Genomic DNA, 71898 nt, shown 5'->3' with positions numbered 1-71898 from the left:
CCCTGTCGATGTGGCGGGTCTGTGCCCTAGGTAGGGTGACGTGGGGGCTCCTCCGAAGCCGAGGTTGAGTCCGAGCCATGGGGTCGGGCGAGGCGGAGGTCGTTCGGCCGAGGCCAGGGCGGAGTCCGAGCCCTGGGGTCGGGTGAGGCGGAGTTTCGTCGTCTTCCGGGTCTTAGCCTGAGTCCGAGCCCTGGGGTCGGGCGGAGCGGAGTTCGCCGTCTTCCGGGTCTTAGCCCGAGTCCGAGCCCTGGGGTCGGGCGGAGCGGAGTTCGCCGTCTTCCGGGTCTTAGCCCGAGTCCGAGCCCTGGGGTCGGGCGGAGCGGAGTTCGCCGTCTTCCGGGTCTTAGCCCGAGTCCGAGCCCTGGGGTCGGGCGGAGCGGAGTTCGCCGTCTTCCGGGTCTTAGCCCGAGTCCGAGCCCTGGGGTCGGGCGGAGCGGAGTTCGCCGTCTTCCGGGTCTTAGCCCGAGTCCGAGCCCTGGGGTCGGGCGGAGCGGAGTTCGCTATGGCGCCTTTGGCAAGGCCTGACTGCCTGTCAGACTCACTCTGTCGAGTGGCACTGCAGTCGGAGTGGCGCAGGCGGCGCTGTCCTTCTGTCAGACTAGTCAGTGGAGCGGTGGAGTGACGGCGGTCACTTCGGCTCTGCCGGGGGGCGCGTGTCAGGATAAAGGTGTCAGGCCACCTTTGCGTTAAATGCCCCTGCAACTTGGTCAGTCGGTGTGGCGATTTAGTCGGGGTTGCTTCTGAGCGAAGCCAAGGCCTCGGGCGAGCCGGTGATGTGTCCGCCGTAAAAGGGGGGGCCTCGGGCGAGATGGAAGTCTCTCGAGGTCGGCTGCCCTTGGCCGAGGCTAGGCTCGGGTGAAGCGTGATCGAGTCACTCGTGTGGACTGATCCCTGACTTAATCGTACCCATCAGGCCTTTGCAGCTTTATGCTGATGGGGGTTACCAGCTGAGAATTAGGCGTCTTGAGGGTACCCCTAATTATGGTCCCCGACAGTAGCCCCCGAGCCTCGAAGGGAGTGTTAGCACTCGCTTGGAGGCTTTCGTCGCACTTTTTTGCAAGGGGACCAGCCTTTCTCGGTTGCATTTCGTTCCGGTGGGTGCGCGCGAGCGCACCCGCCGGGTGTAGCCCCCGAGGCCTCGGAGGAGTGGTTACACTCCTTCGAGGTCTTAATACCTTGCGTAATGCTTCGGCTGGTCTGGTCGTTCCCTCATGCGAACTGGCCGTAGCCCGGGTGCACGGTCGGGGCCCAAGCTCTCGGGCTGGTATGTTGACGCTGTCAACGGTTCGGCCGGAGCCGGTTTTTGCGAGAGCAGCCCCCGAGCCTCTGCACAGGGCGAGAGGACGATCAGGGACAGACTCGGCTTTTTTACATACGCCCCTACGTCGCCTTTCCGCAAGGAGGAGGGGGGAGAGCGCCATGTTACCCTCGATGGGCACCGAACATGGTGTCTCCGGTGAGCTGCAAGCGGGTAATCCGAGTGGACGTCCGTGCCCCGTTCGTTGGGGGTCGGCTAGGGGCCCAGAGGCACGCCCAAAAGTACCTGCGGGTGATTTGCCGGACCCGGTCCCCTGGCGACGGGGTCCGAGGGCTCGATGCCTCCCTCCGATGGGATTCCGTTACAAGATCGTTCCCGCTGGTCTCGGAAATGTCCTAGGGTACCTCGGGAGCGCAGCCCGAGCCTCGGTTATGTATCGAACGTACCCCTGGTCATCCCTCGCTCGGTGTCTGAGGCGACTGTGAACCCTTCGGGGGCCAGCCTTCGAACCCCTGATTAGTAATGGGCGCGGAGCCCGAGTAGCCTGAGGCGGCCATGGAACCCTTCGAGGGGCTGGCCTTCGAACCCCTGACCAGTAGTGGGTGTCGGGCCCACGCGATCTGAGGCGACTGTTGAACCCTTCGGAGGGCCAGTCTTCGAACCCCTGATCAGTAGGGGGGGCTCGGAGCCCGGTTCCTTCGCGGAGAAGGATCCTTTTCGGGGTATCCCCCTTTCCCGGTCCCTGTTGCAAGAGATAGAGAAAGAGGAAAAAGGAAAAGGATACGAAATCAAACGACGTGGCATACCTTTTCTGACGCGGTTTTTACGGCGAAGGTGAAGCGTCGCGCGCTCCTCCCGTCAGAGGCGCCGCCTGTCCCGCCGCGGAGTCAATGCGACGGGGCGAGTGGTTGGCGGGGCGGCCGTTACGCGTGCGCGAGCCGTTCGAGGAACGGGTCACGGGTGCACTGTCTTCACGCCGTGGGAGGAGGCTCTCTTGCTGTCCCAGGATGGGACGTGAGCCTGGCTGACGACGTGACTGCTGCGCCTGCCCGCCTGCCACCGCCATTACTGCCGGCCCACTTTCGGTCGCCTTGACCAACGCGCCAGGCTGGCGCTGCTGGGTTGTGTGCTGGGTCGCCTTGAGTCGCGGCGTAGGCTCCGCAACCGAAGAGGCGCGACGGTGGCACAAGTGGCGGTGCGGTTGCTTGCATGCAGCAACTGGCGCGCCGGTTGCTTGACGCGTGGGCCTGGGCTTCCGAGCTGGCGTGTCAGAAGTCGGAGAAGCGCGTCCACCTGGCGCGGTTGCATGCCGCCTGCATGGCTGTCCGCCCCTTCCGCCCGTTGGTCTGGGCAAAAGTGGGGGGTCGCTTGTAACCGCTGGACGGTCGTGCGCACCACGCGCGGCGGTTTGGCTTCTTCTGCCCTGAGCCGGTTTGCATGACATGCGGGACCCAGCCCCCGAGTCGCAGGGGAGGGCCTAGGAGCGTGTTGGAGAAGACTCAGCCCGTGGCGTCTGGGGGCGCACGTAGGGAGAGTTGCCTTTAAAAGGAGGAAGACTCCTTTCAGAAGGCGACCATGTCTTATTCCTCCCTTATGCGTCGTGTCTCTCCATCTTCCAAGCCCCCGGATGGGGGGTATCCGCCGTCTTTCCGCCTCCTCGTTGGAGGAACGCAACTCCATGGGAGTTGGTACCTCTCAGCCATCGTTCGGCTTCAAGGATTTTCATCACGCAGCCCGGCCGCACCCCTCCACCGGCGGTCACCTGAGATGGCGACCTCCGGCTTGATGGTGGGGGAAAGCGAGCCGGGCTGCGGCCTCTGCCCCTCCCTCAGCCTCAAGGATTTTCATCACCAGGGCTGGGGAGGGGAGTGCGCCGAGTTGAGGTCGGCCCCCGCGTGGGCGGCGGCCCGCTCCTTCACTCAGTGATCGGAGGGAAGGGCGGCCGTCGTCCGTGGCGCTGGCAGCTGCAGCGTGCCTGGCTTTCGGGCGCGAGTGGCTTCGGAGCCGCTCGCGGTGCCGGCATCCGCCACGGCAGCTTGAAGAGGTTCTGCTGCCGGCGAGATAGCCGGGGCCGGCCACGGACTGACCTCCAACTCTACGGTCTTCTGCCCGTCCTTGCCTTACGAGTGTTGGCAAGGGCGGGGGCCTCCTGGCGGCGGCATCTAGCCTGAGGTCAGCGTTGCCGCTGCTTGGCCCCTCGGAGCAGAAGTCGTCGTCGCCGCTGCTGGAGCAGGTGACAGCGCACCATTCGTCGGCCTTCCGTTGCTCCGCAGGCCTTCCCCCTCGGAGTGGGGTTGTTCGTACCTGCGGAGGGGAACCAGAGTTCCGTTTGTGATGGCATCTCGAATGCCAGTGTGTTTGTTAATTGTGGCTGTTGAGGCATGAACACGTATGTAATTTTGGCACGGAGCCGTGTTTTTTCCTCATTTTCGAGCACTAAGTCTCGCCTGTTGATTATCTGAACCGCTTCACCAAGCGTGAGTTGCCCCGTGTCAAGGTGACGAGTGAGGTATCCGTATCCCGGAGGCGTAGGAATCCCTCGGCTCGACCGGCCTTGTTGCCTGGGGCTCCTCTAGCTTAGTTAAAGAGACCCCTCGGCCGCTCTTCGATGAGCCGAGGCCAGGGGTAGCGATATCAGTATGAACGGAGGCGGAGTTGGCTCGAGAATGGGAACCTGGTTGGCCGGAGCCTAGCCGTGTTGTCCGTCAGCGGAGCCGACGCCAAAGTCGATCACCCGAGGCCTCGGGTCGGGCTGGCGCCCTTGGAAGCCGGTTGGCCGAGGCCCCAGGGGTAACCGGCCGAGCCGCCTGCTCGGGCCGGATTCCCGGAGAAGTCCTTGATCGCGTCGCCGTCCGAGGCTGGGTCGGACTTTGCTGAAGACGTCGTCGATGCCGAAGGTGCTACGGCTCCCTTCAGCATGAAGACCCGAGCCTGCAGGATCAGATCGTCTTGTAGCGTGTGCCTTCTGCGGCCGCCGAGGCCAGAAAACACACCCTCGCCGTGCTTGCGAAGCTGCGTCTTTTTTCCTCTTGTTTCGAGCATCTGGACTCTCTGTCGGTAACAGGGATGTTTGTGTGAGCGAGAGTTGCTTCTCGCGGAAGGGACGAGTGAGGTATCCGTATCCCAGAGGCGTGGGAGTCCCTCGGCTCGGTCGGCCTTGCCGCTTACGCGTACTTTCACCCGTCCATGAGGCCCTGTCCCCGACTTAGTCGAGAAAGCTTGAAGGACTGCTTCGGCAGGAGAGCTTCCGAACGTGAAGACTTGTTCGGTCCACGGAGTCGCTTTATCCGAACGCGAGTTACTTATCGCAGAAGGTGACGAGTGAGGTATCCGTATCCCGGAGGCGTAGGAGTCCCTCGGCTCGGTCAGCCTTGGCTGCTTACGTGTACTCCGTCGTTTCCAGGATCCGCTTTCCGAAGTAGTCAAGAAGCACGAAAGAAATCCTGCTAAAAAGAGATCCTTTTTCGAGGAAAAATTCGACGCAGAGGGGGTCTCCCCCCTTTTAGCCCCCGAGGGAGGGTCGGGCTTTGCCGAGGCTAGGCCGACCCTTCCTTGACGACTAAACTTTGCGTAGGTGCGAGGTATATGAACAACTTGAAAACATCTTAAGGGTAGAAGCGACGTAGCTGTTTGATGTTCCAAGCGTTGCCGTAGATCTCGCCTTGATTGTTGGCCAGCTTGTATGTTCCGGGCTTCAGAACTTTGGCGATGACGAATGGCCCTTCCCAGGGGGCGTGAGCTTGTGCCTCCCTCGGGCGTCTTGGCGCAGCCGAAGCACCAGATCACCGACCTGGAGGTCTCGGGACCGGACCCCTCGGGCGTGGTAGCGTCGCAGGGACTGCTGGTACCGCGCCGAGTGTAGTAAGGCCCTGTCCCGAGCCTCCTCCAGCTGGTCCAGCGATTCCTCTCGGCTAGCTTGGTTGCTTTGATCGGCGTAGGCCCTCGTCCTCGGGGAGCCGTATTCTAGGTCAGTGGGCAAGATAGCTTCAGCCCCGTAGACCAGGAAAAACGGCGTGAAACCCGTGGCACGACTCGGCGTCGTCCTTAGGCTCCAGACCACCGAGGGGAGTTCCTTCATCCACCGCTTGCCGAACTTGTTGAGGTTGTTGTAGATCCAAGGCTTGAGCCCTTGTAGAATCATGCCGTTGGCACGCTCTACTTGCCCATTCGACATGGGGTGAGCCACGGCAGCCCAGTCCACCCGGATATGGTGATCCTCGCAAAAATCCAAGAATTTTTTGCCGGTGAACTGGGTACCGTTGTCGGTGATGATGGAGTTCGGGACCCCGAAGCGATGGATGATGTTGGTGAAGAACGCCACCGCCTGCTCGGACCTGATGCTGTTCAGAGGTCGGACCTCGATCCACTTGGAGAATTTGTCGATGGCGACCAGCAGGTGCGTGTAGCCCCCGGGCGCCTTCTGCAAGGGACCGACGAGGTCCAGACCCCATACAGCGAAGGGCCAGGTGATGGGTATCGTCTGCAGAGCCTGAGCGGGCAGGTGGGTCTGCTTCGCATAGAATTGGCACCCTTCGCAGGTGCGGACAATTCTAGTGGCGTCAACCACCGCTGTTGGCCAGTAGAAGCCTTGCCGGAAAGCATTCCCGACAAGGGCTCGGGGCGCTGTGTGATGGCCGCAAGCCCCCGAGTGTATTTCTTGCAGCAGTTCCCGACCTTCGGCGATGGAGATGCATCGCTGGAGGATGCCCGAGGGGCTGCGATGGTAGAGCTCCTCTTCATCGCCCAGCAAGACGAATGACTTGGCGCGTCGCGCTACCCGCCGAGCCTCGACTTGGTCGAGGGGTAGCTCTCCTCGACGGAGATACTGCAGGTACGGGGCCTGCCAATCTCGATCAGGCGTGGCCCCGCTCTGCTCCCTCGACGTCCAGTGTCTCGCCCTCGGGGGCCGAGGGTACCTCGGGCTGAGCCGAGGGTGCCTCGGGCTGAGCCGAGGGTGCCTCGGGCCGAGCTAAGGGTGCCTCGGGCTCGGGCGCGTCGTCGATCTTGACAGAGGGTCGATGCAGATCCCGGGAGAAGACGTCTGGGGGGACCGTCGTTCGCCCCGAGGCTATTTTAGCCTGCTCGTCTGCGGTTTCGTTGTAGCGCCGAGCGATGTGGTTGAGCTCGAGCCCGAAGAACTTGTCTTCCAGGCGCCGAACCTCGTCGCAGTAGGCCTCCATCTTCGGGTCGCGGCAGTGGGAGTTCTTCATGACTTGGTCGATGACGAGCTGCGAATCACCGCGGGCGTCGAGGCGTCTGACCCCTAGCTCGATGGCGATCCGCAACCCGTTGACCAGAGCTTCGTACTCGGCCACATTGTTGGACGCCGGGAAATGGAGGCGCAACACGTAGCGCAGGTGCTTTCCAAGGGGCGAGATGAAGAGCAGGCCCGCGCCGGCTCTCGTCTTCATCAACGACCCGTCGAAAAACATGGTCCAGAGCTCCGGTTGGATCGGAGCCGTCGGCAACTGGGTGTCGACCCATTCGGCCACGAAGTCCGCCAAGACCTGGGACTTGATGGCCTTCCGGGGGGCGAACGAGATCGTTTCGCCCATGATTTCCACCGCCCACTTCACGATCCTGCCCGAGGCCTCTCGGCACTGGATGATCTCCCCCAGGGGGAAGGATGACACCACAGTTACCGGATGAGACTCGAAGTAGTGTCGTAACTTCCGCCTTGTCAGGATCACAGCATACAGCAGCTTTTGAACTTGTGGGTAGCGGATCTTGGTCTCGGACAGCACTTCGCCGACGAAGTAGACCGGCCTCTGAACGGGCAATGCATGCCCTTCCTCTTGCCTCTCGACCACAATCGCGGCGCTAACCACCTGTGTGGTCGCGGCGACGTAGACCAAGAGGGCTTCTCCATCCGCCGGGGGCACCAAGACAGGCGCCTTTGTAAGGAGCGCCTTCAGGTTCCCGAGGGCTTCCTCGGCCTCAGGGGTCCAAGCGAAACACTCGGCCTTCCTTAAGAGGCGGTACAGAGGCAGACCTCTTTCGCCGAGGCGTGAGATGAAGCGGCTCAGGGCCGCTAGGCATCCCATGACTCTCTGTACACCTTTTAAGTCCTTGATGGGTCCCATGCTGGTGATGGCCGCGATCTTCTCCGGGTTGGCTTCAATGCCTCGCTCGGAGACGATGAACCCTAGGAGCATGCCTCGGGGCACCCCGAAGACACACTTCTCAGGATTAAGCTTGACTCCTTTCGCCTTGAGACATCGGAACGTCACTTCAAGGTCGGAGAGGAGGTCGGAAGCCTTCCTTGTCTTGACTACGATGTCATCGACGTAGGCCTCGACTGTGCGACCGATGTGTTCGCCGAACACATGGTTCATGCACCGCTGGTACGTCGCGCCCGCATTCCTCAAACCGAACGGCATGGTGACATAGCAGTACATGCCAAACGGCGTGATGAAAGAAGTCGCGAGCTGGTCGGACTCTTTCATCCGGATCTGGTGATACCCTGAGTAGGCATCGAGGAAGGACAGGGTTTCGCACCCAGCGGTGGAATCCACAATTTGATCGATGCGAGGCAGAGGGTAGGGAACCTTCGGACATGCTTTGTTGAGACCAGTGTAGTCTACACACATCCGCCATTTTCCCCCTTTCTTCCTCACAAGCACAGGGTTGGCAAGCCATTCGGGATGGAATACCTCTTTGATGAACCCTGCTGCCATTAGCTTGTGGATCTCTTCACCAATCACTCTGCGCTTCTCCTCGTCGAATCGGCGCAGAGGCTGCCTGACGGGTCGGGCTCCGGCCCGAATATCCAGCGAGTGCTCGGCGACATCCCTCGGTATGCCGGGCATGTCCGAGGGGCTCCACGCAAAGACGTCGGCGTTTGCGCGGAGAAAGTCGACGAGCACTGCTTCCTATTTGGGGTCGAGCCCGGAACCGATCCGGATCTGCTTGGTGGTGTCGCCACTGGGGTCAAGAGGGACAGCCTTAACCGTCTCCGCTGGCTCGAAGTTGCCGGCATGGCGCTTCACGTCTGGCACCTCCTTGGAGAGGTTCTCCAGGTCAGCGATGAGGGCCTCGGACTCGGCGAGGGCCTCAGCGTACTCCACGCACTCCACGTCGCATTCGAACGTGTGTTTGTACGTGGGGCCGACGGTGATGACCCCGTTGGGCCCGACATCTTGAGCTTCAGGTAGGTGTAGTTTGGGACGGCCATGAACTTCGCGTAGCATGGCCTCCCCAGTACGGCGTGGTAGGTTCCTCGGAACCCGACCACCTCGAACGTCAGGGTCTCCCTTCGGAAATTGGAGGGCGTCCCGAAGCAGACGGGGAGGTCGAGTCGCCCGAGGGGCTGGACGCGCTTCCCAGGGATGATCCCGTGGAAGGGCGCAGCGCCTGCTCGGACGGAGGACAGATCGACGCGCAGGAGCTTGAGGGTCTCAGCGTAGATGATGTTGAGGCAGCAGCCCCCATCCATTAGGACCTTGGTGAGCCTGACATTGCCGACAACGGGGTCGACGACGAGCGGGTATTTCCCCGGGCTCGGCACATGGTCGGGGTGGTCGGCCTGGCCGAAGGTGATGGGCTTGTCGGACCAGTCTAGGTAGACTGGCGCCGCCACCTTCACCGAGCAGACCTCCCGGCGCTCTTGCTTGCGATGCCGAGCCGAGGCATTCGCCGCATGCCCTCCATAGATCATGAAGCAGTCGCGGACCTCGGGGAACTCTCCTGCTTGGTGATCTTCGTTCTTGTCGTCGTCGCGGGCCCTGCCACCCTCGGCGGGTGGCCCGGCCCTGTGGAAGTGACGCCGAAGCATAACGCACTCCTCGAGGGTGTGCTTGACGGGCCCCTGATGGTAGGGGCACGGCTCCTTGAGCATCTTGTCGAAGAGGTTTGCACCTCCGGGGGGCTTCCGAGGGTTCTTGTACTCGGCGGCGGCGACAAGGTCCGCGTCAGCGGCGTCGCGTTTCGATTGCGACTTCTTCTTGCCTTTCTTCTTGGCGCCGCGCGGAGCAGACGCCTCGGGAGCCTCTTCCGATGGGCGGCCCTGGGGCTGCTTGTCCTTTCGGAAGATAGCCTCGACCGCCTCCTGGCCAGAGGCGAACTTGGTGGCGATGTCCATCAGCTCGCTCGCCCTGGTGGGGGTCTTGCGACCCAGCTTGCTCACCAGGTCGCGGCAAGTGGTGCCGGCGAGGAACGCGCCGATGACATCCGAGTCGGTGATGTTGGGCAGCTCGGTGCGCTGCTTCGAGAATCGCCGGATGTAGTCCCGGAGCGACTCTCCCGGCTGTTGCCGGCAGCTTCGAAGGTCCCAGGAATTCCCGGGGCGCACGTATGTGCCCTGGAAATTGCCAGCGAAGGCTTGGACCAAGTCGTCCCAGTTGGAGATCTGCCCCGGAGGCAGGTGCTCCAACCAGGCGCGAGCAGTGTCGGAGAGGAACAGGGGGAGGTTACGGATGATGAGGTTGTCGTCGTCCGTCCCACCCAGTTGGCAAGCAAGGCGGTAGTCCGCGAGCCACAGTTCCGGTCTCGTTTCCCCCGAGTACTTCGTGATAGTAGTCGGGGGTCGGAACCGGGTCGGGAATGGCGCCCGTCGGATGGCCCGACTGAAGACTTGCGGGCCGGGTGGTTCGGGCGAGGGACTCCGATCCTCCCCGCTGTCGTAGCGCCCCCCACGCCTGGGGTGGTAGCCTCGGCGCACCCTTTCGTCGAGGTGAGCCCGACGGTCGCGTCGATGGTGCTCGTTGCCGAGGTGGCCCGGGGCCACAGGCGCGGTGTTGCGCGTGCGCCCGGTGTAGACTGAGGCTTCCCGCATGAATCGGGAAGTCGCGGCATGAGGTTCCGAGGGGTATCCCTGCCTTCGGGAGGCAGTGCTCTCGGCCCGTCGGGCCGCAGCGCCTTCCAGGAGATTCTTGAGCTCTCCCTGGATTCGCCGACCCTCGGTGGTTGATGGCTCCGGCATCGCGCGGAGGAGCATCGCTGCGGCTGCCAGGTTCTGACCAACCCCGCTGGATGCGGGCGGCGGCCTGACCCTGACATCGTTGGCAACGCGGTGCTGGAGACCTTGGGGCAGGTGGCGTATTTCTCCGGCCAGGGGTTGGCCCGCCCATACCTGCCCGACGTCCCGACGGATCGGCTCAAGCGCTCCTGTTCCCTCGTTGAGCCTGGCCTGCGCCTCGCGGACTTGCTCGAGTTGTGGGTCGTAACCCCCCGCCGGAGCGGGCGCCACAGCTAGCTCCTGTGGGATGTCGGCGCGAGGCACCGGCCTAGGAAGATCACCGTCCTCCGGCATGCCGAGATGGTTGCCTTCGGAGGGATCCCCTAGCTCGATGTGGAAACATTCGCGGCTTGGGCCGCAGCTCTCGTCGCCAAGGCTGCGGCTTCCGTCGGAACATTCGGAGAGGCAGTAGTCACATGCGTTCATGAAGTCCCGCATGGCACTGGGGTTGCCAAGTCCGGAGAAATCCCAACAGATGCTGGGATCGTCATCTTCCTCGGACCCAGAGGGCCCGTAGGTCGAGACGTTCGTCAGTCGGTCCCAAGGCGACCGCATACGAAACCCCAGTGGGGTTGCACTCGCCTCAATGAGAGCGCCCGCCAAAGCGAGGTCGTTTGGCGGGTTGAGGCCGAGTCGAAATGACGTAAGATGGGAGTTAGTTGGTACCTTTTGGTCGACGAGGAGCAGCGTAGTCACATCGGGGACTGGTTGCACCGTCATCTCAGGTACGAGGGCGACGTCCTGCAGGCTTTCCGCGAGCGCGCCGGCGTCGTCTTCTTGCTCGGGGTCAGCGCGTCGCGGGGGGACGGCGCTTGCCTTCGTCTCGAGCGCGAGGTCGACGTCCGGCGTGCCATCCGTCGGGGCGTCGGGGGCGTCGATTCGCTCGTCGGCCAAAGAAGCGCAGCCTCCCGCTTGGCCTCGATGGCCCCGCCTCCTCCTCCGTTGGCGGGGGAGAGAACGGAGCGAGCTCAAACATTGTTCTTCCACCACGCGGGGAAGGTGTCGTCGATTCCGCCGCCGGCGGGCGGGTTGTCGGCCGCCATTGTCGTTGTCGCGCAGCGGTGGAAGAAGTATCATGTCGTAGCTGCCGTCGAAGGACATGAACTCCAGAGTCCCGAAACGAAGCACCGCGCCGGGCCGGAGAGGTCGCTGGAGACTGCCCATCTGGAGCTTGACGGGGAGCTGTTCGTCAGCACGCAGCAGGCCCCTACCTGGCGCGCCAACTGTCGGCGTTTCGAGACAGGGGGGTCCCTAAGCCGACGAGTGAGTGTGCTGCGTGCCCCAGCCCAGATGGGTCGAGCGCGTGGGCGAGCGCGAAGGGGGGAGAGGCGAGGTGGCCGGAGTCGGGCGTGAGAGAGGTGGAAGTCCCGCGGCCTTCGTGTTCGTCCCGCGCCTAGGTCGGGTGCGCTTGCAGTAGGGGGGTTACAAGCGTCCACGCGGGTGAGGGAAGCGAGCGGCCCCAAGAGAGCGCCTGTCCCGTCCTCGGTCCCGCGCGGCCAACCTTCTCTAAGAAGGCCCTGGTCCTCCCTTTTATAGTCGTAAGGAGAGGATCCAGGTGTACAATGGGGGGTGTAGCAGAGTGCTGCGTGTCTAGCGGAGAGGGAGCTAGCGCCCTAGGTACATGCCAATGTGGCAGCCGGAGAGGTCTTGGCACCTTGCTGGCGTGATGTCGTGGCTGTCGGAGGTGCGACGGAGCCTGGCGGAGGGACAGCTGTTGGAGCGGTCGAGTCCTTGCTGACGTCGCCCTGCTTCCGTAAGAGAGCTGGGGGCCGCCGTCGTCACAGAGCTTGTGGAGCGCCATCATTGCCCATCCGGCGGAGCTGGCCGGATGGGACGCCGGTCTTGTTCTCCGTGACCCGAGTCGATTCGGGGTAGGATGATGATGGCGCTCCCTGTCGATGTGGCGGGTCTGTGCCCTAGGCAGGGTGACGTGGGGGCTCCTCCGAAGCCGAGGTTGAGTCCGAGCCATGGGGTCGGGCGAGGCGGAGGTCGTTCGGCCGAGGCCAGGGCGGAGTCCGAGCCCTGGGGTCGGGTGAGGCGGAGTTTCGTCGTCTTCCGGGTCTTAGCCTGAGTCCGAGCCCTGGGGTCGGGCGGAGCGGAGTTCGCCGTCTTCCGGGTCTTAGCCCGAGTCCGAGCCCTGGGGTCGGGCGGAGCGGAGTTCGCCGTCTTCCGGGTCTTAGCCCGAGTCCGAGCCCTGGGGTCGGGCGGAGCGGAGTTCGCCGTCTTCCGGGTCTTAGCCCGAGTCCGAGCCCTGGGGTCGGGCGGAGCGGAGTTCGCCGTCTTCCGGGTCTTAGCCCGAGTCCGAGCCCTGGGGTCGGGCGGAGCGGAGTTCGCCGTCTTCCGGGTCTTAGCCCGAGTCCGAGCCCTGGGGTCGGGCGGAGCGGAGTTCGCTATGGCGCCTTTGGCAAGGCCTGACTGCCTGTCAGACTCACTCTGTCGAGTGGCACTGCAGTCGGAGTGGCGCAGGCGGCGTTGTCCTTCTGTCAGACTAGTCAGTGGAGCGGTGGAGTGACGGCGGTCACTTCGGCTCTGCCGGGGGGCGCGTGTCAGGATAAAGGTGTCAGGCCACCTTTGCGTTAAATGCCCCTGCAACTTGGTCAGTCGGTGTGGCGATTTAGTCGGGGTTGCTTCTGAGCGAAGCCAAGGCCTCGGGCGAGCCGGTGATGTGTCCGCCGTAAAAGGGGGGGCCTCGGGCGAGACGGAAGTCTCTCGAGGTCGGCTGCCCTTGGCCGAGGCTAGGCTCGGGTGAAGCGTGATCGAGTCACTCGTGTGGACTGATCCCTGACTTAATCGTACCCATCAGGCCTTTGCAGCTTTATGCTGATGGGGGTTACCAGCTGAGAATTAGGCGTCTTGAGGGTACCCCTAATTATGGTCCCCGACAATGCTTCTCTACTCTTAGAAGTCTTTCGCTCCGAATCTCGGGACGAGATTCTTTTAAGGGGGAGGGCTGTAACACCCCAGGTGTTTATATTCCGCTCGACAACGAGTACGGATTTAAGCACGTAATCAGTGGATAAAATGAATGCTAGATTTTAAACATCTTCGCCTATCGCGAATTTAATATCGCATCTGTCCCGTCGATCGCGAGTCCGACATCGTTTTTATTTCTATCTATCCGGGCTCTTTCGAAATTTTCGTGATGTTCAGAACATAGCTGTTCCGAAAATCGGTGTGTCCGGTGATTATTTAAAATTCATCGCTCGCGCGAATACGAATTCGGAAGCTCGACTCATTCGGATGATTTTATCCCGGACAAATTCATTTGAACTCGACGACTAAAATATTCGGAGCGAAATAATTGGGATCGCGGTCGTCTGAGTGAAATCGTGCGCGCGAATATGATTCAATTTATTCGTCCGCACACTGTTTTGACGAAGAAATCGCGTATACATTAGCGGCTCTGGTTTCGTTTAATTTCGGTCGAATCGCAGAGAACAATTATCAGTGCCGAAATCAGTTGATTTCGGGCTAGCATTTCTCGCCCAGATCTAAATCTTCTGATATAAGTACCTGAGTTAGTAATATCTGTATCGCTTAAAAAAAAAGAAAAAAAACCAAATATCTAGTCGCCCTGTTCAGATTTTTTTCTTCTCCCGTCACCGTTCTCATCCGCGCGCGGGGGGTGGGGAAAGATCTGCCGCTGGTAAAAATCGCGCCGCTCAACTGTCAAGAAAAATCCTGCTCGCGCTTATCTTCCACCCGAACGCGACGATCTCCCTCCTATCCTCTGCTCCATTCCCCTCCTTGGCTCCCTTCCCGTCGCTCTCCCTCTGTAGCCGCTCCCTGGGAGCTTCCCTCAACGGCGCTCCTCCTGCCCCCTCCCATGGCGAGCTCGCCGGAGATGTCCCTTCCCCAGCCGCTTCATCTTCCTGCGGGAGCAGCTCGCCGGACCTCCCTGCTCTCTCTCCCCATTCCCCCCTGCTCGCCCTGCATCCATGGAGCTCGGCTCCTGGCTTCTCCTGCGCACGCGCCGCGGCCTCTTACTGCGCCCGCCCAAGACCGCGCGCGCCCTGCTCTGTGCGTCTCCGGTCCCAGCTTGCCGCGCCCTGGACTTCCATGGCGCGCCCAGCCGCTCCTTCCCCAATCGCGCCCTCCCTGCAAGCTCCAGCTTCCTGCGCGCCCAGCAAGAGCTCCCCTGTGTGCCGCAGTCGCCCCAGCTCCCTTTGCTTCCCTTGCTCGGAGCCTCGGACTGCTCTCGGTCGAATCCCCCTGGAGCTCCTGCGCGTCCCTGGTTCCTGCCTCAATCCGGACCGCGCCCTGCCCAGAATTCCTCCATGGCCGAGCTTCCCTGCTCCCATGGCTGCTTGCCCAGTCGCTCCTCTCTCCTCCCTCCACTCTCTCCCCTCAGCTCGCCTTCCTGCAGCCACGCCATGCGCGCGCTCCTGCTGCTCTGCTCTCGCTGCCGAGCTCCTCTGCGCGCATTGTCCCGGCTCCGCGCGTCCTCGTTTTCTCCCTGACCCTGCTCGGACAGCACCCGGCGGATCTCCTGGTGCCGTGAGCTTGCTGTGCTCCCTGGTGCTTCATGCTTGCCATCGTCCATGACCGCGACCTCTCCTTGGCTCTCTGCTGTAGCTCGCCTCCATGTTCGCTAGCGGTCTTGCTCGAGCCTCTGGTCGCGACTCGAGTCACCCCTTCGTGCTGGTCGCCGCTGCCCTTCTCTGGTGCTTGCTTCCCAGCTGCCGTGAGCTCTGTTTCGCCGTCGCGTCCTGGCCGCGTCGAGCTCCCTTCTCCAACTCGCCGGCTGTGCAACTCTCCTCTGGTGCCTTGGTCGTGCGTATCCGCCGCTGCTTTCTGCGCACGCGTCGCGCGCTCTGGCGTCGGCGTCCTGCCTTTTTCCCTGCGCGCAGTTCGTCCCAACGCCGAGCTCGGTCCTGCTCTCTACTCCTGCTCGCAGTCGCTGCGTTGCCGAGTCCCTGGCCGCGTCTGTGTGGCTGTGTTCTTTTGTGGAACGCTCACTTGACCGTGCTCCTGCGCTTTCTGTTCCGTCCAGCGTGGGTTTTAGTTGTCGGTCAAGCGCGCCCCTATCTCCGTTCAGTCACATTTCCTCGATGCTGGTCCCTACGTGCTGTCTCTAACTTGTGTTTGCGCTGACAGAAGCAAGTCCGTGGTCGATGTCCCAAGTGCTCGGCGAAAAGGCAGAACAAGAATCATCGATGTTTATGCGGAGTTTTACTTAATATGAAGAGATTCCAAGAATTGTGGATAGAAGAGAAAGTGAAGCTCCGTTCTATACTCGTCAGCTGTTTGATCGAAGATTTTATTCGGAGACTGTGGACGTTCTCGCAAGCTTTAAGTCGCATTTAATGGACGGTAAGTGGATTCGTTATTCCAGTCGACTAAATATGATATTTATTAGACTACCTGAATTGTTTACGGCAATTTGATCGGTAGTCGTACATGTTGCTGATCCCTTGCGTTATAATAGTTATTACGTTCTAGGTAGTTTGCTTAGGTTATTAGTTTCGAGTAATTTAATATTAGTACGGTATTTAACGTGTAATCGACGAAAAACTCGGATTCGTATTCGTTAATCAAAGTAGTGAATCTAAACTAAATTTATTACTGGCGCGCAAGTTGTTAGCCGAATTGTTAGATAGATTAAATAAATATGTGTGATGCGAAATAAAATTTAATTAGTTCTTGGTAAGCAAAGTGATATAATTTATAAAGCGAGAGATAAATTTAGCATTTAATTAAGTAGCTGATGAGTTGTGTTTAGGCTAATTATGTTTAAAAGTGTATGATTTGTTGTTCGTAATGTTTGCGTTAAGTTCGTATAATTTAGAGAAGCGTAATTATTACGCGTAGTCGTATATTAATAATTGTATTTCCGTATGAACTTGTACAACGCCTCGCCGCTAGGTGTTTCGCTATCGCGTAGCACTATTTAGGTGTGTGATATTCTTGTCGATATGCATTCATGTGCATAATGCATTTCATTCAGATACGTTAATTAATCGCGCGATGCGGAAGACAAGCCAAGTCGACCCCAAGCACGGACTACTCCGCATGGTGGCGCTGATGGACGAACCCACCTAATCAAGTGTTAGGACAAGGATGATCGTCAAGTGGACGTCGTCTAACAAACACTAACGTAGTGTTTATTCCAGGCAAGCCCCGGTGCATGCAACCCCTTCCTTGTGTTTTAAATGATTTTTACACACTTTAAGTCTAGTGAAATGTGCATTAGGTTTATAGGAGTTGCTTGGAAACCCTTTGATGCATTGGCTACCTTGAAATCCATTCCTTTTATGGATACTTCTGGTGAAGTATCAAAATATGATTTACAAAAAAATACTTAGCCCTGAAAGGGAAATGTACCCTTAGGACATTTCTATAAGATTTTGGTGATTAAGTGCTCCACACAAATGCTTTGAGTAATATTTGTGCCAAAGACTTAAGAAGTGCAAATCAAGAGTAAAGGTATGTTTCTAAGACTTAGTACATTGTTTTGGAGACTAATGTATTGTGTCTAAGTGCTAGAAACAGGAAAAGACCAATTTGGAAAAGACTTGGCTGAGCAGCCAAGACTCTGCGCAGTCTGGGTGCACCGGACTGTCCGGTGGTGCACCAGACAGTGTCCGGTGCGCCAGGCTGGCTCTGGCGAACTGGCTGCTCTCGGGTTTCGTTGGCGGCGTACGACTATAAATCACCGGACTGTCCAGTGGTGCACCAGACTGTCCGGTGAGCCAACAGTCGGTTGGGCCAACGGTCGGCCGCGTAATCCGCGCGCGACGCGTGGCAAAGCCAACGGTCAGAAGGGGACACCGGACTGTCCGGTGTGCACCGGACAGTGTCCGGTGCGCCAACGGCTCTGAATCTCCAACGGTCGGCTGCGCCAAAATAGGAAAGAAATCTGCACCGGACTGTCCGGTGCGCCAGGCGACAGAAGGCAAGAATTGCCTTCCTGGAATGCTCTCAACGGCTCCTAGCTGCCTTGGGGCTATAAAAGGGACCCCTAGGCGCATGGAGGAAGACACCAAGCATTCTCTAAGCATTCCTAAGCACCAAGACTCCAATTCCGCGCATTCGATTCTTTGTGATAGCAACTAGAGCTCCATTTGAGTAGAGAACTCTTTGGGTTGTGTTGTGAGCTCGAGTTGCGACTTGTGTGCGTGTTTGTGCTCTGATTTTGTGTCTTGTGTGCGTTGCTCATCCCAGCCTTACTTATGTGCTTCTTTGTGAACATCAAATTGTAAGGGCGAGAGGCTCCAAGTTGTGGAGATTCCTCGCAAGCGGGATATAGTAAAACAAAGCAAAACACCATGGTATTCAAGTGGGTATTTGGACCGCTTGAGTGGGGTTGATTGCAACCCTCGTCCGTTGGGACGCCACAACGTGGAGTAGGCAAGTGTTGGACTTGGCCGAACCACGGGATAAACCACTGTGCCTATCTGTGTTAATCTTCTTGTGGTTATCGTGTCTTGCAAGAACTCCTCTCTAGCCACTTGGCTTTATTGTGCTAACTCCTAATCAAGTTTTTTGGCATTAAGTTTCAAGTTTTTACAGGATCACCTATTCACCCCCCTCTAGGTGCTCTCAATTGGTATAGAGTCGTTCTCTTCACGAAGGGACTAATCGCCCGAAGAGATGGATCCTAAGGGAAAGGGGATGGTGGTCAACGATAAGGAGAAGGAGACCATTTTCAACGAGCTGAGAGACGACAAAGCTACTGACTCTGGCTCGAGTCAAAAGAAGAAGGAAGGGAAGAAGAAGAGGCGCATCAAGAAGATCGTCTACTACGACGACAGCGACGAGTCCTCTTCCTCCCAAAAGGACAACGACGACAACGACCACGAGAAAAAGAAGACGGTTAACTCTAATTTTTCTTTCGATTATTCTCGTATTCCTCAAAGTACCAATGCTCATTTACTCTCCATTCCACTTGGTAAACCTCCTCACTTTGATGGAGAGGACTACGGATTTTGGAGTCACAAAATGTGTAGTCACTTGTTCTCTCTCCATCCAAGTATATGAGAGATAGTTGAGAATGGAATGCAATTTGATAGTACGGATAGTCCCTTGTTTATTAATGAACAAATTCATAAAAATGCACAAGCTACTACTGTGTTGTTAGCCTCATTGTGCAGGGATGAATATCATAAAGTGAGCGGCTTGGATAATGCCAAGCAAATTTGGGACACCCTCAAGATCTCACATGAGGGGAACGACGTCACCATGCTCACCAAGATGGAGTTGGTGGAAGGCGAACTAGGAAGGTTCGCAATGATCAGGGGAGAGGAGCCAACCCAAACGTACAACAGGCTCAAGACCCTCGTTAACAAAATAAGGAGCTATGGAAGCACACGATGGACGGACCACGACGTCGTCCGCCTAATGCTAAGGTCTTTCACTGTCCTTGATCCACATCTTGTAAACAATATTCGTGAGAATCCTAGGTACACCAAGATGTCGCCCGAAGAAATACTTGGAAAGTTTGTAAGCAGGCAGATGATGATCAAGGAGGCAAGATACGTTGATGATGCGTTGAATGGTCCAATTCATGAGCCTCAAGCCATCACTCTCAAGGCAACAAGTAGCAGGGAGGCGCTACCTAGCAAGGTGGCGCAAATTGAGGCGGCTGGGCTAAATGAGGATGAAATGACCCTCATCATCAAGCGATTCAAGACGGCACTCAAAGGTCGCAAGGAGTATCCCAACAAAAGCAAGACGAAGGGAAAGCGCTCCTGCTTCAAGTGTGGTAAGATTGGTCACTTTATTGCTAACTGTCCCGATAACGATAGTGACCAGGAACAAGGGAAGAGCGGAAAGTGGGAAAAGAAAAAGACTTACAAGAAGGCTAAGGGCGAGGCACACCTTGGAAAGGAGTGGGACTCAGATTGTTCATCATCCGACTCCGACAATGAAGGACTCGCCGCCTCGGCCTTCAACAAGTCGTCCCTCTTCCCCAACGAGCATCACACATGCCTAATGGCAAAGGAGAAGAAGGTAAACACTCAAAAGTCTACCTATGCTTCTAGTGATGATGAATCTAGTGATGATGAAATAGACTATGCATGTTTATTCAAGGGCCTAGATAGAACTAAAATCGATAAGATCAATGAATTGATTGATGCTTTAAATGATAAGAATAGATTGTTAGAAAAGCAAGAGGATCTTTTGTATGAAGAACATGATAAATTTGTAGAGGCACAAAAATCTCTTGCTTTAGAAGTTAAAAGGAATGGAATGCTTTCTTGTGAACTATCTACTTGCCATGAGACCATGTCTTGTTTAAAGAGTGTTAATAATGATTTAAATGCAAAACTAGAAGTAGCAAATAGATCTAACTCTTGTGTAGAACATGTTGTAATTTGCAATAGGTGTAAAGATTTTAATGTTGATGCTTGTAGTGAACACCTAGTCTCTATTACAAAGTTAAATGATGAAGTGGCTAGTCTTAATGCCCAACTCAAGACTAGCAAGAATGAATTTGACAAACTAAAATTTGCAAGGGATGCCTACACTATTGGTAGACACCCCTCAATTAAGGATGGGCTTGGCCTCAAGAGGGAAGCCAAGAACTTAACAAGTCATAAGGCTCACATTCCCGCCAAGGAGAAAGGGAAGGCTCCTATGACTAATAGTAGTCAAAAGAATCATGCTTTCATTTATGGCGATAAGAGATATTCTATAAATGTTCATAGGAGTTGTAATGATTCAAATGCCATGTTTGCTTCAAGTTCTTCCTATGTGCATGGTAGAAATATGCCTAGGAGAAATGTCATTCATCATATGCCTAGGAGAAATGTTGCTAATGTTCCTAGGAAAATTAATGAACCTTCTATAATTTATCATGCTTGCGCGGCTTCCTTTGCAATTTGTAGAAAGGATAAGAAGGTGATTGCTAGGAAATTAGGGGCCAAATGTAAGGGAGACAAGACTTGCATTTGGGTCCCTAAGGCTATTGTAACTAACCTTGTAGGACCCAACATAAGTTGGGTACCTAAAACCCAAGCCTAAATTGCCTTGCAGGTTTATGCATCCGGGGGATCAAGCTGGATTATCGACAGCGGATGCACAAACCACATGACGGGGGAGAAGAAGATGTTCACCTCCTACGTCAAGAACAAAGATTCCCAAGACTCAATCATATTCGGTGACGGGAATCAAGGCAAGGTGAAAGGGTTAGGAAAGATTGCTATTTCATCCGAGCACTCCATTTCTAATGTATTTTTAGTTGAGTCGCTTGGATATAACTTGTTGTCTGTTAGTCAACTGTGTAATATGGGATATAATTGCTTATTCACAAATGTAGATGTGTCTGTCTTTAGAAAAAGTGATGGTTCATTAGCTTTTAAGAGTGTACTAGACGACAAACTTTATTTAGTTGATTTTGCAAAAGAGGAGGCCGGTCTAGATGCATGCTTAATTGCTAAGACTAGCATGGGCTGGCTGTGGCATCGCCGTTTAGCACATGTGGGGATGAAGAACCTTCACAAGCTTCTAAAGGGAGAACACGTAATAGGTCTAACAAATGTTACTTTCAAAAAAGATAGACCTTGTGCAGCTTGTCAAACAGGTAAACAGGTGGGAAGCTCTCATCATACCAAAAATGTGATGACCACATCAAGACCTCTGGAGTTGCTTCGTATGGATCTCTTCGGACCCGTCGCCTATCTAAGCATAGGAGGAAGTAAGTATGGTCTTGTTATAGTTGATGATTTTTCCCGCTTCACTTGGGTATTCTTTTTGCAGGATAAGTCTAAAACCCAAGGGACCCTCAAGCGCTTCCTACGGAGAGCTCAAAATGAGTTTGAGCTTAAGGTGAAGAAGATAAGGAGCGACAACGGGTCCGAGTTCAAGAACCTTCAAGTGGAGGAGTACCTTGAGGAGGAAGGAATCAAGCACGAGTTCTCCGCTCTCTACACACCACAGCAAAACGATGTGGTAGAGAGGAAGAACAGGACGCTCATAGACATGGCGAAGACAATGCTTGGAGAATTCAAGACGCCCGAGCGGTTTTGGTCGGAAGCCATGAACACGGCTTGCCACGCCATAAACTGGGTGTACCTTCATCGCCTCCTCAAGAAGACTTCGTATGAGCGTCTAACCGGTAACAAACCCAATGTATCTTACTTTCGTGTATTTGGGAGGAAGTGTTATATTCTAGTAAAGAAATGTAGAAGTTCTAAATTTGCTCCCAAAGCTGTAGAAGGGTTTTTGTTAGGTTATGACTCAAATACAAAGGCGTATAGGGTCTTCAACAAATCATCGGGTTTGGTTGAAGTCTCTAGCGATGTTGTACTTGATGAGACTAATGGCTCTCCAAGAGAGCAAGTTGTTGATCTTGATGATGTAGATGAAGAAGACGTTCCAACGGCCGCAATACGCACCATGGCGATTGGAGATGTGCGGCCACAGGAACAAAAGGAGCAAGATCAACCTTCTTCCTCAACATTGGTGCATCCCCCAACTCAAGACGATGAACAGGTTCATCAAGAGGAGGCATGTGATCAAGGGGGAGCACAAGATGATCATGTAATGGAGGAAGAAGCACAACCGGCACCTCCAACTCAAGTTCGAGCAACGATTCAAAGGAATCATCCCGTCGACCAAATTTTGGGTGATATTAGCAAGGGAGTAACTACTCGCTCTAGATTAGTTAATTTTTGTGAGCATTACTCTTTTGTCTCTTCTATTGAGCCTTTCAGGGTAGAAGAGGCCTTGCTAGATCCGGACTGGGTGTTGGCCATGCAGGAAGAGCTCAACAACTTCAAGAGAAATGAAGTTTGGACACTGGTGCCTCGTCCCAAGCAAAACATTGTGGGAACCAAGTGGGTGTTCCGCAACAAACAAGACGAGCACGGGGTGGTGACAAGGAACAAGGCACGACTTGTGGCAAAAGGTTATGCCCAAGTCGCAGGTTTGGACTTTGAGGAGACTTTTGCTCCTGTGGCTAGGCTAGAGTCAATTCGCATATTGTTAGCCTATGCTGCTCACCATTCTTTCAGGTTGTTCCAAATGGATGTGAAGAGCGCTTTCCTCAACGGACCAATCAAGGAGGAGGTGTACGTGGATCAACCCCCTGGCTTCGAGGATGAACGGTACCCCGACCACGTGTGTAAGCTCTCTAAGGCGCTCTATGGACTTAAGCAAGCCCCAAGAGCATGGTATGAATGCCTTAGAGACTTTTTAATCGCTAATGCTTTCAAGGTTGGGAAAGCCGATCCAACTTTATTCACTAAGACTTGTGATGGTGATCTTTTTGTGTGCCAAATTTATGTCAACGACATAATATTTGGTTCTACTAACCAAAAGTCTTGTGAAGAGTTTAGCAAGGTGATGACTCAGAAATTCGAGATGTCGGTGATGGGCGAGTTGAACTACTTCCTTGGGTTCCAAGTGAAGCAACTCAAGGACGGCACCTTCATCTCCCAAACGAAGTACACGCAAGACTTGCTAAAGCGGTTCGGAATGAAGGACGCCAAGCCCGCAAAGACACCAATGGGAACCGACGGACATGTCGACCTCAACAAAGGAGGTAAGTCCGTTGATCAAAAGGCATACCGGTCTATGATATGGTCTTTACTTTATGTCACACCCGGATTTTAGGGTCCAAAACCCGGGCGCGAACATAATCACCAGGTGTGCTGGGACCAAGTCTCACACATATGATGAATCATGGCACAGGATCGAATGTCACATCTTTACTACATAACAGGAGTTTTATACAAAATAAATAAATATTTACATCATAAGGAGACAACGGTCCAGCAACCCAAAGTTGACTGGGAGACGACGACCTAGACCACTCACGAACTCATCATAGCATCCTCCAAGCGCCTCATCTTGTGGTACCTGTTCTTGACCTGTGGGGGGGGGGTGTGAGACAGCAAGAGTGAGCTCACATACGTTCATCGCTCAACAAGTTGTGGGGAATAATGTGCATGAACTCGCCAAAGGTGGGAGCTCACGTGAAGTGTAAGGCTTACCAAAGAGGATGGTTAGAGCTGAGCATTGCTTTTAAAGTTGGTCAAAATTTTATTAGCAATTACTAAGTATAAGTAAATACCAGCCCAATTAAGTAGTAGATCAAAAGTAACAAACTCACCTGCGATGCAATGCATATGACAAATTGAGTTTAAGTTCCATAATTTAATCATGTGAGTGTCCGAGCCGCTCATGACCGTGAGCACGGCTAGTATACCAGTTTTACACTCTGCAGAGGTTGCGCATCTTTACCCACAAGTCGTGTTACCCATTTTCCACGGAGTTGATCAGACTCCATACACCTCTACCAAGGAAGCGAGGCAGGGTACCACTACGAGGCCTTTACAAAGTTCCACTAGCTTCAGACTACCCGCTACAGTTTATAGGAAGCTCCAGTGCAGGGTTCTTGTCTGACCGCCATCGCAGCAAAATCAACCCAAGGACCTCCCTACACTGACCACTCCCCTACTGCCCTTGCCCCTTTCGGGTAAGGTAGCCCTCCACTAGCTTTCCTAGTTAATCAGCCAAGGGCGTCCCATTAAACCCTTGTGGTAGCACTGTTTTCCCGGGTGGTTCTCCATGTTCCCATTAACATAATGATCTTATCATGAATAATAATAATAAACAGATAATAACAAGTGTAACAATGAGTGATGAATATCTTTATACCCAAATCCACATAAAGCAATAGCATGAACTACCCAAAACTTTAGTAGTAAAACCAGTGGTGAAACAAGGTATAAAGATAGTCAAATCTAGGGTAACCTATTGGGTCCCAGCAAAATTAACCTATGCAGATCATTATGATTAATAAGAACATGAATGGGTAAAGAAGTGATCAAGGGCACAACTTGCCTTCCACGAGCTCCTGCTCAGCAGTCTCTACTTGCTGAACCTCAGATTCCACAGTGGCTTGCTCGTCTACTCGTATCAACACAATACATACATAGCATAGCATAAATTAACATCACATCAAACATGCCAAAAAGAATATACAGTAATAAACTAGACATTAAAATATGATCACAGGAACTGGAATTATTAATTTTGGAGTTACAGATTTTAAGATATGAATTTCTGAAGCTTTTATGTACTTAATACAAGATTAAGTATTAGATAAATTTAAATGAGTCTTTCATGCCAAAACAGAGGCACCAATGGTTAGACAATAATATTATGAAAATTTAGAAACTGGAATGGTCCAATTTGGAGTTCATATGAATTTTCTACAATTTAAACAAGTTTCCACAATTAAATTTGTACTAAAAACTATTTTCTAAACTATTTTCCTGGTTTTACCAACTATCTGGACTGGGCATATATTTCTGGGAAGTGCAGGGGGTCAAGCGCAAAAGAAACAAAGACTCAGTCGCTGCATAGGGTGGACCGCGAGTTGATTGCTTAGAACCCCAGGGGCTCTTTTGTGAATTTACAACGGTGAAGGGGTATCATCCACCATGGGCCACACGATCAAATATCAGCGGCTAGGATTAGAGCAACGCGGTTATGAATCGGTATGAAGCCGGATCCATCCGATTCTGATCCTGCGGTCTAGATTTAGCGCCATCCCATTCCTATCGTGAGCCGCCCGATCAAGATCTTACGGACAGTATTAAACACGCGAAGGCTATTCCCTTGATCCATCTATCACCGTTAGATGTGGATCCAACGGCGCAAACAAAATTACTCTGAGATCTAATCGTGACCGTTGAATACAATCCAACGGCCCAAGCGGCTTCTTCATCCTCCCACCGCGCACGCAACAGAGCCGAGGCCAACGATTTGCACGGCGGAGCGCAGGTCGCCGGCGAGTTGAACCCGGGCACCCTAGTGCGCTAATCCCCAATCCGAAGCCTCCAACGCGATGCCCAAATGCTAGCACACTAATTAGGGCCACCTACCATTGGTTGAAGGTGACATCGAGACCAGGACACGAAGCATGGCGGCGCGCGGCGGTGAGCTATTCATCCAACCACATCCTAAAGCGCCCAATCTCTCTACCGACAAGCGCAAAACGAAATACGCAGTAAGGCTAATCTCACGGGCAAAATCTTACCGCGAATTGCAGCCTGAATTCCCCCGCTCACGGTGAAGCGCGGTCCGCGGTGGTGATTGAAGTTCCAGTGAGCGATTTACTTTGATTCGGATGCATACGGCATGATTCGAGGGCTCGGGCGGACTTCCCAGGTGCGGGCGACTCCCAAGCGACCACGCGCTGAGGACGGAACACCGGCGCGGGTGGTTTTCACCGGCGGCGCGACCCCGGTCACTTGGTTTGCAGCGCGGTGGCTTCGGCAATATACGGGCACAAACCTCACGGCGCTATGACTGATAGCATGGTGGGAGGATGAGGCGAGGGCACGTCGGCCAGGGCTTATATACCCCAGGAGTTGGAGTTCGGGGTCGTGCGAACCCGGCTGAGGCGGAGTAGAATGCACCGGCCGCTGCTCCAGTTTGTTACGCAGCTGGAGAAGATTCAGCTGACACCTGGGGCCTACCAAACAGAGAAGGAAGGAGAGGTCCAAGTGCGGTGGAGCGGTTGACGCGCGGGCCCCAGAAGTCAGAGAGCGGGCGCGAGAGCGACCAGCCAAGCGCGCGTGCGTGAGGTAGGGCTGAGTACGCAGGAGGTAGCTGACCAGTGGGGTCCCGGTGTCAGTGGCACCGAGCTACACGGAATGGGCCATAGGGGAGATTGGGGAAATGGGCCGAATTGGTTACGAACCGGCCCAAACAGCATTTTGACCTTTTTCTTTTTATTTTCCCACCTTCTTTTCTTCATTTTCAATTTCAAACTCATTTAAAATTTAAATTCCATTCTTGTGGCCATTTTATACTTAGGTTTATATTGTGCCATTAAAATACTGACTTTGAAGATACATATTATTTATATATATAAATTTCTACATTCTTTCTCTTTCTTCTCCTTTTCTATGTTATGTTCCAAATTCCTAAGTGTAACTTAGGTCAACTTCAAATTTGGATAATAATACATTTTTATTAATATTGCTGGTATTAAATGCACAGACAAATAAGACCCAACATGATGCATAAGTTGTTTATGTGCCACTTGTTAATTATTCACTTTTAAATGTGGTTATTCACATGTACCAATGAGTGAAGGCAACACATATAGGGAAAATAATCTCATTTCTTATGCTTTTACAAATTTGGGTATTACACTTTATTTATGTGCTAGTAGACCGGATATTATGCTTAGCGTATGCATGTGTGCTAGATTTCAATCCGATCCAAGGGAGTGTCACTTAGTGGCCGTGAAGCGAATTCTGAGATATTTAGTCGCTACGCCTTGCTTCGGGATCTGGTATCCAAAGGGGTCTACCTTTGACTTAATTGGATACTCAGACTCTGATTATGCTGGATGTAAGGTCGATAGGAAGAGTACATCGGGGACGTGCCAATTCTTAGGAAGGTCCCTGGTGTCGTGGAGTTCTAAGAAACAAACTTCTGTTGCCCTATCCACCGTTGAGGCCGAGTATGTTGCCGCAGGACAGTGTTGCGCGCAACTACTTTGGATGAGGCAAACCCTCAGGGACTTTGGCTACAATCTGAGCAAAGTCCCACTCCTATGTGATAATGAGAGTGTTATCCGCATGGCGGATAATCCTGTTGAACACAGCCGCACTAAGCACATAGACATCCGGCATCACTTTTTGAGAGACCACCAGCAAAAGGGAGATATCGAAGTGTTTTATGTTAGCACCGAGAACCAGCTAGCCGATATCTTTACCAAGCCTTTAGATGAGTCGACCTTTTGCAGGCTGCGTAGTGAGCTAAATGTCTTAGATTCGCGGAACTTGGATTGATCTATAGCATACATGTGTTTTTGCCTTGATCATGTTCCTTAAGCATTTTGTTGTTTTATGGTGTTCAAGTTGTACAAACACTCCCCGAACCTCAAAAGTCCATGTGTGAGTGATGCACATATTTAGGGGGAGATGTGCTACAACTTGACCCCTTGAGACTAACCATGTGCTTGAGTGTTCTTAAATTAGTCTCAAAGGTGAATTGAAAGGGAAAAGGTGGACTTGGACCATGCAAGACTTCCACTGCACTCCGATGAGAGGGTAACTTATTCCAAGTTCATCTCCATGCTCTTATTGCCTTTTTACTCTTAATTGAAGATTTTGGTGAGGCAATGGGGTTCAAGGGCAAAAAATGATCCCGTTTTGGTGCTTGATGCCAAAGGGGGAGAAATTAAGGGCCAAAGCAACAAATGGATCAGCTACCACTTGAGAATTTTGAAAATAGTAGAGTTAGGACTTTTGATTTGTCAAACTTCTAAATGTCTCTTTTTATCAAAAGTTGATCTTTTGTGGGGAGAATATTTGATTATGGGAAATAGGGGGAGTTTTTGAAATCTTTGATCAATTTCTCTTTGAACAACTCTCTTTATGTCTCAACAAGTGTGTTTGACTTAGAGATAGGAAATTGAGTTTGATTTTCAAAAACAAACCAAGTGGTGGTAAAGAATGATCCATATATGCCAAATTTGAATCAAAACAAATTTGTGTTCTCATTTGAATTGATGTTGCACTTCTTTTAGTTGCTTTTTGTTGTGTTGGCATTAATCACCAAAAAGGGGGAGATTGAAAGGGAAATGTACCCTTGGGACATTTCTATAAGATTTTGGTGATTAAGTGCTCCACACAAATGCTTTGAGTAATATTTGTGCCAAAGACTTAAGAAGTGCAAATCAAGAGTAAAGGTATGTTTCTAATACTTAGTACATTGTTTTGGAGACTAATGTATTGTGTCTAAGTGCTAGAAACAGGAAAAGACCAATTTGGAAAAGACTTGGCTGAGCAGCCAAGACTCTGCGCAGTCTGGGTGCACCGGACAGTGTCCGGTGCGCCAGGCTGGCTCTGGCGAACTGGCTGCTCTCGGGTTTCGTCGGTGGTGTACGGCTATAAATCACCGGACTGTCCGGTGGTGCACCGGACTGTCCGGTGAGCCAACAGTCGGCTGGGCCAACGGTCGGCCGCATAATCCGCGCGCGACACGTGGCAAAGCCAACGGTCAGAAGGGGGCACCGAACTATCCGGTGCGCCAACGGCTCTGAATCTCCAACGGTCGGCTGCGCCAAAATAGGAAAGAAATCCGCATCGGACTGTCCGGTGCGCCAGGCGACAGAAGGCAAGAATTGCCTTCCTGGAATGCTCTCAACGGCCCCTAGCTGCCTTGGGGCTATAAAAGGGACCCCTAGGCGCATGGAGGAAGACACCAAGCATTCTCTAAGCATTCCTAAGCACCAAGACTCCAATTCCGCGCATTCGATTCTTTGTGATAGCAACTAGAGCTCCATTTGAGTAGAGAACTCTTTGGGTTGTGTTGTGAGCTCGAGTTGTGACTTGTGTGCATGTTTGTGCTCTGATTTTGTGTCTTGTGTGCGTTGCTCATCCCAGCCTTACTTCCGTGCTTCTTTGTGAACATCAAATTGTAAGGGCGAGAGGCTCCAAGTTGTGGAGATTCCTCGCAAGCGGGATATAGTAAAACAAAGCAAAACACCGTGGTATTCAAGTGGGTCTTTGGACCGCTTGAGAGGGGTTGATTGCAACCCTCGTCCGTTGGGACGCCACAACGTGGAGTAGGCAAGTGTTGGACTTGGCCGAACCACGGGATAAACCACTGTGCCTATCTGTGTTGATCTTCTTGTGGTTATCGTGTCTTGCAAGAACTCCTCTCTAGCCACTTGGTTTTATTGTGCTAACTCCTAATCAAGTTTTGTGGCATTAAGTTTCAAGTTTTTACAGGATCACCTATTCACCCCCCCTCTAGGTGCTCTCAAGCCCTGCTTATAAGCAGATAGAGTTTGTCCTTTGCACTTATGCCTAGCTCAGGTTTATCCTGAGGAAGGATGGCTTTTACCTGCAAGAATATTTTCATTGAGAGCATGGTGGGATCTTATTGCAAAGTTTCCTATAATGCTCTTTTCATCCTAAGGAACACAAAACAATCCTAAGGGTGGAAGTACTTAAATCGGGACTTGGGCTAGGAACAGGTGATGTTCTACCCAGGTTAATTAAGGATTGGATGTGTATGTAGGCCTGTATGATCAAGGACTATCGTAACTGGCCACATGCCCTAGATATGGGACAGGGTAAGCTTGAACCCGGCTATTCCATACGTGAAAAGACAACCGTGCATTGGGCGTGGGAGATGGTGGGAGTAGCGTGTAGCCTCCTGGCTAGAGGCTGGATGGAGGAGTATTGTGCTCCCGGGTAGCGCGAACCGGTTCACATTGTGGAGGATCTATGGGAACGGTTGACATATGCAAGGGTTAAGTGCTACATATGTCGTGTGGTTAGAGATCCTCAGCTGAGTAGATCGATTCGGATCGCCGTTATATCCCCGGAGAGTGGAGACTTGATCTCCGACCTACAACCTAAGTCAGGATGTAAACATTATGAGTAAAAATGATGTTGTATTGATGAGATGGTGAAATTAGACTAGGTGCAAACAAAGTCTATTAATATTAATCTGGCGTTAAAATATTGAAAGTAAGGATTCACTTTAGTAAGCTATTTCTGCAAAAATATCTAAGTTGATTCTTGCTAAGAGCCTCTCCTTGATTCCTAAATCCAGCATATCCTTGAGAGTCTTTTTCCTTAGTCGGGTAAGACTTGTGAAAGTACACTTCGTACTCAGGGCTTTGTCCCATGTTGTTTTAGGTGAAGAGCCTGCGGAGCTTTGCCACTTTTGTGCAAAGGTGGTTCCAAAGCAGGAGGAAGAACCAAAAATAGAAGTGTGTTGCTGTGGATGGTGCTAAGTGCTGGTGGGTTCGGCCTTCTTATAAGTCTAAGTACCTCTTCTATACTTCTTATTGAGGATGGTCACTTAAGCTAGCATATATTTCACACTTACAAGTAGTTTATAACACTTCAAAGTTTATTTCTTTGAATCACTTGTAATCACTCCGATAAACACAATGTACACTTGATGTAACTTGTAAAATTTGGTAATAAGATTTCCGCTGTAAATTGTTAGTGTGTGATTGGTGTTTACTTAATCTTGCGATCCTGGTTGTGAGTGGTTTATCCGAGGTCCTTGGGACACTCGGACGGATCCTGTTAAGTTATTTGGTGCACATGCATAGCCGTCTGAGGTCCTTGAGACAAGGACAAGTGCATGTGGGCCCAATAACTTGGGAGGTTCTGCCATAGTTTTCGTGTTCGTCTTCCCGGCCTTCGCCCTGTTCTTCCTCCCTCGCCCATGGTCGCAGTCGCGAGCCGACCGACGCTCGTCGACGCGGGTACGGGGCGATTCGGTCATGCTCCTGGGCTTTCTCTGTGCGTGCCGTCGAGGAGGACATGGTGGCGCCTGCCACGCTTAGGTTATCTTAGCAATCAGGAGTCCAGGTTTGAGATATTGGACAACTAAGGCCTGTAGCATGGCGGCAGTCGGTATATACTATGGAGTTGGTGGTGGTGGTGTGTCGCTTCGGCGGGTCCAGGGCTGGGAAGACACTCACGTCACCTTCGAACCCAGGACAGCGATTAAGTCGCAGGTCCTGACAGACTTCATCGTTGACTGGACAGGGCCAACATGGCAGCAAGAAGAGTCTCCAGAGAAAGTGTGGACCATCCACTGCGACGACGCGTGGTGCCATGCGGGGGCAGGCGCCGCGGCAATTATCACGTCACCCACAGGCGTCAAGTACAGATACGTGGCACGCCTTAGCTTCGCCTTGGAGTCTGACAGATGCGCCGACAATATAGCAGAATATGAAGCCGTCATCCTAGGCCTTCACAAACTATGAGCACTCGGTGTCACCACATGCATAGTCAGGACAGATTCCAAAGTAGTTGCCGGCCAGGTCGAAAAATAATACTCAACAAAAGACCCCGCGCTCATGCAATAAATCACAGCTGTCCGCAATCTCGAGAAACAATTCAAGGGCTTCACCCTACAGCACGTGGACCGCGCCAAGAAAGAAGAGGTCGACGCGTTGGCTAAAGCAGCAGCCAAAGGCGAGGCCTTGCCCTCCGACGTGTTCTACCACGTCATCGGCTCACCAGCTGTCCGCAACCCAGAAGGCTTACAAATAACCAATGACGTCGAAGGCCATCGCATTGTCAACCTCATCATGGCTGAAGATTAGCGGGCCCCAATAACTTTGTATCTGCAAGGCCATTACCATCCAAGTGATATCAATGAGGCCAAACGCCTCAAGCACCGAAGCCGGGACTTCGCACTACTCGGGGGTCAGCTGTACAAGAAGGGGATAAGTCAGCCCATGCTAAAGTGCATGACTGAAACCAAAGGCATTCAAATTCTTCGCGAAGTCCACAGCAGAACTTGCGGCTCCCACTCAGGACCCAGGGCCCACGCTGCCAAGGTGATCCGTCAAGGATTTTACTGGTCCACAATAATCTGTACTGTGAATCGAGTCGCGAGGTCTTGCGAAGCATGCCAAAAGTTTTCCCCTCGCTCAAGCAACCCTTCGCAATTCACCAAGATAATCGCCCATACATGGCCACTTCAACGCTGGGGGCTGGATATTGTCGGACCACTACCTACGTCTCAAGGGAACCTCAAATTCACCTTCGTTGCCGTTGAATACTTCACCAAGTGGATCGAGACCAGAGCAGTATCCACAATAAAGTCGAAGACCGCCCAAAAGTTCTTCTGGCAAAACATTGTCTGCCGCTTCGGAGTCCCGTCCGAACTCACAGTCGACAACGGCAAATAGTTTGACAGCCAAGACTTTAGGGATTTCTGTTTCTCCATCGGCACCAAGCCTGTCTTCGCCTCGGTATACCACCCGCAATCCAATAGCGTCGTTGAGCGTGCCAACAAGATTTTCACTGCCATCAAGAAAAGACTTCTCGACGATAAAAGGGCAAATGGGCCGACCAAATAACCTGAAGTGGCATGGGCCCTAAACACGACAGAATGTCGGGCAACCGGATTCACACCATTTCGTCTATTGTATGGATCCGAGGCCATGACGCCGCAAGAGATAAAGCATGGGTCCCCCGAACAAGCACATCAGTAGTCCCCGATGTCGACGAACCAACGTCCAAAGATCTCATCGACGGAGATCGCGTCCTCGCCCTACAGGCCCTCAACAAATATCAGGCTCAAACCAAGGCCTGGCGCGACAACGCGGTTGTCCCAATAGAGTTCAACAAAGGAGACCTCGTACTTGTCCGGACCACCCAGATAGAATCACGGGGCAAGCTGGAGCCGAAATGGGAGGGTACATTCATCGTCAAGTCGAAGGCATCCTCGAGCGCGTACAGGCTAGTAACGCCTTCCGGTGAAGACTTAGAGCACTCCTGGAACATTGACAACCTCCGGGAATTTTTTGTTTAACCCTCAGGACCCACGTGCCCTTGTAATTCAGCAAACAATGTTATTCCGGTCCGCACTCTTTTCCTCCCGGGGGGTGAGGTTTTTAACGAGGCGGAGCCATGTAATATACCAGTAAAAGCCCCAGCAAAAACAAAAACGCAGGTGCAACATGTCGAAAAATACCGCTTCGACGGTCTTCGGCATTCGACCAATTTGAAGTCACCACGACAGGTAGCGTAGACTACCCTCGCGTGCGACACTCTCCATGCAAAAGTTGCCTAAGGGTGCAGCCGGAATAGCACAACAAGTGCACGACACGAAGTCTCACTCCGTGCAAAAGTCGCCTAAGGGTGCAGCCGGATAAGCACAACAAGTGCGTCAATCAAAGTCTTTTACTAAAAAGACACTCCGTGCAAAAGTCGCCTAAGGGTGCAGCCGGATAAGCACAACAAGTGCGTCAATCGAAGTCTTTTACTAAAAAGACACTCCGTGCAAAAGTCGCCCAAGGGTGCAGCCGGATAAGCGCAATAAGTGCGTCAATCGAAGTCTTTCACTAAAAAGACACTCCACGCAAAAGTCGCCTAAGGGTGCAGCCAGATTAGCACAACAAGTGCGCGACAACCAGTCTCTCACTCAAAGACGGCCAATAGGCCACATTACAATACAAGCTGCAGTTACATACACTCAGCGAGGGCACCACATACTACATCGGCTCAACCTTCGGGATGATGCCCGCCTCCCTATAATTGAACAACATTATTTTCAATTCCTCACCCTAAAAAAGAGTCCGCAGATCCCCCTCACCAATGCTCGTCTCAATCGGCAAAGACAATGGCTCTCATTTACCAAACCGATCTACTCGAAGACGGTCCCGCTCCATCCCCATCCGACGGCACCGACCACTTTGCGAAACCTCGCCCACGCTATGCTTCGACACCACCCTTCATCGCCGGCACTTGGTCCTCGCACTAGGAAGATCAGACACCTCGCCAACCTCCACCCGCGGCGAGGACTCCGCCGTAGCCACATCTAACGCAACAAAATAATCCAAGTCTTCATCTGAAGACTCTTCGGTCCAGGAAAACGGACTCCCAAACTCACCATCAGACGAAAAAGACCCAGATTCAGAACCAGATAAATTGTCATTGGTAGGCACTGCGGTTGCGTCCGCCATAAAATTAGTATCGTCAGTAGCGGTTGCTTGCGCAGGCCCATACGTCGGAACCTATGCATCAACCGAGATTCAGTATCACAAAAACAAAATCCTACACCCGATAGCCCTAGCCCCTACCCTGCCACCTGCGAAGGGTCGGCCGACGCTGCAGGGTCTTCGGCAGCTGGTTTGCCCGCCACCACCGAAGTGTCCTCACCAGTCGCTGCAGCGGCCGGCACAGGGTCCTCACCAGCACAGGTCAGCGTGGGGGGGTCATCACGGGGCCTTCGCCAACATCGGACGGCGGCGCTAGCTCCCCCTCAGTCCCTTCCTTCACACCCGATGCCTCGGGCAGCATGCTCTCCAGGTCCCCGAAGTCTTCGACCTCCTCATTATGCGCCATCTACAGAAATAGCATACTCATTCAACAAAAACCACATATAAATACACATATACCCATATATACAATAACAAAAACAACTCCATACCTGCTCCATCGCCCGGTCGGACCTCTCCCGGACAGTATCGCGGTCGTGAGGGTCCCACATCCTATCATAAAGTGCTTCGGCCGATCGCTTCAGCACCAGGTCCTCAACCTGGAAGATTCCACGTTCAAAGTCTTCGTTCGATCGGTCAAAGACTTCGAAGTGCCTGCATCCCTCGCGGGACAAGGCATTCACAGCCCCTTCGCAGGTGATGAGCGAGGCGAAGGACATGAGGCCCGTCACAATCGTTGGGAGCACCTCCAACTCCTCCTGTAGCCATCCATGGAAGCGGAGGCCCACCTCCTTACCGGATGCGTCAAAGGGAGCGGTCCACGCACCAAGCTGCCGGTACGCGTCCGCAAGCTGTGCATGCGCCTGGTCGACCTCTACGCGGGTAGAGGCCTCCGCTTTGTCCAGGCAGTCGCGCAGGCTGCTGTGGCTCGTTTCCGCCTCCTCAGCGCGTTGGCGAGCGAGATTGGCCTCAGCACGCGCATGTTTGGCCTCGGCACGTGCAGCCTGTGCCTCAGTGCAGGCCCTGTTTGCATCCTTATTCTCCACCGCCAGCTGACGGCTGAGGTCCTCCTTTTCGGCCTCCGCAACCGCCAACTTCTCCATCAGCCTGCGACTCTTGTTTTCCGCAGCTGACTTGTCCCGCACAGCTTCTATATGCTGCGTCCAGAGGCGCTCAATCCTGCCCTCGAGTCGTTGCCTCTCAGCAGCGAACTCCGAGGTTAGAGCGCCCGACGCAACATGATCGGCGAAGGCAGTCGCCTTCCATGAAAAGTCCATCAAATTCGCAATCACATAAACACAACAAACTGACGAAATCCAAGACGACTTACATGCTTCAGCTGCTGCGTTGCATGCTTCAGCTGCTGCGCAACAGAACCCGCCACGTCTTTAGCGGCGGCGGCCAAAGTAATCTCGCCGCTGGCACAAAACTTGGACCATGGGTCCTGCGAAGCACCCTTCGCCTCGGCCGCCACCGGAGCCGGGACAGCAGCCAGTTTCCCAGCATCCGACCCTGCATCACAATCTTGTCCAAGACCAAGACTTCGTGAAAAAAAAACTCACCGACAAGTCCCCGCCCCGTGCGGGCATCGAACATCATGACACCACCCACGCGGTAGTCATCCACGCAGATGTCCATGGAGAGGTCGGCCCCACCAGCCGCCGCCTCGGCAGTACGCAGCGAAGACGGTGGCCCTAGCTCCTGCGTGGGCTCAGTAGAAGGCAGGAGCGACGGCCCTCGCACCCGATGAAGGTTTGCTGGAGCCGGGGGCAGCAGGCTTCGCAGCCGGCAGTGGCTTGCTACTGCTGGGGGCGATGGACTTCGCGATTCCCCACCCCTTCTTGACCTCACGACTAGGGTCCCCAACCCTAGTGAATGCCCGACGCTTCCGCGTCGCATCTTGGCGATCCTTATCCATCATTGTCGATACAACAGCAGCAATATTCCGTCCATAAGGAAAAAACTTCATCTCACGGGCTAAGCGAGACATAAACATGTCCTCGCCGGCCGCCAGGGGGATCGGAACATTCCTCGGCCAGCGACCCCCGGTAACTTCCAGCATTCGCGCCGAAGATTCCCGGAGCTCGGGCGACGACATCTTTCCCCCGAGGGTCGCACAAGTTCCCATTAAATCCACAACAAAACGATCGGAGACCCCCAACCCCTCAGCTGCAGTACCTAGTTTTCTCTTTTTAGTGGCCGGCACAGCTCCCCGTGAAGGGCCTTCCTCAACCGCAGTCGCTGCCTTTTTTCCCCGGTGATCGACAGTAGTAGCAGCGTCGTCTCTCGGGTAACCGCCATATGGCAGACGGTTCAACTCGAAAACAAGGTTCAAACGAACATTGGAACCGCGAATATCCCAACTCCGCAAAGCCTCCGTCCTCGGCACATATCGCCCCACAATTCTCACTGCACCATCCTCTACTTCACGCACAAACGCGGCTGGGTTCCAGCCGCGCAAATCCAAAGCGAAGGTAGGACTTCGCACCAACTGCTCGCCCAAGGTAGGCATCTGGCGAGGGCACACTTCGCCAAGTACCCAGCCGTGCATAAGGTCCATACTCCATAACCAATGAACTCCTCAACCAGATCACGCCTGCTACTCATGCGGGAAGCATACCGGAGGGCCCCTTCGTCCTCATCGTCCTCCGCCACCTCAAACGGTGGGAATGCCACGTAACAGTGGGAGCACATGATGGCCGCAGGGAGCCCTGGGAGATCTTTGACTTCCCCTCCCGAGACATAAAACCAATAGTCCCACCAGTTGCCCCACTTGTTACGAGCGCAGGGGACTATTTCCACGACTTCCGCCGAAGTCTTTCCGATCCTCGGCGTGAATGTGCACGATCCAAATTGTGCAATCTTATTTCCAATTTTCCTCTTTTGCTAGTGCAGACAATAGTTCTTGGCGAAGACCTCCACAGACGGTTGACTGTCGTACGAAGTCACCGTCCAGACATACTTCGTCAGGGCAACCACGACGTTAGGTGTCAACTGGTGGACCTAGACGTCGAACCTCTGCAAGACCTCCGCCACGAAACAATGCGCCGGTAGGCGAAGGCCGGCGATGAAGAATGCCTTGAACACAACTAATTCGCCCTCACGCTCAAGAATCTCCTCAGCGCCCGGGACGCGCCCAACGCCGTCACCAAAGTACCCCAGCTGCTACATCTTCTGCACGCGAACCGAGGAAATCCTCGAGGTGCCGAACTCCACCATGTGGCCTGGCTGCACCTCCATCGCCACCAAATCTCTCAAGGTATCCTCGGACGACGAATCGGCCGATGACGCACTCACAGCAGATGAGGAAGAAGACATTGCTACGTACCGTCGGCGGCGACGCGCGGTCTGCTTGACGCGAGCCAGATCTCCGAATCAGAAGAACAAGGAGGGCAGGCGAGCGGGCGAGCGGTTTGAAAAAGTTAGGGTTTTCTGGCGCACGCAAGGGTAAGAAACAGCCTCGGCCGTGCCGCCTTTTTATAGACAGGACGCGACGCTTTGGGAAACACGCAGTCCAACAGTGCCACGTTCATCAACGGTCACCTCAAAAACCCTCGCGGGACCACTTTGAGCGAGGGCAGCGTCTCCACCATCTAGCAACGTCTTTGTCACCAGATGACTCAGTCGAACTGGTCCCTCGGAGGGCAAATGTTGGGGCGAAGGCGAAGACGCTACCCTTCGCTCGATGCCTTCGTCGCCTCGCTACACCAACGAAGACCATGCCTGAGCGTGCCGAGGGCGCCGGTCAGATGAGGACCGGCGCGGTCGCCCTTCGTCCTCTCCATTGCAAGACGAAGGCAAGGCTCCGATGAAGTCTGCTAGTCCCACGTCCTCATCGCGTCCGGAGGCCCATGTGGGATTCGGTCCACTATAACGGGCCCCGCGCGGATAAGCATGTTACGAGCCTCATCTGTAATAGCATTTTTTGTAATGACGGTCTGTAACCTCCCCTTGTGGGAATATTCTGAGGATAGTCCGGGTACCCGAGGGCATAAACGTCCTTGCCAGAGGACGGTGGACACTCGGGTGCCTATAAATACCCCCGTACAGTGCCCTTGAGAGGCCAGATTAACATAGCTATTGTCATTCCCCATTGAACTTAGCAAACACCCTTTCCACTCTCCTGTTGGATCTACTTTCCCAGAAAGGCAAGTTCCAACAATGGACACGGATGCTATATAACAATGAGGTGCTCTCTAGTTGTTGTGAACAACGCAACGCTTACATTGGTGGACAGGGTAAAGGAAAGGTTAAAGGAGTTGGCTTTTGGTTCTCATGTCACCCTTTCGAGGTGCCATCGGCTTCATCGCCGCCCCTAATTGCCCCACGCTGATCCACTTGCCCCCACACTCGACGCACACCGTCCCTCCACCTCGTGCATCCCTTTCTGCATACACGACAATAGGAGGCGTGCGACATCACATCCTCGCCCAGATCCGTCTGCGTCCTTGCCCCCTCCGAGCTTACCCAGGCGCCGACCACCAGCTACCCGTTCGCACCCTCTCCCCCTCCGGACTCGCCCAGCCGCCAGCCACCGATGATCCATCCACGCCCTCACCCCCTCCAGACCACGCCCATGCCACTTCCACGCCCTACAAACTTCCCGTCACGGCCCCGCACACCATTTCTGTGTTCGTCGAGAAGGTCTTCCTCTCCATCCCCAGGTTCATCCTCGCCAGCAACAATCTCATCTCCAAGTGCCCCTCCTAGTTCTGGTGTATTCTCTGCTCATCTCGCCCTGCTCTATCTTCCTTCAAACCTAGAAATAAACATATGCATTTCAAATATACCATGATTAAAAACATATCTCCTCTTGAGATGATCAATATGGTTGTATCTGTTCTCTTGTGTTTTTATTCCTAAATACGTCTTTTATGCTAATTTGAATGTGTTATTATGCTCAATTACTAGATCTCGTGTACGCTTCGCGTTGTAAACACGTAGACCACCAATTCTATGCATTTATGCTGATCTTAAATTGGTCCTTACATGATCATGCATCAATACCCAATGATTCAGACTCATCTGTTGCTTCTACGTCCTTACATGAACAACATCAGTAGGTCAGTCATCTCGCTCTACTTACTATAACGAGCACACATGGTCCATCAATGTGATTTTTAATTCATAAATACATCTTTTTATGCTAATTTGAATATTTTATTACTCTCAGTTACCAGATCTTGTGTACGCTCCGCGTTGTAAACATGTAGACTACTAATTCTATATTGTTTATGTTCTTATTTTTTATGCTTTTATGTTGATTTGAATTGGTCCTTTTATTTTAATTTACAAGCAACCCGATTTAGGATTCATGAAACAATTACAACAGACACTAGGTCGGAAGCATAAAAAATCTTCATGTGGGTATCTTATGTGACCTGATTACCTGATTGGCTGATTCTAGTTTTCAATTTAGAATATATAGTTTCCTGAAAGCAAAAACCTTTACAAACTATATACATATTTCACCTGACAATGGGATTGAAAATAGTTGTCATGGCGATGCAGTTTTTTTGTTGACGGGGAGGTACTCACATTGCAGCTAAATCAAAAATATTCTTTGAGCTATTTTTTATTAAAAATTCTGTTTTTGTTTGGATTTGGTCTGGAAGAAAGGTGTATATCTCAACAGACTTGTGCAGATATTCAAATATGCACCACGTGAACAACTAATCATTCCTGATTTTGTGTTCCAGTAAGCAATCTATTACTTGTTAGCTTTTCATAGAGGTCTGCTAGTTACTACACTTCGTCTCAAATAATCAATCTTTGCAGGTATGGTCTTGAAATGAATGGTGGAAAAGGCATAATCACAGACCCAAGTCGAAGGGAGGCAATAGGGATCGGCATGTTCAAGGCTGAGAGCTTTGCATCTAGGCGCAGTCATCGTGTTCGACGTTTTGTGTGTAAGGCAATGTAAGCCTTGCTATTTTTTATTCATATGTTAGAATTTGAGAGGGCCTTCATTGATTCCTATAACTCAATATTGCATAAAAAATGAAACCGTTCTTCAAGTAATTGGATGCAGAGGGGCTTATAGCCATAGGCATCTGTTGTCAAATGTTCTGCAAGCCCAATTAAATGAATTCTGTTTGAAAAATTCATAAATGGAATCCACATTCTTTCACTGCAGGTTCTTAATAACAGAAATTTATTTCTATCATCTAGCTTATGGTATTATTATGCTGATACTGTGCACAATTTCTATTTTAGCATGGGTAGATTACTATTCATTAGACTTTTCATTTACCTCATGTTTATGGGTGATTTGGATAAACATGAGTATATCCTTCATGTTTACATATTGTCTTAGAAAACAAGGACATGGTCATTATAGTGAGGAAAAATATGTTGCATATTTATAGCTTCTAATAGCATTTTAAATGTGTGAACAAGGATGTCATGGTATTTCCTGAAATATGTGACTGGGATGTCATGTTAATTCCTAAAATTGTTTGCCTTTATGCAACTACCCCTCCTTCTGTTTCCTGAAAGACTAATAATTCAGACTGGTTTCAGACACTTTTAGCTTAGTTTGACTGTATTTGCTTCCATTAGGGAAAAACCATCGTAATGATTGTGATGTGGCTTAATGATTTTCATCCAGATTGTCATAGCTGACGAATCACATTTTATGAACGATGACCAAGCAAAGAAAATGCTTGCTTCACTTCCGGTTTTGCAGGTTTGGTGCTTCTTATTGAAAGGGAATTAGGCTTACACCTAGTCCCTAATTAATTTTGGTGGTTGAATTGCCCAACACAAACAATTGGACTAACTAGTTTGCTCTAGTGTATAAGTTATACAGGTGTCAAAGGTTCACAACAAGCCAATTAAAAAGACCAAAGTTGGGTTCAAATTAGAGAGCTAAAGGCATCCCGAAAGGCTCCCTGGTCTGGCGCACCGGACTGTCCGGTGGCGCACCGGACAGTGTCCGGTGCACCAGGGGACTTCGCCCAGAACTCCTCAGCCTCGGGAAATTCTCAGAGCCGGCGCGCTATAATTCACCGGACTGTCCGGTGTACACCGGACAGTGTCCGGTGCTCCAAGAAGACACGGCTCTGGAACTCAGCAGCCTCGGGAATTCTCAATGGTTGCTCCGCTATAATTCACCGGACATGTCCGGTGTACACCGGACTGTCCGGTGCAACTGCGGAAGCAACGGCTACTTCGCGCCAACGGTCACCTGCAACGGCATTTATTGCGTGCCAGAGCGCGCAGGCGTCAGGCACGCCCATGCTGGCGCACCGGACACTCTACAGTACATGTCCGGTGCGCCACCGGACATCCAGGCGGGCCCAGAAGTCAGAACTCCAACGGTCGAATCGCAACGGCTTTGGTGACGTGGCTGGCGCACCGGACATGTCCGGTGTGCACCGGACTGTCCGGTGCACCATACGACAGACAGCCTCCACCAACGGTCATGTTTGGTGGTTGGGGCTATAAATACCCCAACCACCCCACCATTCATTGAATCCAAGTTTTCCAGCTTCCAACCACTATACAAGAGCTAGCATTCATTGCAAAGCACACCAAAAGAGATCAAATCCTCTCCCAACTCCACACAAAGCCTTAGTGTCTAGAGAGAGTGATTTGTAGTGTTCATTTGAGCTCTTGCGCTTGGATCGCTTCTTTTCTTTGGCGTTCTTTCTTGTGATCAAACACTCACTTGTAATTGAGGCAAGAGACACCAATTGTGTGGTGTTCCTTGCGGGAAGTTTGATTCCCATGTGATTTGAGAAGAGAAGCTCACTCGGTCCGAGGGACCGTTTGAGAGAGGGAAGGGTTGAAAGAGACCCGGCCTTTGTGGCCTCCTCAACGGGGAGTAGGTTTGCGAGAACCGAACCTCGGTAAAACAAATCCACGTGTCACACTCTTCATTTGCTTGCGACTTGTTTTGCACCCTCTATCGCGGACTCGTTTTTATTTCTAACGCTAACCCGACTTGTAGTTGTGTTTATATTTGTAAATTTCAGTTTCGCCCTATTCACCCCCCCTCTAGGCGACTATCAATTGGTATCGGAGCCCGGTGCTTCATTAGATCCTAACCGCTCGAAGTGATGTCGGGAGATCACGCCAAGAAGGAGATGGAGACCGGCGAAAAGCCCACTACAAGCCACGGGAGCACTTCATCGGAAGAGTCCCGCACCAAGAGGAAGGAGAAGAAAGACTCCTCCAAAGGGAAGGAGAAGAAGAAGGACTCCTCCAAAGGGAAGGAGAAGAAATCTTCTTCACACAAAGAGAAGAAGGAGAAGTCTTCCTCCCACAAGCCGCAACGGAGTGGGGACAAGAAAAAGAGGATGAGGAAAGTGGTCTACTACGAGACCGATTCTTCATCGACATCCACCTCCGGCTCCGACGCGGCGTCCGTCACTTCTAAACGCCAAGAGCGTAAGAAGTATAGTAAGATTCCCCTACGCTATCCTCGCATTTCTAGACATACACCCTTACTTTCTGTCCCATTAGGCAAACCACCAACATTTGATGGTGAAGATTACGCTAGGTGGAGTGATTTAATGCGATTTCATCTAACCTCACTCCACAAAAGTATATGAGATGTTGTTAAGTTTGGTGCACAGGTACCATCCGTAGGGGATAAAGATTATGATGAGAACGAGGTTGCCCAAATCGAGCACTTCAACTCTCAAGCAACAACAATACTCCTCGCTTCTCTAAGTAGAGAGGAGTATAACAAAGTGCAAGGGTTGAAGAGCGCCAAGGAGGTTTGGGATGTGCTCAAAACCGCACACGAAGGAGATGAGCTCACAAAGATCACCAAACGGGAGACGATCGAGGGGGAGCTCGGTCGGTTCCGGCTTCGCAAAGGGGAGGAGCCACAAAACATGTACAACCGGCTCAAGACTTTGGTGAATCAAGTGTGCAACCTCGGGAGCAAGAAATGGGATGACCACGAAATGGTTAAGGTTATTCTAAGATCACTTATTTTTCTTAACCCTACTCAAGTTCAATTAATTCGTGGCAACCCTAGATATACACTAATGACTCCCAAGGAAGTAATCGGGAATTTTGTAAGTTTTGAGTGCATGATCGAAGGCTCGAGGAAGATCAACGAGCTTGATGATCCTTCCATGTCCGAAGCTCAACCCGTCGCATTCAAGGCGACGGAGGAGAAGGAGGAGGAGTCTACATCAAGTAGAACACCCATCGACGCCTCCAAGCTCGACAACGAGGAAATGGCGCTTGTTATCAAAAGCTTTCGCCAAATCCTCAAGCAAAGGAGGGGGAAAGACTATAAGTCCCGCTCCAAGAAGGTTTGCTACAAATGTGGTAAGCCCGGTCACTTTATAGCTAAGTGTCCATTATCAAGTGATAGTGACAGGGGCGACGACAAGAAGGGGAGAAGAAAGGAGAAGAAGAGGTACTACAAGAAGAAGGGCGGCGATGCCCATGTTTGTCGGGAGTGGGACTCCGACGAAAGCTCTAGCGACTCCTCCGACGACGAGGACGCCGCCAACATCGCCGTCACCAAAGGACTTCTCTTCCCCAACGTCGGCCACAAGTGCCTCATGGCAAAGGACGGCAAAAAGAAGAAGGTTAAATCTAAATCCTCCACTAAATATGAATCCTCTAGTGATGATAATGCTAGTGATGAGGAAGATAATTTGCGTACCCTTTTTGCCAACCTTAACATGGAACAAAAAGAAAAATTAAATGAATTGATTAGTGCTATTCATGAAAAGGATGACCTTTTGGATTCCCAAGAGGACTTCCTAATTAAGGAAAACAAGAAACATGTTAAGGTTAAAAATGCTTATGCTCTAGAAATTGAGAAATGTGAAAAATTATCTAGTGAGCTAAGCACTTGCCATGAGACAATAGACAACCTTAGAAATGAAAATGCTAATTTGTTAGCTAAGGTTGATTCTCATGTTTGTATTGTTTCAACTTCCAATCCTAGAGATAATAATGTTGATTTGCTTGCTAGGATTGATGAATTGAACATTTCTCTTGCTAGCCTTAAAATTGAAAATGAGAAATTGCTTGCTAAGGCTAAAGACTTTGATGTTTGCAATGCTACTATTTACGACCTTAGAACCAAGAATGACATGTTACATGCTAAGGTCGTAGAATTAAAATCTTGCAAACCCTCTACATCTATCGTTGAGCATGTATCTATTTGTACTAGATGTAGAGATGTTGATATCAATGCTATTCATGATCACATGTCTTTAATTAAACAACAAAATGATCATATAGCAAAATTAGATGCTAAAATTGCCGAGCATAACTTAGAGAATGAAAAATTTAAATTTGCTAGAAGTATGCTCTATAATGGGAGACGCCCTGGCATCAAGGATGGCATTGGCTTTCAAAGGGGAGACAATGTCAAACTTAGTGCCCCTCCTAAAAGATTGTCTAATTTTGTAAAGGGCAAGGCTCCCATGCCTCAGGATAACGAGGGTTACATTTTGTACCCTGCAGGTTATCCCGAGAGCAAAATTAGGAGGATTCACTCTAGGAAGTCTCACTCTGGCCCTAACCATGCTTTTATGTATAAGGGTGAGACATCTAGCTCTAGGCAACCAACCCGTGCTAAGTTGCCTAAGAAGAAAACTCCAAGTGCATCAAATGAACATAGTCTTTCATTTAAAACTTTTGATGCTTCTTATGTTTTGACTAACAAATCCGGCAAGGTAGTTGCCAAGTTTGTTGGGGGCAAACACAAGGGATCAAAGACTTGTGTTTGGGTACCCAAAGTTCTTGTTTCTAATGCCAAAGGACCCAAAACCGTTTGGGTACCTAAAGTCAAGAACTAAAATTGTTTTGTAGGTTTATGCATCCGGGGGCTCAAGTTGGATACTCGACTGCGGATGCACAAACCATATGACAGGGGAGAAAAGGATGTTCTCCTCATACGAGAAAAACCAAGATCCCCAACGAGCTATCACATTCGGGGATGGAAATCAAGGTTTGGTCAAAGGTCTTGGTAAAATAGCTATATCTCCTGACCATTCTATTTCCAATGTTTTTCTTGTAGATTCATTAGATTACAATTTGCTTTCTGTATCTCAATTATGCAAAATGGGCTACAACTGTCTTTTCACTGATGTAGGTGTCACTGTCTTTAGAAGAAGTGATGATTCAATAGCATTTAAGGGAGTGTTAGAGGGTCAACTATACTTGGTAGATTTTGATAGAGCTGAACTCAACACTTGCTTAATTGCTAAGACTAACATGGGCTGGCTCTGGCATCACCGACTAGCACATGTTGGGATGAAGAATCTTCACAAACTTCTAAAGGGAGAACACATTTTAGGACTAACAAATGTTCATTTTGAGAAAGACAGGGTTTGAAGCGCATGCCAAGCAGGAAAGCAAGTTGGAGCTCATCATCCACACAAGAACATCATGACGACCGACAGGCCGCTTGAGCTACTCCACATGGATCTATTCGGCCCGATTGCTTACATAAGCATCGGCGGGAGTAAGTATTGTCTTGTAATAGTGGATGATTATTCTCGCTTCACTTGGGTGTTCTTTTTGCAGGAAAAATCTCAAACCCAAGAAACCTTAAAGGGATTCTTAAGACGAGCTCAAAACGAGTTTGGCTTAAGGATCAAGAAAATTAGAAGCGACAACGGGACGGAGTTCAAGAACTCTCAAATCGAAGGCTTCCTTGAGGAGGAGGGCATCAAGCATGAGTTCTCTTCTCCCTACACGCCACAACAAAATGGTGTAGTGGAGAGGAAGAATCGAACTCTATTGGACATGGCAAGGACCATGCTTGATGAGTACAAGACTTCGGATCGGTTTTGGGCCGAGGCGGTCAACACCGCTTGCTACGCCATCAACCGGTTGTATCTACACCGAATCCTCAAGAAGACATCCTATGAACTCCTAACCGGTAAAAAGCCCAACATTTCATATTTTAGAGTCTTTGGTAGCAAATGCTTTATTCTTGTTAAAAGAGGTAGAAAATCCAAATTTGCTCCCAAGACTGTAGAAGGCTTTTTACTAGGATATGATTCAAACACAAGGGCGTATAGAGTCTTTAACAAGTCCACTGGACAAGTTGAAGTTTCTTGTGACGTTGTGTTTAATGAGACTAACGGCTCTCAAGCAGAGCAAGTTGATCTTGATGAGATAGGTACCGAAGAGGCTCCATACATCGCGCTAAGGAACATGTCCATTGGGGATGTGTGTCCTAAGGAACTCAAAGAGCCTCCAAATGCACAAGATCAACCATCCTCCTCCATGCAAGCATCTCCACCGACTCAAAATGAGGATGAAGCTCAAGTTGATGAAGTAGAAGATCAAGCAAATGAGCCACCTCAAGATGATGGCAATGATCAAGGGGGAGATGCAAATGAGGAAGACAAGGAGGATGAGGAACAAAGGCCGCCACACCCAAGAATCCACCAAGCAATTCAACGAGATCACCCCGTCGACACCATCCTCGGCGACATTCATAAGGGGGTAACTACTAGATCTCGTGTTGCACATTTTTGTGAGCATTACTCTTTTGTTTCCTCTCTTGAGCCACACAGGGCAGAGGAAGCACTCCAAGATTCGGATTGGGTGGTGGCAATGCAAGAGGAGCTCAACAACTTCACTAGGAATGAGGTATGGCATTTGGTTCCACGTCCTAACCAAAATGTTGTAGGAACCAAATGGGTCTTCCGCAACAAGCAAGATGAGCATGGTGTGGTGACAAGGAACAAAGCTCGACTTGTGGCCAAGGGATACTCCCAAGTCGAAGGTTTGGATTTCGGTGAAACCTATGCACCCGTAGCTAGGCTTGAGTCAATTCGTATATTATTAGCCTATGCTACTTACCATGGCTTTAAGCTTTATCAAATGGACGTGAAAAGTGCCTTCCTCAATGGACCAATCAAGGAAGAGGTCTATGTTGAGCAACCTCCCGGCTTTGAAGATAGTGAGTACCCTAACCATGTCTATAAACTCTCTAAGGCGCTTTATGGGCTCAAGCAAGCCCCAAGAGCATGGTATTCAAAGTCCCGGATTTTCTCATCACTAATGAATTCAAAGTCGGAAAGGCCGATCCTACTCTATTCACTAAAACTATTGAAAATGACTTGTTTGTATGCCAAATTTATGTTGCTGATATTATATTTGGGTCTACTAACGAGTCTACATGTGAAGAATTTAGTAGGATCATGACACAAAAGTTCGAGATGTCTATGATGGGGGAGTTGAAGTACTTCTTGGGATTTCAAGTAAAGCAACTCCAAGAGGGCACCTTCATTAGCCAAACGAAGTATACTCAAGACATTCTAAACAAGTTTGGGATGAAGGATGCCAAGCCCATCAAGAAACCCATGGGAACTAATGGGCATCTCGACCTCGACACGGGAGGTAAGTCAGTGGATCAAAAGGTATACCGGTCGATGATAGGTTCCTTACTCTATTTATGTGCATCTCGACCGGATATTATGCTTTCCGTATGCATGTGTGCAAGATTCCAAGCCGACCCTAAGGAAGCTCACCTTACGGCCGTGAAACGAATCTTGAGATATTTGGCTTATACTCCTAAGTTTGGGCTTTGGTATCCTAGGGGATCCACATTTGATTTGATTGGTTATTCGGGTGCTGATTGGGCAGGGTGTAAAATCAATAGAAAGAGCACATCGAGGACTTGCCAGTTCTTGGGAAGATCCTTGGTGTCTTGGGCTTCAAAGAAGCAAAATTCGGTAGCTCTTTCCACCGCCGAAGCCGAGTACATTGCCGCAGGCCATTGTTGCGTGCAATTGCTTTGGATGAGGCAAACCCTGCGGGACTACGGTTACAAATTAACCAAAGTCCCTTTGCTATGTGATAATGAGAGTGCAATCAAGATGGCGGATAATCCCGTCGAGCATAGCCGCACTAAGCACATAGCCATTCGGTATCATTTTCTTAGGGATCACCAACAAAAGGGAGATATCGAGATTTCTTACATTAACACTAAAGATCAATTAGCCGATATCTTTACCAAGCCTCTTGATGAACAAACTTTTAACAAACTTAGGCATGAGCTCAATATTCTTGATTCGCGCAATTTCTTTTGCTAAAATTGCACACCTAGCTCTTTTATATACCTTTGATCATATCTCTTTCATATGCTATGACTAATGTGTTTTCAAGATTTCAAACCAAGTCATAGGTGTATTGAAAGGGAATTGGAGTCTTCGGCGAAGACAAAGGCTTCCACTCCGTAACTCATCCTTCGCAGTCACTCCAAGCAACTCTCCATTCTTGGGGGAGAAAGCATGAGCACAAAGCAAAAGGACTTCATCTTTGGTATAATCTTAACTCATTTATTTATGACCAAAGGGGAAGAAAGTACTTCGAGGGCTCTAATGATTCCGTTTTTGGCGATTCATGCCAAAGGGGGAGAGATTATGAGCCCAAAGCAAAAGGACCGCACCACCACCTAATTTTAAAATTGGAGATTTTCAATTGGTCAATTTCAAATTGGTATCTTATTGTGTTCAAAAGGGGGAGAAAGTAGTATTTCAAAATGATATATCAAAACCCTCTTGAACACTAAGAGGAGGATCTCATTTAGGGGGAGTTTTGTTTAGTCTAAGGAAAAGCATTTGAAACAGGGGGAGAAAATTTCAAATCTTGAAAATGCTTTGCAAAATCTTATTCATTTATCTTTGACTATTTGCAAAAGGACTTTGAAAAGGATTTACAAAATAGTTTGCAAAAAACAAAACATGTGGTGCAAGCGTGGTCCAAAATGTTAAAAACGAAGAAACGATCCATGCATATCTTGTAAGTATTTACATTGGCTCAATTCCAAGCAACCTTTGCACTTACATTATGCAAACTAGTTCAATTATGCACTTCTATATTTGCTTTGGTTTGTGTTGGCATCAATCACCAAAAAGGGGGAGATTGAAAGGGAATTAGGCTTACACCTAGTCCCTAATTAATTTTGGTGGTTGAATTGCCCAACACAAACAATTGGACTAACTAGTTTGCTCTAGTGTATAAGTTATACATGTGTCAAAGGTTCACAACAAGCCAATTAAAAAGACCAAAGTTGGGTTCAAATTAGAGAGCTTAAGGCATCCCGAAAGGCTCCCTGGTCTGGCGCACCGGACTGTTCGGTGGCGCACCGGACAGTGTCCGGTGCACCAGGGGACTTCGCCCAGAACTCCTCAGCCTCGGGAAATTCTCAGAGCCGGCGCGCTATAATTCACCGGACTGTCCGGTGTACACCGGACAGTGTCCGGTGCTCCAAGAAGACGCGGCTCTGGAACTCAGCAGCCTCGGGAATTCTCAACGGTTGCTCCGCTATAATTCACCGGACATGTCCGGTGTACACCGGACTGTCCGGTGCAACTGCGGAAGCAACGACTACTTCGCGCCAACGGTCACCTGCAACGGCATTTATTGCGCGCCAGAGCGCGCAGGCGTCAGGCACGCCCATGCTGGCGCACCGGACACTCTATAGTACATGTCCGGTGCGCCACCGGACATCCAGGCGGGCACAGAAGTCAGAACTCCAACGGTCGAATCGCAACGGCTTTGGTGACGTGACTGGCGCACCGGACATGTCTGGTGCACCATACGACAGACAGCCTCCACCAACGGTCATGTTTGGTGGTTGGGGCTATAAATACCCCAACGACCCCACCATTCATTGAATCCAAGTTTTCCAGCTTCCAACCACTATACAAGAGCTAGCATTCATTGCAAAGCACACCAAAAGAGATCAAATCCTCTCCCAACTCCACACAAAGCCTTAGTGTCTAGATAGAGTGATTTGTAGTGTTCATTTGAGCTCTTGCGCTTGGATCGCTTCTTTTCTTTGGCATTCTTTCTTGTGATCAAACACTCACTTGTAATTGAGGCAAGAGACACCAATTGTGTGGTGGTCCTTGCGGGAAGTTTGATTCCCAAGTGATTTGAGAAGAGAAGCTCACTCGGTCCGAGGGACCGTTTGAGAGAGGGAAGGGTTGAAAGAGACCCGACCTTTGTGGCCTCCTCAACGGGTAGTAGGTTTGCGAGAACCGAACCTCGGTAAAACAAATCCGCGTGTCACACTCTTCATTTCCTTGCGACTTGTTTTGCACCCTCTCTCGCGGACTCGTTTTTATTTCTAACGCTAACCCGGCTTGTAGTTGTGTTTATATTTGTAAATTTCAGTTTCACCCTATTCACCCCCCCTCTAGGCGACTATCACTTATCATGAAAACACTTTTTCTTTGTTAGTATAAATATTATATGCCAAATTTTGTACTTTTTGAAGAGAACACACACCAAATTCTACTAAAAGATTACCTTCTCACCTTAGATAAGCACCTTCTTATAATGTTTATCCATAGTTTTTGATTCATGAATTTTTCTTTCTGTTCTTTATTGCAGCTGCGAAAGCCTGTGTCTGAGGTCGTTTCATGCAACTAACGATTCTGGTGAAGACTGTCCAACCTTATGATATAGTAGGCAACAATTAGACATATCTATCATGATCCTTTCATAGTTTAATGAGTATTATCTTTCTCCGAGTATTATGTTTCTCTATAAAGCATACAAATGCTTATTTTGTTAACGCATAGAAAATCAATGACAAAGATGTAGAATTTTTATGAAAGTCAAAACAGAGATCGATGATTTACGCTAACACTTGTGCTCATTTACATTGTTTTGGTTAACATTTTTTGTTGAAATCTGTTTGAGATAGAACTCGTGCACGCTCGGACACGCACTATTTTTACGCCATAATTCGTTCCCCATTCGTCGTTACGAAACAGATTGATGATATACACTAGTTTTTTACTCGTTTACTCTGTTTTGGTCCACGTTTTACGTTGAAATCTGCTCGAGCCAGAAAATTCGTGCACGATCGGGCGAGCGCGATTTTCACGCTGTAATTCAAGCCTATTCGTCGTTACGAAACAGATCGACGGTTTATGCTAAAATTCATACTTAATTACGATGTTATGGTTCACGTTTTACGCCGAAATCTACCTGAGCCAGAACCCGTGCATGATTGGACGCGCGTGTTTTTCACGCGGTAATTTTTGGGCCCCATTCTCTATTATGTAACAGATCCGTGATTTACGCTAAAACATGTAACCGTTTATGCTATTTTGGTTCATATTTTACGCTTTGATCCGTCCGAGCCAGAAACACACGCATCGGGCGCGCGTCAGCCCTACCAGCAAACGCACGGGGCTCTGCCTGGATGGGGTTTCCTGATACTATTGGAAGCCCTAGGCTTCTATTACCTCGACCCTATATATATTGTATATTACGAGCCCTAGGCTTCCAATAACTAGAGGAAGCCCATGTCAGACGGTGCAATCCGGTCGAGCCAGACAAGATCTGGGCTGCTATAAAAACACCCCCACACCGCTAGGGATTAGGTTTTAGTGGCGACGGTGTTTCACTCGGGTGTGCGAGCGGCGTCGATCCTGGGGGCCAGTGGCAGTGCTGCCCCGAGGCAGGCGACCGACGGTGGCGCTCCACCAGGAATGAGCGACGGTGACACTCCCGAGGCGGGCGGGCAAGCAGTGACGGCGCTCCGAAGCAGAAGGGCGGCGGCGGCGCACCCTAGGCCGGTGGCAACGACGGTTGTGCGAGGCACGGTAGGCGTCGATAGTGGCGACGATGGTAACGAGGTACGCGGGTCGCTCCGGCGGTCGCGCGAGGTGCGGTCGTCTCTCGCGATGGTGGCCATACGAGGCATGGGTGGCTCTGGTGTCCTTCGACGACCAACTTCTCCGATCTAGCGGCTTCAGCGGCGTCCTTTGAACTAGCGGCCTCGGGATCGTTCTCCGGCGACGAACTATCCGATCCATGTTTTTGCCATCGATGATTACATTTTATGCCTGCTACTTACACTATTTATGCATTCCAGTGATGATTTTTACGACGATGAATACGATTTTATGTTGCCATAAAACTGTCCCTAATTCCCACGGGGTTGTTATTTGAACCGATATTAGGTTTTTTATTAATTATGCTACATTGTGTATATATTTATGCGACTTTGTATATGAATTTATGCTCTGTGTGAACCATATCATCCTATTTTTCACATGCGTGCAGTGGAAACGAAAATATCATCCAAAATTTGCACGCATGCAATGGAAACTCTAACGATCTGCCATAATTTCTGGATTTGCATAAAAATAGAAACCATATGGATAAGACTCCCATATTTTTCGGAACTGCCATAAAAATAGGATCGTGAATACAACCCACCAGAGATATCAACCTCTCATATTGGCTCGGTATTTACGCTTATAACCGAGGGGTTTTATGCTCAAAACTTAAAATTTGTACACTCGAACCTGGAGATGCGTCCACCAGTGAACCACATGCCAGATTTTTTACGCAGTGTACAACATTGCATAGATACTTATACCATGTAACATAATTTGTATCAGTATATATCATAACCAGGTTCTAACGAGTCTAGTTGCATGGAGTTGGAGCGATCCTATATTTATGGAGGAAATAAAGCATTAAATACAATTTTTTGTTTCCATACATGCCATTCTATTTACTTTCATCGTACATTTTTGTCATCCTAATTTTGTGTGCATGAAACTAGTAAAAACTTTTACGCATTGTACCGAATTGCATAAATATCTACACCGTGTAGCATAATTAGTATCAGTATATATCATAAATTGATCCTGACGAGCCTAGCTACATGGCTGCTAGAGCGTCCTATATTTATGGACGAAATAAAGCATTAAATATGATTTTTATTTCCATACATGCTAATCCATTTCCTTCCATCATACAGTTTTGTCATCCTAATTTTGTGCATGCACCATGTAACAGATTTTTACGTAGTGTACTGAATTGCATAATTTGTATCAGTATATATCATAAATTGGTCCTGACGAGTCTAGCTGCATGTCTGTTGCAGCGATCATATATTTATGGAGGAAATCAAGTATTCAAAAATAGAAACAGACACATATCTCTTTCCTAAATTTACGCGCATGCAGGGAAACCTGTTTGACTCATGCATGCCTTCCTATTTTTTTGCATGCACACACGTGGGGTGGGGGCGCTCCCGATAGCCTGGCTTGGCGAGTGGGTGCAGTGGGCGCGTCGGGCTGGACCAGGTCGTAGGGGTGGTCGGCCTGGGCTTCCACTAACTAGAGGAAGCCCAGGGCTTGTGTGAAGCGCCCCAATCCTCTGGGACTCAAATGTGATACAATTACTAGTCCTAGGAGGCTAGTAATCACATTCCTTACTTCAAATAGTATAGAGTTCGAATAAAAGTTATTACAATACTAGAGTACAAGCTCTATTGAGCCTGAAATACAGAACACAGTGGAAGATTCAACTAGCCCAAGCCACAGGCAGACTGGGTGCAGACACAGCCCCCTTCTAGTCGAGCATAGCAGAAAAGAAGTCTTCAGCTGCTGAAAAACATAAATAAATCTGGGTGAATACACTAGGTATTCTGCAAGCCCATTACACCCGTAAAGAGAGAGGGACCTATATAATACATGCTTTATATGGTGGAGTTGAAGTCACTCTTCTTTTCCAGAAAAAGACAATACTTTGATGGTTTTCCCCAAAGAAGGAAGTAGCACATTTTCACACTCAACCACCACTGAGCTTCCTGCTCCCGTGGTATTGTTTTCATTTCCAAAAACACACCCACTCACACATTTCCCTGTTCGCGGAGGTTATAAACACTAATTGCCATACCACACCAGACTCACCCATACCAGTGGACACGAACTATTCGAATAGGTTTGAACTCTGCGCAGAGGGGTACACTTTACCCACTAGTCCGGCTCTGCGGTCTCATGGCCAATGAGACTCGAATCCGAATCTCTTTCTTTTCTCGCACGTCCTTACCTTAACGGTTATACCGGAAGGAGTCAGGCCACCGCCATGTACAAACCGGACAAAGCATTTCCCCTCCTTATCCTCCCGGTGCCAAGTTTTTAAATATTATTATTTTGTGCCCTATAATTTATTTAGACTATTTTTGGTGCATAAAATATCAATATATGCATAAATATATGAAAATAGGAAAAAGAAATGGAAAAAAGGAAAAATAAAAGGGATTTCCCTGCTAACTGGGCCGGGGGGGATTTTGGCCCAGTCGGGGCGCGCGCGCGTGGCCGCGCGGCAGGTGGCCCACGAAAAGGCAGACGGTGCGGGGACGGCGCCGTCGGCGCGGGCCCACGCGTCAGATTGAGGAGGGGGGTAACAGCGTCGGGGGGGGAGACGGTCCGCGGCGGTGAGAACCGGTCGCTGGTGAAGTTTCGCGGCGGTTCTTCGCCGTTGGTCCGGTTCTGCGTCAGCAGAATGGTGCTAAGGCATAAGAAGAGGTAGGGGATTACGGAGGCGGGGTCAATTTGGACGGTGGACGCTCGGGATGGCCGGTCCACGGCGAGGTGGCGGGTGCCCGCGGCGGTGAAGTCGCCGGCGAGGCTACCGGGCGCAATAGGCGAAGAAGAAGTGTGTGCTAGGCTTGCGGCGCAGAGGCGGAGCTTAAGAGCTAAAGCAATTTGACCATAAGCCACCATAGAGGGGAGAGCGGAGCTCACCGGAGAGGGGAGGGACACCGGCGTCGAGCTTGATTGGGTCTGAGGGAGGGAGTGGAGTGGCTAAGGCCTGGTGTGGTGAAGTAAGGGGCTCGGTGCGGTCCTTTTATAGGCGGCCGGAGAGGGGAAGGGAGGAGAGGTGGCGAGCACCGGCGAGCTTGCCATGACGGTGATGATGGCACATAGTTGCGACGGGACGGCTCGGGCAGGCGGGGGTGAAGGGACGGCTCGGGCACAGTGCGCAGGGGCGCAAGGCACCAAACCGAGCTGGTGAGCGTGTTAATGGCGAGGCGACGGGGCGGACGGTGGCCGGCGACGAACGCGCCGATAGCCTAGTCACGGGCGAGGGGGAGAAGGGGCTGACAGGCGAGGCCCGCTTGCCAGAGAGAGGGCGGTCGCGAGGGAGTGAGGGCGGGCGCGACTGACGGGTGGGGCCGGCCGATCAGCAGGAAGGGAGGTGTGGCGCAAGCGCGGGCGGGCGCGTGGGAGATGGGCCGCATGGGTCGAGCGGGGAACGGATGCGCAGGAGAGAGAGAGAGAGGGGGGTTGGGCCGGATCCGGCCCAGCCGAGGGGGTGAGGATTTCCTTTTTCTTTTTCTTTTTCTATTTCTGTTGGGGACTTGTTCTCAAATGCTATGAATTAAGAACAAGGCAACATAAAATGTTAATGTTCTTCGTCCGCTGAAGCATTATCTCCCTTAAGATATAATGAACTTCGGACGAAGACCATAAGCAAAAATATCACGAAGGTCTTACCTTCGTGATCAGCTCTATAAAACAATGTAAACAATGCTGGAACATGAAACATTAAAGAAATTTATACCAAAGACAAATATCATTATTCATATATGTTATTATACAAACTTAAGTATTTAAAACATAATATTTAGGTATATTTATACCTCTGCCTTGTCAAAGAACAATAATTCCAGTGTGATGCGTCGATGATTACAGGATTGCGTGAACAGTAAAGGAGTATTGTTCATCTATTTATAGGCACAGGACGCAGCCTGTGAGAAATTACAATCATGCCCCTTACAAAAGATTACAATTATGACTCAGACCCTTATGGACTAAGAAGTCATTTCATCTTTAAGTCGGTTCGAACCTTCGTCTTCAGATACGTTATAGTACCGAAGCTTCATGAGTGGTAGCTTCGGCACTACGTTTAAACGGATTTGTCGAAGGTGTTTCTTCCTGCAGGACCTTCGGCGACGAAGCATGACCCCAACAGTAGCCCCTTCACGGTGCTAGATTGTTTTTCGTAACGAGCTTGATCCGTGAAAAAGTCTCTTAGGCTTCAGGAAGCCGAAGGTCCGAAAAACACCTTTCCTGAGCTCGTTGCCGGGAAACGATAAAATTTCCGAGCGCGGAGTAGTCCCACCATGCAGATTCGCCTTCTCGGGTTTTGTGGCCCACCGTTCAGTGGGTGCGAGCGACTGTTCGTCCGGTGTAGGAGACTTGACGATTCACCTTCTTACCTGTAGCACTATATAAACAGACGAGTAGGTGTGAAGTTACCACAGCATTCATTGCTATTGCACTGTTTTGCTGTCAGGAATTTAACCGTAACCGAAGCTTGACCCTTGCACTCAAACGAAGCACCACCTCGGATTCTGCTTCGTCACAAGAAGAGCTTCGGAAAAAAGGTCATTAATTTCAAAAAACTTCTAGAAATTCATAATCAAATGGCTAGAGTGCGTTCCACTGCCAGGGTTGATCGTGAGGGAGATGAGACCGAAGCCACTGAAACTATCCCAATTTCCGAAGCAATGAGGCGGTCTGGGCTGGTGACATCAGAGGATACAACTGTCGCCGAAGCAAAACAAGCTGACGTTGAAGAAGATGAATTTGAAGATGAGTACGGTGCAATGCCATCTAAACCCAGCCACTTAGAGTTTGGGAAGTCTACTATTACCGAAGGTGATATGGCTAAGTTACTGAAGCTAGGCTATTTTAGTGAAAACAAAAGGGAGCTGATTCGCTTCGGGGGAGAGGAAGTCACCCCGAAGCCAGAAAAAGATGAGGTGGTGGTTTTTAAGAGCTTCTTCAAAGCAGGGTTAAGATTCCCCCTGCATGGGATGATTGCAGATGTTTTAGAGAGATTTGGGATTCACCTTCATCAGTTAACTCCTAACGCCATTGTTAGGCTTAGTGTTTACATCTGGGCACTCCGAAGCCAGGAGGCAGAGCCTCTTGCCGAAGGTTTTTGCCGGGCACACGAGCTTCATTACAAGACAAAAGCTAGAGAAGATGGGCTACATGATAATTTCGGCTACTACAGTTTTGCATATCGGAAAGATGCCAAGTATCCAGTTATCAGGTATCGTACAAAATGGCCAGCTGGCTGGAAGAGTGAATGGTTTTATGTCAAAGTAGATGAGAAGAAGGAGAAGCTAGTTCAGAGCCCTTTGAGTTTAACCTTCGGAGAAACTAGGCCCCAATGTGTCATGTATCCAGATAGTCCATGCCAGATTGCACTGGGTGAATTTCGGGTTGTTGCAGAGCACATTGGCACCAGGGATCTGGTCCAAGAATTCTTAGCCTTTAGAGTATTCTCAACTTTGAAGGAATGGGACATGCCGAAGCTGAAAGGGGAGAAGAAGAAGAAAGAGCTTGTTCGGCTACCTTATTATTACAAGTTTAAAAAACATTTTAAAGCACCTTGCCAAGAGTGGTTGGACACAATTGAGGTTATGTGCAACGAGATCCTTGGCAACTATTCTAAGAAAGAAGATCAGTTAATGACTGCGGCTTTCGGTACTCGCCCGAAGCGAAGAATGAATCGGGTGATGGATGCCTTGAATTTTGATTATCCTGACTATGAGCAATTGGGCAGAGGTGCCGAAGGCCAGAAAAGAAAAAGAGTTGCCAGCGTCCTTGACAAAGAAGCTACTAAATTGATAAAAAGGACAAAGAAATTTTTGAGAAAAAAAAGCTGAGCCCTGAGCCGAAGATAGCTACTTCAAAGAAAAGGAAAGCTACGGCCCCGAAACCAAAAACGTCGGGCCAAGAAGGAGAAGCTCCTACGACGCCTTATGCTGCCGATGTGGAAGAAATTCTAAAGGTAATGACTGAACCTTTGCCTATCAAGCTAAGTCCGCTGGCGCCACAACTGACGATGTTTTTTCAGAAGAAAAAGGAGCCTTCGGCAACGGAAAGTCCCGCTAAGCTGAAAAAACGGAGAATTATCCAAGTGGCCGATGTTATTCATCAGACACCGCCACCGGCATCGGCGTCAAAAATACCAATTACTGAAGACGTTGGCGCTGCCGAAGCTGCAGTGTAATACTCGAAAATTGTATACAAGGAATATATAGTGATTTCCTTAATTTATGTGCCTTATTTGCATCATAAAAAGATTATACATAAAATTAAGAGTGATTAATTAAAACAAATGACACTAAAATAAAAGAAAGTGCATCTTGCTGGAGTTTTGGATTGTGCATTTAAAACTTAGTTTAAAATCCAAACTATATTTAAAACGGCATTGCAGGTTTGAATTTAGAAAACAGAAAAAGATAAAAAGAAAGAAATGAACATGCTAATCGAATTGGCGTAGCCCATCTCCCTAACGTATATAGCCATGATCGTTTTGTTTTTGTTTTATCATATCCAGCCGCGCTCACCCATTTTTCAAACCACGTAAGCAGCCCAAACGCATATATCGGAAGCATGCGTTTCGTCGTCCCAATCGCCTGTGCGCGCCTGCGAAGGCCTCTACGCACAAGCCACTGGCTTGTGGGACCGCCACCAGAAGCCACCCCTTCCCCCACGATGCTCTGCTCAAGTCGTCCGTAAGAAACGCCATATCTACCGCAACGAACTCGATTACTTCGGTCGTCGCCAACTCCTTCCGTTCTGGGGTATATAAACGGGCCTCGGAGATCCCTCGAGGAGCTGAGCCGGAGGGAGTCAAGGAGAAGATAGCAGCGGCGCCGCGAAAGCGCACAGCGAGCCGGAGGGAGAGAACAGTGAGGGACGAGAGCCGCCGCGGCGGGAATTCCAGCAGGGCCACTGTCCGCGTCTCGTTTGATGCCCGTGACCTTCACCAGGCCTGGGGGAAGGTCCTCCGCTGCGTCGCGGGCGAGATTAGCCTCTGCGACTCCGGGAATTGCTCGTCGGAGTTCCTAGCAACACCTGGGAACGGGGATCAGAGAGGAAGAGCTCAGAGGAGAATGAGACTTGGAGAAGGGAATAGCTAGGAAGAAGACGAGAAAATAGATGGCGATATGTTTGTATTCTGATAATTGGTAATTCATATCCCTCTTAGCCCATACAATTGTTCTTTTATAGCTGTAGAAATCTACTTGCCCCTGGCAATGGCCCCACATGGCAACCACTCCTAACATTCCCCACCGCTTAAAATGCGGCTTGCCCCCAAGTCGCTGATAGTGTAGACAAGATTGGTGGATCAACTTCTTCAAGTGTGCAGAGATTTGTAGCAAGAATGTCGAACGTTCCATGAGCTTGAATATAGAATGGGAACCCTTGATCCGAACCCCGTCATATCAACAACGTCAAAGGCATTGCAGAGGCATTATGATCCTTTAATGTGGTAACAAGTGGACATGTGCAATTCCAAGCATTGGCTCTGAATATTCCTAGCAACAAGAAAAGTTGCAATGCATAGTGTAACGAAGCACCTGTGGTACTGTAGCTGCAATCCACTTTGAACAGGCTGCCTCGATCAATTGCCAACCAAGGATGCTTTGTCAGAATGTTGGCCACGACCAGTGATTTAATCCATCGCACCAAGGCTGCATAACAGTAAAAAGATGGCCACGCCATAGGTCTAACTTGAACACCATCACCAAGTAGCATAAATTGCATGGGTGGTGGCCATGGTTGCTTGTACGGCACGACATCCCAACCACAACCACAGCCAAATGGAGGACATCTCAGTTCTGGTTTCTTTGCTCGCCCAATGAATTCGTGGAACCATGAACTTGTTTTTGTTTCTTTCGATGCAAATATGTCCTGCCACTTCCATTGCTCACATTTTCTGAGTCCATCGACCAGGCCATCGTCCTTGGAGAGGGTACTGTCGTAGCCGTCGACCTTGCAGTCCACTATTGACTCGTGCGGCAGGAGCAGCATGGCGGCCGAGTACATGTGCAGGGTCTCGTTGATGATGCAGTGCAGGTAGCCGAGGCAGCACATGTCATCGGTGGTGATCAGATGCGAGCTGCCCACCACCGCGTCGAGCTCTGCCTGTGCCTTCTTCAGGGCCTCCGGGTGGTTCAGCAGAAGCGACGGGGCCCATTCAGTTGTGACCGATGTGGTCTCTGTTCCGGCGCCAAACAAGTCCCAGCAGAGCGCCATGACCATGATATCTGTGTACTGCTCCAACTTCAACCTCTGCAAAGAGAGCAGCACGACAGTCATGCTCTTCTTCTCGCCGTTGCCGTCATCGTCCATCCTCCGACGCTCTCCGTCGATGAGCAGCCACAGGAACACGTCGAACCACCGCAGGAACGGCAGGTAGTCCCACAGGTTGGTCGTGCCGAGGTAGAGCATGACCTTTTCGGAGATCCGTGTCAACTCGCTCGCCTCCTGCGACACGTCAGTGTCTGCGGCGCACGCCTCGCAGCGGAAGGTATTGATCTCAGCGCAGATGATGGGGAACATGCAGGCGACACGGTGCGCAGAGAGGAACACACAGGTCGTCAGTGAAGCGGTCGGGTTGGGGACGGAGTAGGTGCCGCCATTGAGGGCCACCATCGAACACTTGGTGAGCGCGGCCGCGAGCTCGGCGTAGGTCGCGGGCTCTGACTCGGACGATGCCACCACCTCCGCTTGCGGCTGCGGGATCTCCTCGGCAGATGGAGCTTGGGCGGCCATGGGGGTCAGGTTGTCCAGGCCGAACGCCCCGCCGAAGAGGTGGTCGGCGGCGAGGTCCGCGACGACGCTGTCGGGGATGTTGCGGGCGCGGCTGCCGACCGTGGCCTCCGTATCAGAGAGCGAGGAGCGGCCCTCAATCACATCGGTGATTCGAGCCTCCATCAGCGCCATTTCATCGAGCAGGAGCTGCATCATCGCATCCATGGTGGAGGTAGAATGTCCAGGATTGGAACTCCTCTGATCAGCGCCGGTGAGCTCCAGCGAGTCCTTGGTGCTGCTGGCCACAACCACGGTCTGCTTGATGTCGAACTCGAAGGTGGGAAGGATGTCGATGTCGACGTCGACCCCGATGTGGTTGTCGTCGTTGTAGCAGAACTCCATGGTCCGGCCGGTGTCGAGCTCGTCGCCGAAGCAGTGGTCGGCACCGTCGGAGAAGAGAGCCTGAGAGGCTGTGCTGTCGATAGATTCCTCGTCGAAGATAGGCCATGCATCGAAGACCGGTTCGTCGTCGTCGTAGGATGGAGAAGGCGCCGCAGCGCTGGCGCTTGTAGCGAACGCGTCGTCGTACGCCGTGCCCGTCGAAGAGCCGAACACATCGTCGTACCGTGGCGCTGTGGCGGAGGAAGTTGCGGTGCCATTGAACGAGTCAAACAACGAGGCGACTTGCTGTTGAATCCCGTCGCAGCGAGAGGTGAAATGGGTATGCGGTTCATCGCAGCGCTCGCCGATGCGGAGTTCCAAGCCGTCGCAGCGGCCGGCAATCCGCTCGGAGAGGCGCGTTTCCATCTGCTGCAATTCGTCGAACAGCCGGCGGGCCGTGGCGTCGGAGAGCTCCATAGCCGACGATCGGGGCCGGCGAGGCACTGCACCCAGGGGATCCAGGATTGCCGGCTCTGATACCAAATGTTAGCAACACCTGGGAACGGGGATCGGAGAGGAAGAGCTCAGAGGAGAATGAGACTTGGAGAAGGGAATAGCTAGGAAGAAGACGAGAAAATAGATGGCGATATGTTTGTATTCTGATAATTGGTAATTCATATCCCTCTTAGCCCATACAATTGTTCTTTTATAGCTGTAGAAATCTACTTGCCCCTGGCAATGGCCCCACATGGCAGCCACTCCTAACAGATTAGCCTCTGCGACTCCGGGAATTGCTCGTCGGAGTTCCTATTCGTCGCGTCGCCGTGGGCGTGGGTCTCTGCGCCACCACCTGGGGTAAGAACCCTTCCATTCCTTTCGTTTCGCATTACGCATTGTTTAGCGTCGTCAAAGTCTGAGCTTAGGGCCCTAGTGCGCGGATGGGGGCTCGCCGGCGTTATTTGGTTATGGCACCACCGCGGTTGGCCCTGCGCCACCGTACTGCGTGCCTGGAGGTAGTAGAAGGTTGTCGCACCGTTGATTCGTTTACGGACGGTGTGGATTAGATCAATGCGTAACCCTTCGCTGGATCGGATCCTAGCCCTTAGATCGTAAATGGACGAGCGCGTAGCGGTCCTAACATTTAAAATCCTAGCCGTGGGCTCCCAATCGGATGGTTCTGCGGCGCCCTGAGTTTTATCCACGCAGATCTAATCCATACCATCCGCGCGAGATCCGACGGCCAATACGCGGGGATACCCCTTCGCGTGGCATTTATCTAAAGGGACCTTAAGTTATTAACAATTCGACCCGTAGTCCACCCGGGTCTCTCCCTGAGTCTGTGGAATTTTTGTGCCAAAATCCCTATGCTTTCAAGAAATAATCGCCTGGTCCAGTGAACAGAAAAATCAGAGAAATTAATTGGGAAATAGATTTTTAGTGCATATTTAATTCCAGAAACTTGTTTAATTTGTAGAAAATCCATATGAATTCCAATTTGGTCCATTCCAGTTCCTAAATTTTTGTAATATTATTCTCTATCAAATTGTGCCTCTGTTTTGGCATGAAAGACACATTAAATTTTATCTATCGCTTAATCATGTATTAAATACACAAAACATTGGAGAATTCATAACTTAAAATCGATAACTCAAAATTTAATGATTCCAGTTCCTATGATCTTATTCTAGTGTCTAGATTATTACTGTGTATTTTATTTACATGTTTGGTGTGATGTTAATTTTTGCTATACTATGTATGTATTGTGTTGATGCGAGTAGACGAGCAAGCTACAGAGGATTCTGAGGTTCAGCTGGTAGAGACTGCTGAGCAGGAGCTCGTTGAAGGCAAGTTGTGCCCTTGATCACTTCTTTTACCTATTCATGTTCTTATTAATCATAATGATCTGCATAGGTTAATTTTGATGGGACCCAATAGGATACCCTAGATTTTGACTATCTTTATACCTTGTTTCACCACTGGTTTAACTACTAAATTTTTGGGTAGTACATGCTATTGCTTTATGTGGCTTTGGGTATAAAGATATTCATCACTCATTGTTATACTTATTATTATCTGTTTATTATTATTGTTCATGATAAGATCATTATGTTAATGGGAACATGGAGAACCACCCGGGAAAACAGTGCTACCACAAGGGTTTATGGACGCCCTTGGCTGATTAATTAGGAAAGCTAGTGGAGGACTACCTTACCCGAAAGGGGCAAGGGCAGTAGGGGAGTGGTCAGTGTAGGGAGGTCCTTGGTTGATTTTGTTGCGATGGCGGTCAGGCAAGAACCCTGCACTTGAGCTTCCTATAAACTGTAGCGGGTTTTCTGAAGCTAGTGGAACTTTGTAAAGGCCTCGTAGTGGTACCCTGCCTCGCTTCCTTGGTAGAGGTGTATGGAATCTGATCAACTCTCTGGCAAATGGGTAACACGACTTGTGGGTAAAGATGCGCAACCTCTGCAGAGTGTAAACTGGTATACTAGCCGTGCTCACGGTCATGAGCGGCTCGGACACTCACATGATTAATTTATGGAACTTAAACTTAATCTGTCATTTCATTGCATTTGGGATTATTTTATTATTACTTTTACTTATTATTATAATGGTTTGGTATTTACTTGCACTTAGTAATTGCTAATAAAATTTTGACCAACTTAAAAGCAATGCTCAGCTTCAGCCTTATATCATTGATCAGCCTTACACTTCATGAACTCCCACCTTTGGTGAGTTCATGTCACATTATTCCCCACAACTTGTTGAGCGATGAACGTATGTGAGCTCACTCTTGCTGTCTCACACCCCCCCCCACAGGAGAAGAACAGGTGGTAGAAGAGGAGCAGCCTAGCTCTGAGGCTTTCGACTTGATCTAGGTGGCGTCTCCCAGTCAGCTTTCTGGCGCCAAGGATAGATTTTAGATCCTGCGATATTTATCTCTTATTTTGTAAGACTTCCGCTATGTAATAAAGTACTCTGATTATATTGTGACATTTATCTCTATACACTCTGTTATTATATATGTTGTCTTATTTGGCGCATGTATGAGATGCACCTGGCTTTGTTCCTTAAAACCGGGTGTGACATGCAGCCACCGGAGCCGAAGGTGCCAAAGCCGAAACCACCGAAGATTCTGATCTAGAAACCACACTTGGTGATATTGATAACATGCTTCTAAAAATGGCTGAGGAAGAAGTTGATGTGGCCGCGGTGGACACAACAATTGAGAAAGGAAAAGAGCAAATTAAAGATACTTTGGAAGAGGAAAGCTTCAATTTTCAAGATATACTAGGGCAAGAGTTATCAGAAACTGAAAAAGAAGAACTGAATAAATATGTTGTATCCTGTGGGTACAAACCAGGGGCTTTGCTGTTTGGCGGAGTCAATGAAGGGAAATTGAGATGCTTTCGGAATCGAACCGAGGCAAAGGTCGTTAGGACTTTCTCGAAGAATGTTGGCCTGCCGAAGATTGAGGCGGACCTCTGTAGGTACCGGCGACAGCATGTCGCCGGTAGCCTGTTCTATGCTAATTTTAAGGTAAAACTCTTAATTTTTTATTATTTTTTGAATTAAGATGTTTTCTGACGAAGGTTGTTTTGCCAGAGTATATTACTAAGTAAAGTGTTGAGGATGCAACAAGATCTCGAAGACGAGAAAAACGAAGCTACAATTAAAGATCTAGAAAATAAAGTCAAAGATCACGAAGCTGCTTTAGAGAAAAAGGACTTCGTCATCCACTCTATGGAGGGTTCACTGGCAGAAGCTCAAGCCAAAATTGACAGATTAAACAGCGAATTACTCATAAAATCAGAAAAATCTGAGCAAGAAAAGAAGAATCTTGAAACGAATCTCAAAACCGAAATTGAGAAGAGTTCAAATTTGCAGAAAAATCATTGAAGGAGCTTCAGGATAAATGTTTAGACTTCGGCAACCGATGCGTGCAGCGGCTGAAGGATGTCTTTTACTCAATTGGAGCCAGCTCTGAGAAGTTTACACCTTCAGTTGAAGACCTGCCAGGCACCTTTGAATATATTGAGGGCGAAGTTGATGCGCTTGACGAAGTTATCGCTGGGCATGCCGATTTCTGCGCCCTGTTAGCTTCTCGAGGCACAGCTACTGCTTTCCTGAAGACTGGCTGCACACACGACAAAATTGTTAATAGGCCAAACTTTAGTTTGTCACCAGCAGATTTGATTGACATCCCCAGTCTAGCTCGAAGTATAGGAAACAGGTTTATGACTCGAATTTGGATAAACGGGGGGGGGCGAAAAATGGCTGGTGACGAAGCTCGACGCCACCTTAAGCCAGTGAGAAACTTATACTTGTTACTTTTACCTTCTCCTTGAACTCTACGCTTTTCTCATTCCGTTTTAATATGTACAGGATGATGAAGCTAAAGAATGATGAGCTGAAGCCTTAACAGATGTTCCGAAAGACTTTGCTGCAGAAGATTCTAGGAAAATTCTGTAATATGATTGTAAAGAAATTTATGTAAATTTGTGCGTACCTCGTAATATATCTTTACCCCTTTGTCCGTGTACGATCTGCTTTGCTATGGATGAAATTTTCTTTTTGAGCCGAAGGCGAAAAACACCTTCCCTTCTTTTCGTACACAATGAAGCACGAAAATTTCTTCTTTCTGTTTTTCTCCGAAGCTTTATCCTCATAGTCGAAGCATCTGCCTTCTCTGTATGATATGATGATAATGATCCTATGTATGTCTAAATGAATGTTTATGAATGCAAATGAATGTCCAAATACATATTCGAAGCCATAATCATAGCCTTCATTCCCTTAGGAATGACTCAAATCTCTTTGTCGCTTATTTTCGGCTTCACTGTTTATTTTTCGGTGTATCAGCGCTGACTTTTCGTTGTAAGCCTCCCTTAGGAGCTTCTTCGCCTTCTACTTCGGCGGAATCAGCGTTTATTTTTCGCTGTAAGCCTCCCTTAGGAGCTTCTTTGCCTTCTACTTCGGCGGTATCAGCGTTTATTTTTCGCTGTAAGCTCTGCATTCCCTTAGGAAGGACTTTTGAGCTTCTCCCTATTTTATTTTCTTTTTTCTTTGCACTCGATGGTGCGTTCTCAGCTTTTATATTTACATCTTTGGGGGATATTGCTCTTATAGAGCTGAAATAAGAAAAAGAGAAATTACATGTTGTGGCCCCATTAAAAACCTTTCTCCCCCTTTGGAAAGGAAAAGGGTGCCATAAGAAAGAATAGAAAAAATTACACCAAGCTAGACATAATATCGCCGAAGCTCATCCACATTCCATGATCTAGAAATGGCGTTGTCGTCCATATCCTTCAATCTGTAGGAACCGGGTCTTGACGAAGATACTACCAGAAAAGGTCCATCCCACTTCAGTTGTAGCTTGCCTACTGTGTCTGGGTTGGCCACTCTCCGAAGCACCAAATGTCCTGGCTTAATATTCTTTAGCCGAACCTTTCTATCACGCCATTTTATTGTTTCAGCTTGGTATTTATTGATGTTTTCCACAGCCTGAAGCCTGATCCCTTCTATAGCATCTTTGTCCACAGAATAATCAGCTTTGTCTTCTGCCGAAGCCACTGTTCTTATTGATCCTGCCTTTGCTTCTTCCGGAGTTATTGCTTCGTCACCAAATAATAACTTGAATGGTGTAAAACCTGTTGACCTTGATGTCGTTGTATTGTGGCTCCATACCACTTTAATTAATTCATCTGGCCATTTTCCTCTGGGCTGATTGAAGATTAATTTCATTATTCCCATCATTATGATGTCATTAGCTCTTTCGACAAGTCCATTTGACTCTGGATGCCTAACCGATGCAAAATGGATCTTTGAGCCAATTTGTCCACATAACTCTTTAAAAGCTTCGACATCAAACTGTGTTCCGTTATCCACAGTAATGGCCTTCGGCACTCCGAAGCGACAAACGATATTCTGCCAGAAAAATTTCTGAATGGTAACCGAAGTTATTGTGGCTAAAGGCTTCGCCTCAATCCACTTGGAAAAATATTCTACTGCTACCACAACATATTTTAAATTTCCTTGTGCTGGTGGTAACGGGCCTAACAAATCAAGGCCCCACCTTTGCAATGGCAGTGTGGGTTGTATTAACTGAGTCAGAGACGAAGGCTGTTTTTTATCTCTTGCACATTTCTGACAGCCTTCGCACTTTTGGACTAATTCCGTTGCATCCGAAGCTGCCTTTGGCCAATAAAATCCTTGACGAAAAACTTTTCCCAGCAAAGGCCTAGATCCAATGTGAGATCCACACAGGTCTGCGTGTATTTCCTTCATCAATTCTATACCTTCGGCTCTGGATAAACATTTGAGTAGTGGAGAACAGACTCCATGCTTGTACAGCTCCCCTTCTATTATAACATATGGTCGAGCTCTCGCCTCTATTCTCTTGTTATAAGCTTCGTCATCTGAAAGGAAATTACCCTGAAGGAAAGAAATGATCTCAGTTCTCCAATCTTCACTATGAACAGGAGATATATTGAGTACTGCTCTTTCAAGAAGTTCAACCAAAGGTGCTTTTATTGTTTCAAAAAATACTTCCGAAGGTAAGGGCAGCCCCTGTGCTGCTGACTTGGCTAGCAAATTAGCATGTTCATTTTCTCCTCGAGGAATGTTTTTGACAGAAAACCCTTCAAAGGAAGCTTCAATCCTTCGAACCGTGTCTAAATATTTCTCAAGCTTCATTTCTCTTGCTTTACAACTCTTGTCAATATGGCCGGAAATAACCTGGGAATCGGTTTTAAGAACCGCCCTTCTAATCTCCATTGCCTTTAACTTCCGAAGACCCAAAAGCAAAGCTTCGTACTCAGCAATATTATTTGTGCAGCTAAAATCAAGTCTTGCTACGTAGCAAGTTCTAACTTTGGAGGGTGCGACTAACACAGCAGCTGCTCCTGCCCCGAAGGTTCCCCAAGAACCGTCACAAAATACCGTCCATACTTTGGTATCTTTAGTTGTTTCTTTTCCTTGAGCCCCTGGCGTCCAATCGGCAATGAAGTCTGCTAACGCCTGGGACTGTATTGAGGATCTGTGCACATAATCAATGCTGAACTCATTGAGCTCCGCAGCCCACTTTCCAATTCTTCCAGTAGCTTCTCTGTTCCTCATGACATCCTTCAAAGGTTGTGATGAAGGAACAATTATATGATATGCTTGAAAATAATGTCGAAGCTTCCTGGATGCCATTAAGACGGCATATAAGACCTTCTCCAATTCTGTATAATTCTTCTTTGATAGACTAAGAACTTCGGAGACGAAGTATATTGGGGCTTGCTTTTTGGTTTGTCCCTCAAGGTTTTCTTGAACAAGTGCCGCACTCACTGCTGAGTGCGAAGCTGCCACGTACAACAACAGAGGAGCCCCTGGCGCTGGTGGAGTTAACGTTGTTAGGTCTATCAAATACTGCTTCAGCTCTTCAAAGGCTCTCTGCTGAGCTGATCCCCATTGAAAGACTTCAGCTGACTTTAGCACTTCGAAGAATGGTAAATTTCTCTCTGCTGATCTAGATATGAATCGATTGAGAGATGCCAGTCTTCCTGTCAGTCGTTGAGCCCCCTTCTTTGTGCTTGGCGGTTCCATCCGAAGAATAGCTTCGATTTTATTCGGATTAGCTTCGATTCCTTTTGTTGAGACCAGACAACCAAGGAATTTCCCCTTCTTTACTCCGAAGACACACTTCTCTGGATTCAGCTTCAGACCAGCTTGTCTGAAATTAGCGAATGTCTCCTGCAGATCAGCAATGTGATTTTCTTGCTTGGTGCTTTTTACTATAATATCATCAACATAGGTTAGCACATTTTTGCCTATCTGAGAATGGAGAACCTTCGCTGTCATTCTGCTGAAGCTTCCTCCAGCATTCTTGAGCCCCTCAGGCATCCGAAGATAACAATATGTTCCACTAGGGGTTATGAAGCTGGTTTTTGGCTCATCCTCCTTCTTCATCCAAATTTGATGATAGCCTGAGTAACAGTCTAGCAGACTCATAAGCTCTGACGAAGCTACTGCGTCTACTAGAGAATCTATCCTTGGTAATGGAAATTCATCCTTTGGACAAGCCTTATTGAGATTAGTAAAATCAATACCCATTCTCCATTTACCATTGGCTTTCTTCACCATAACAGTGTTGGCTAGCCACTCTGGGTATTTCACTTCTCTGATGACCCCAGCGCTAAGAAGTCTTTTTACTTCATTCCGAGCACCTTCAACTTTGTCGTCAGACATTTTCCGAAGCCTCTGTTCTAGGTCTGAAGGATGGGTCAACATTGAGCGAGTGTTCAATGACATCCCTGTTAACACCACAGAGATCATTAGCTGACCATGCAAAGACATCTTTGTTGTTGAACAGAAACCTTATCAAGGTTTTCTCCTGTTCCTCAGACAATTGAGATCCCAGCAGCACCTTCTGCTCTGCGATATCTTCGCATAAAAGCATGGGTTTCGGCTGATCGGCCGAAGCAGCCTTCTCCCTTCTGTGCTTGTACTGCTCACAAGCTTAGGCTTCATCTATATTATGGATTGCCTTTGAATCTGTCCAGTTCCCCTCAGCCTTTCTGGCAGCTTCCTAACTCCCATAAATAGCAATAGGTCCTTGATCCAAAGGTATCTTCATGCAAAGATATGCTGGATGAAGAATTGCTTCGAAAGCATTGAGTGTTCCGCGACAAATGATTGCATTGTAAGGGTACTCCATGTCGACAATGTCAAACAAAACTTGCTCAGTCCTTGTATTGTTGACAAATCCGAAGGTCACTGGCATGGTAATCTTGCCAAGCGCTACAATTTGTCTTCCTCCGAAGCCACAAAGAGGGTGCGTAGCATCATGAATCTTGTCTTCTGGCTCTTGCATCTGTCTGAAGGCTTTAGCAAATATAATGTCGGCTGCACTGCCTGTATCAACCAAAACATTGTGGACTAGAAATCCTTTGATGACACAAGATATGACCATAGCATCATTGTGAGGGTAATCCTTGAGCTGAAGGTCCTCTTGTGAGAAGGTAATTGGGATATGAGACCATCTTGACTTGATGAAGGGTCCCTGTACCCCGACATGTTGTACCCTTCTTTGTGCCTCCTTCTTCTGCTTCTTATTGGCCGGTTCTGAGCACGATCCGCCTGTTGTTGGGAGCACCAGCTTCGTAGCCGAAGCAGCGCTAGCTTTGTTGTTGAACGAAGCCATCAGCTCAGAAAGTGGAAGTGAGTTCACCGGAGGTGGGCGCCAATGTTGGGGACTTGTTCTCAAATGCTATGAATTAAGAACAAGGCAACATAAAATGTTAAATGTTAATGCTCTTCGTCCGCTGAAGCATTATCTCCCTTAAGATATAATGAACTTCGGACGAAGACCATAAGCAAAAATATCACGAAGGTCTTACCTTCGTGATCAGCTCTATAAAACAATGTAAACAATGCTGGAACATGAAACATTAAAGAAATTTATACCAAAGACAAATATCATTATTCATATATGTTATTATACAAACTTAAGTATTTAAAACATAATATTTAGGTATATTTATACCTTTGCCTTGGCAAAGAACAATAATTCCAGTGCGATGTGTCGATGATTACAGGATTGCGTGAACAGTAAAGGAGTATTGTTCATCTATTTATAGGCACAGGACGCAGCCTGTGAGAAATTACAATCATGCCCCTTACAAAAGATTACAATTATGACTCAGACCCTTATGGACTAAGAAGTCATTTCATCTTTAAGTCGGTTCGAACCTTCGTCTTCAGATACGTTATAGTACCGAAGCTTCATGAGTGGTAGCTTCGGCACTACGTTAAAACGGATTTGCCGAAGGTGTTTCTTCCTGCAGGACCTTCGGCGACGAAGCATGACCCCAACAATTTCTATTTCTATTTCTATTTCTATTTCTTTTTCTCTTTTTCTTTAATCTCCTTTTTCTTTTGAACAAATATTTATCTATGTTTCTTGGGTGTCAAAAATATTCTATGTGAGGTGCTACTAACAACCATGGTGTATGCATATGATGAATGAGATGTCTTATGAGGTGGGGGCCTTAGGAGATAATTAAGGGGGGTTAGGAGTTTTAGGGTTTCTAACCTTGGGATTAAATTTGGGATGTTACAAACCTATCCCACTTAAAGGAATCTCGCCCTCGAGATTTAGATTGGGTTTGAGAAAAGGTAAGGGTATTCCCTCCTCAAAGAGTCCTCACTCTCCCAGGTAGCTTCTTCTTCTGCTCCCTGCTCCACTGAACTTTACAGAGTCTTACTTCTGAGTTTCGGGTCTTTCAGACGGCTGAGTCAAGAATCTTTACTGGCTTTTCTCGGTACCACAGATCCTTCTGAATCTGAATTGCCTCTTCTTCGATGTGACTTTCTGGCATTTTCAGGCATTTGCGGAGCTGGGATATGTGAAACACATTGTGAATATCTGACATGGATTCTGGCAATTCAAGGTGGTAGGGTGTGGGTCCTATTCTGCCAATGATAGGATAGGGGCCGACGAATCGCGGGGCTAGCTTCCCTTTCACCTGAAATCTTTTGACTCTGCGCATTGGGGAGACCTTGAGGTAGACGAAGTCTCCTTCCTTGAACCTGAGTTCTCTCCGCCTGTTGTCTGCATAACTCTTCTGCCGACTCTGAGCTTCGAGTAATCTTTTGCAGATTAGGGCAACTTTCTCTTCTGCCTCCATAACGAAGGCAGACCCTTCCAGTGTATTTTCCCCTACGTTGGACCACATCAGAGGGGTCTGACACTTTCGTCCATACAAGGCTTCAAACGTTGACATCTTGATACTGGCCTGGTAGCTGTTGTTATACGAGAACTCTGCATATGGCAAACTGGACTTCCAATTACTGTCAAAAGTCAACACATAGGCTCTCATTAAATCCTCGAGGACTTTGTTGACCCTTTCTGTCTGACCATCTGACTGAGGGTGATAGGCGGTGCTGAAGTCTAGCTTGGTGCCCATAGCTTGCTGAAGGCTCATCCAGAATTTTGAGGTGAACTGTGTTCCCCTGTCTGACACTATCTTTCGTGGAATACCATGGAGTCTGACTATTTCTTTAAGATATATCCGGGCAAGGGTGGCTCCTTCGAAGGTAATTTTTACTGGGATAAATGAGCTACCTTGGTAAGACGGTCGATTATAACCCAGATAGAATCGTTCCCTTTTTGGGTCCGAGGCAGTCCGGTTACGAAATCCATGCCTATTTCTTCCCACTTCCATTTGGGTACTGGGAGGGGTTGCAGTAGACCTGCAGGCTTCTGATGCTCTGCCTTAGTTCGCTGGCAAATGTCGCACCGGGCCACATACTGTGCTATCTCCTTTTTCATTCCTCTCCACCAGTATCTAGTCTTGACGTCTAGGTACATGTTGGTGGTCCCTGGGTGGATAGAGTAGGCTGAGTTGTGAGCTTCATCGAGCGGAACTCCTTGTGCCTCTCCTTTTGGTACACACAGACGATTTCTGAACCAAATGATTCCTTCTTCATCTGTCCTGAGGTCCGGGAGTTGTTCTTGGCGAGTTCTCTCCACAAGACTTGCCGTCTCAGTGTCCAGGCGCTGAGACTTGCGTATGAGGTCTTCTAGCAT

At 49.8% G+C, this 71898-nt stretch overlaps 1 protein-coding gene across 1 annotated transcript; it reads left to right on the top strand.

The window, feature by feature from the left end:
* Window positions 1-13650: 13650 nt before the first annotated feature.
* LOC118472127 (uncharacterized) lies at window positions 13651-17490 on the top strand. Its single transcript, XM_035959346.1, has 2 exons — window positions 13651-15527; window positions 16162-17490. The coding sequence occupies exon 1, from the start codon at window positions 14041-14043 to the stop codon at window positions 14713-14715; it is 675 nt and encodes a 224-aa protein (XP_035815239.1). The 5' UTR covers window positions 13651-14040; the 3' UTR covers window positions 14716-15527; window positions 16162-17490.
* The last annotated feature ends 54408 nt before the right edge of the window (window positions 17491-71898 follow it).

Source organism: Zea mays, chromosome 5, assembly GCF_902167145.1.
Source record: "Zea mays cultivar B73 chromosome 5, Zm-B73-REFERENCE-NAM-5.0, whole genome shotgun sequence".
NCBI classification, from domain to species: Eukaryota; Viridiplantae; Streptophyta; class Magnoliopsida; order Poales; family Poaceae; genus Zea; species Zea mays.
The sequence above is the reverse complement of the archived record's forward strand: the minus strand, read 5'-3'. Positions and strand labels throughout refer to the sequence as shown.

Excerpts from the sequence above, each read along its gene's own strand:
- LOC118472127 (XM_035959346.1), top strand. The coding sequence starts at position 14,041 with ATGGCGAGCTCGCCGGAGATGTCCCTTCCCCAGCCGCTTCATCTTCCT.